Source organism: Babylonia areolata, chromosome 16 (genome assembly GCF_041734735.1).
Source record: "Babylonia areolata isolate BAREFJ2019XMU chromosome 16, ASM4173473v1, whole genome shotgun sequence".
NCBI lineage: Eukaryota > Metazoa > Mollusca > Gastropoda > Neogastropoda > Buccinidae > Babylonia > Babylonia areolata.
Genome location: NC_134891.1, coordinates 19481581 through 19553669, shown reverse-complemented (window position 1 = coordinate 19553669; position 72089 = coordinate 19481581). Strand labels below are relative to the sequence as shown.

Sequence of the window (72089 nt, the reverse complement as noted above, 5' to 3'; positions counted from 1 at the left end):
TGCCGTAGCCTCTGTGCCAGGGGGCAGAGGTTCTTCTTCCAGTCCTGTCAAAACCATGTTTCTTTATGTGTGTGTGTGTGTGTGTGTGTGTGTGTGTGTGTGTGTGTGGCAAACCACTGTGCACCAAGCAAAGAGCTGTGGTGGGGTGTATTACAGTCATTCGTGTCCCACTCTTAACCATGACAACAACAGCAGAGGAGGCAACTGCAGTCCCGACAACCTTGGTTAGAACTGGATTACAGTGCAGGGTATCTTGCCTAAGTTGCATCTCCACCCTCTCAGCCTAGACAAAGGTTTAGCCTAGCTAGTCAGCGTTTTGATGGTCCCCAGAGGACAGCCAGCCCCTGAGGCTGCAGCACTAAGAGCCAGTGCAATCTTGTTGGAGAGTCACAGTCCTTCACAAATGGCTAAGCTGTAAATGAATTCCCACTGTAACGTAGAAACCATTGATCATACAGCTCTCACTCTGCCATTGGATCCAGCTGTAAGCTTACCAGTGGAGGGGAAGAAGATAATGTGTTGTGAACTGTGGGTCTGGTCCTGTGTCACTGCTGTGTTGTGATGTGGTGCACTGTGGTGACATGCACACTGATATAACAGCGTCATGTCCACTGGATCAGGGTAGTTCACAGCAGCAGTGTGACGCAATGAAGGTTTGTGACTCACATGCTCTGCTGCACACTGACCTGCTGCGCTTTCGTCCCATTTCCACTCAACAGCATCCTTCACTGGCAGCTCTGGAAAACTACAGATGTGTCGTTTTACCCCATAGCGAGCTCAAGACAGATTCCTTGTATGTGACCCCTTTGTCAGGCACTGCAGGGAGCTTCCATTGCTGCTTCACACATACATTCACATGCACACATACAACACACACATCCCACCCCCCCCCACACACACCACAAACACAGCCCTATGTGACAGGACAACACATCCAAAAAGGAACAACAGAGGCAAATCCTCACACAGTCCCCCCCGTCACCCCTCCCTCCCCCCACCCCCTGCCCTCAGTTCTCTCCCCTGGGTGGCATGGACCTACCTGGTGGAGCAGGCTCCATGTCGGAGTCAGAGCCGCTCTCAGATTCCGACTCGCTCTCGTAGCTGTACTCCGACTTCTCTCGGTTCGTCTTCTTCCTCTTTCCTCGCCGCTTCTGATGGGACACACACAGACCGCGAGTCAGTGTTGGCAATCCAGTGCTTCATTTTGTATTCTTGTATTCTGTTACAATTTATCACAACAGATTTCTCACTGTGAAATTCCGGCTGCTCTCTCCCCGCCTGGGGCAGCACAACCACAACTATGAGAACACCATCCTTTTTTCCTCTGCCTGCAAAGAGTATTTGTTTTCCTATCAAAATGTTGTTGTTTTTTCTGTGGAATTCTGCCAAAGACAACCTTTCTGTTGTTGTTGCTTCTTTTACGTGTGCTAAGTGCGTGCTATACATATGAGAGAGGGTTAAGGAAGTGATTACATATCACATACGGCATTCATGAGGTTGGCAAGGCGGTGGATGTTTGTTTGCAATCACAATTACGGATGGCTGTTAAACAAAACACACCTGGAGACAGCAGAGACAGAAGTCACACACCCCTCCCCCTCACCTGTTCTTTCTGCTGGCGCTGATACTCCTTCGCCTTCCTCTGCAGCTCCTCCTGTTCTGGGGTGATAGCCATCTCCAGAGGTTTCTGCAGCATGCCATCAGGGCACAATTTCTCAAGGAGGCAACATCATGTTCAGACAAATCCATACATGCCACATGCCAGTGCCTGAACCCCTTTCGTGTGTATACACACAAAGAAGATCAAATATGCATGTTAAAGATCCTGTAATCTATGTCAGCGTTCGGGTGGGTTATGGAAACAAGAACATGCCCAGCATGCACATCCCCAAAAACGGAGTATGGCTGCCCACCGTGGGTAAATAAACAAAATGGTCACAGACATAAAACATCATGTCTGTCTCAATGTGTGTGAGTGCATGCCTGAAATCTGACTGAATGACACAGGAAACAAATGATGAGTGCCCAATGGCAGAAATCAGTCAGCTCTACCCAGGTAGGCAGCCTGTTGTGCAAATGACCAAGTTTGTAACGCGCTCAGAGCTTGGTCTCCAACCTAGGATAGGCACTATATAAGTATCCATATCAAATCAAATCAAAAACATTTTCCTGTGCCAAACCTACACATCAGTCACATCAAGTACAAATTAGAGAACATTTTCCTGTCTCAAACCTACACATCAGTCACATCAAGTACAAATTAGAGAACATTTTCCTGTGTCAAACCTACACATCAGTCACATCAAGAACAAATTAGAGAACATTTTCCTGTGCCAAACCTACACATCAGTCACATCAAGTACAAATGAGAGAACATTTTCCTGTGCCAAACCTACACATCAGTCACATCAAGTACAAATGAGAGAACATTTTCCTGTGCCAAACCTACACATCAGTCACATCAAGTACAAATTAGAGAACATTTTCCTGTCTCAAACCTACACATCAGTCACATCAAGTACAAATTAGAGAACATTTTCCTGTCTCAAACCTACACATCAGTCACATCAAGTACAAATTAGAGAACATTTTCCTGTCTCAAACCTACACATCAGTCACATCAAGAACAAATTAGAGAACATTTTCCTGTCTCAAACCTACACATCAGTCACATCAAGTACAAATTAGAGAACATTTTCCTGTCTCAAACCTACACATCAGTCACATCAAGTACAAATTAGAGAACATTTTCCTGTTTAAAACCTACACATCAGTCACATCAAGAACAAATTAGAGAACATTTTCCTGTCTCAAACCTACACATCAGTCACATCCAGTACAAATTAGAGAACATTTTCCTGTGCCAAACCTACACATCAGTCACATCAAGTACAAATTAGAGAACATTTTCCTGCGCCAAACCTACACATCAGTCATATCAAGAACAAATTAGAGAACATTTTCCTGTCTCAAACCTACACATCAGTCACATCAAGTACAAATTAGAGAACATTTTTCTGTGCCAAACCTACACATCAGTCACATCAAGTACAAATTAGAGAACATTTTCCTGTCTCAAACCTACACATCAGTCACATCAAGTACAAATTAGAGAACATTTTCCTGTGCCAAACCTACGCATCAGTCACATCAAGTACAAATTAGAGAACATTTTCCTGTGCCAAGCCTACACATCAGTCACATCAAGTACAAATAAGAGAACATTATCCTGTGCCAAACCTACACATCAGTGACATCAAGTTCAAATTAGAGAACATTTTCCTGTGTCAAACCTACACATCAGTCACATCAAGTTCAAATTAGAGAACATTTTCCTGTGCCAAACCTACACATCAGTCACATCAAGTTCAAATTAGAGAACATTATCCTGTGCCAAACCTACACATCAGTCACATCAAGTACAAAGTAGAGAACATTTTCCTGTCTCAAACCTACACATCAGTCACATCAAGTACAAATTAGAGAACATTTTCCTGTGCCAAACCTACGCATCAGTCACATCAAGTACAAATTAGAGAACATTTTCCTGTGCCAAACCTACACATCAGTCACATCAAGTACAAATTAGAGAACATTTTCCTGTGCCAAACCTACACATCAGTCACATCAAGTACAAAGTAGAGAACATTTTCCTGTGCCAAACATACACATCACTTACATCAGGAACTTTCTCTGCTGTTGGTTTCTCTTTTGCTTTCTCCTTCTCCTTCTCCTCTCCCTCCTCCTCCTCCTCCCCTTCTTCCATTTCCTTCTCCACCACGGGCTGCGCTGCTTTCTTCCTTCTCTTTTTTCTCCTCTGCCGGCCTGCGACAACATGCACAGGAATTTCTCTTCTTGTAGAAGCAGGACTGATGATAAAAACAAAAGGGGGTAGGTGGCTTCGGTCTTTCTGAGAAGACAAATCCTTTCAGCTTGTGTACACACACACACACATACACAAACACACACATGTGGGAACCCTCTCTCTGGAACAGGTATGCGCAGTTCCATAATACTGGAAACGTTTCCACGACATGCAATGCAAAGCAAAAATGAAAAGTGCAAGAAAATGAATCAAACATCTTTTCCGGTACAGATAAAACAAACCATTCACTGGTGCCAATACTGAAAAGAAATGGCTTACATTGCAATCCAGTGTGGCTGAAATGTGGGTTACACAGTGGACACCATCCACTTCCTGTCCTTCATGAAATTAAGATGTCAAAACAACGTATGTAATGTTGCGTAGCAAACTGACTCAGTAGTAAGTATAACTGAAGGTAAAATTTTACAAGAACTGACTCAGTAGTAAGTTTAAAGAAGCTGAAATATTACAAGATCAAGTGAGAGAATTGCTAGAAACATGGCTGCTAAAGGTGGACACCGTAACCCACTGAATTTTTTGGTTCTTGACATTTCTGTAGAAACAGTGGCCAATGTCTTCACATCTATGACTACTAATTTTTTTTAAATTTTTTTTTTTTAACCTTTAAGAAAACCTGAAAACTGTAAGTTTTTTCACAAAGGATGATATACTTGCAAATACTCAAATAAAATGTAGGTAAGTGGACACCAAATTTCATTCTTCTTCCACTGCACAACAAAAATGCCCTTGCTAGGATGCTGTAACACGCTGAACCGCTTCTGTATTGGTAAACTTTAAACTGAAAAAATCAAACAACATTATGAATAATTTCATATAGCAGTCTCTTTGGTCTCAAGGTTAGGATGGAAAAAAAAAAAAAGTTGGGCGACAAGAGTCACAGAGTGGAACACACATGACTCAGCCCAGTGTTTCCAGTATTGTGGAACTGCACACACAGACACACACACATGCACACTGCACACACACACACTGCACACACACACACTGCACACACACACACTTTTTTTTCCCTTTTGTCCTCCTTCCGGCAATGTAGAGAACATTTTCCTGTGCCAAACCTACACATCACTTACATCAGGAACTTTCTCAGGCGTCTGTTTCTCTTTTGCTTTCTCCTTCTCCTCCACTTCTGTTTCCTTCTCTAGGGAGCTCGTTTCCTCTTACTAGTTCATATTTTAAGGAGTATTTTCATGTTTCAGACAACACCAATCTGCGAAACGTTCTTCCCCCTACCCCCAGGACACCTACATACCCTCTTCTGTACCAACTGATCCTAAGTCTCAGATATCATTTAGTATTTTAGGAGAGAATTACTCTGATAATAGCTGCAAATACATTCTCTGGGCTCAAAAGAAATGACAACTATGTTTCACATATATCATTTAAAGTCAAAGTGCAAGCACAAAGGAAAGTGACAACGACAAACATTAACTGACAACACTAACAGTTTCTCACTTATTGCTGGCTTCTGACCCCAAAACAGTACATAGTCTTACACTGGATGCAACTCTTTCTAATCACTACATTCTTGAGACATATCATTATCTTAGGTTGGATGCAACTGTTTGTTACATTTTTTACCACTACACTCTGTCATGAATATTAAACAGCTACACTCATTTGAACCTCCTAAGCTTATAACAGAACGCTGACCAATATTTGAAGGAGTGTTTTTACGTATAACTATAAAACAACAACAGTCAGCTGAACACCCCCCTCCTCCCCCCACCCCTGCCCCCACCACCCACAACCTTCTGAACACACTTTTGGCAAAGATAGTTTTAAGTGAACAAGAAGGAACAGAGAGACCGCAACTTCAACCCTACAGCTAAAACCTTTAGAAAAACTGTTAAAGCACAAATGATCATGATAAAAATATGATTACGAAAATGTCAATGGCAAAAGTGAAAGATCTGATAGAATTTTATTTGATATTTGGGCATTCCCCTGACTTTGCACCAGCCATATTTTTGTTGTTGTTTTTCAGCTTACTTGGCTTTTTCAATTTGTTTCTTTCTTTTACGTGAGACTAGGAGTTGCAGAGAAAAAAAAAAATCACCAATACAATACACTGGTTTTGATTTCATCTCTATGTATGTCGGGGGGGGGGGGGGGGGAACAAACAAACAAAAAAACATAAATATATATATGGTTCTCACGGCTTCTCCACAGGAATGTTCTCTGACGTGGTTCGGCTCCGAGCACCCTCCTCCTTCTCAGACGACTGGGGTTCATCCAGAATGGTCAGGTCAAGGTCAGTCCCTCCTTCCATCCGGATCACCGCTGAACGTCAGACAGCATGTCATGTGTGTACAGAGACACACAGAGAGAGAAAAGAGAGAGAGAGAGAGAGAGAGAGAGACAAGACAAGACAATGGTTTATTTGTCAGGCCTCCGGCCCATAACAAAGGAGTGGGCCACTAACAAAAATATTACATAATGAATCAAATAGTGTGAATAATATATCAATGCGCATGTGACTTGCAAGCTCTCTCTCTCTCTCTCTCATTATCCCTCTCTCTCCTCTCCCTTCCCTCAAACACATGCACGCACGCATATACACACCCACATGCACGCTCGCGCGCTAAACACACAGATCCAGCGATCTGGGTTAAGTGAAATGCTGACAAGCTAACAAAACTTACAAAAAAATAATTACAAATTGCAAGAATCGGAAAAAAGGGGGCAGGGGGGGTTGATGTATACGCCACAGGGTAACAAAATGCATACCTATATTCATCCACTCGTGTCCAAGTACAAAAGCTCCGCACAGAGAGAGAGAGAGAGAGAGAGAGAGAGAGAGAGAGAGAGAGAGAGAGAGAGACTTTGGCTCTTCTGTAGCCAGTTACTAACTCATGCGCATGTGCACAGTGTTCGAATTAACAACTTTCCAACTCCATCACTGACAGTTCACCCATGAAAAAGGTTTAAGCATTGGGTTTTTTTTGTTGTTGTTGTTTTTTCTCCCCATAACACGTTATCTGCAACTGTAATATCAAGAATGGTCATCAATATTTACATGTTTCTGTTTCTGTAATTACTATGGCTATACCAGAAAGAAAGGCATGTACACAAGCATGCTTGTGTGTGTGTGTGTGTGTGTGTGTGCGCACGCGTGTGTGCGTGCATGCGTGCGTGTACTCAATGCATGCATGCATGCGTAATTTTTGTGTGCTTTATGTCAGACACGTTACTGTGACACCATCTAAGAAGTTTAACACACAATAAGAGCACAAAATAAATGTACTATCATCTATATCATGAATGCAACAACAGCAATAAAAAGCTGCAGCAAATTCCTCATGGCCATACCAGCTCCATGACCACCCTGTGTGTCCATGTTGGATAGTGCTTAATAATGTACCACATGAACGTTATGTACGCAATTCCAACATCAACAAAAAAAACAACCCTGCTGCCTATTCTTTACAGCCAAACCAGCGTCCAGTGCCCTGAGGATGCCATTATCTGATTATGTCTGTATACATGTAACAACAGTTTTAGTTTCTCTAAGTTAAGTCACTGCGTCTGGACAAATCCATATACATAGGACATACCAACATCCATGACCTTGTTGATGTCAAACTGTCCATGCAACAACAACAAAAGATTGCAGGTTATTCTGGAAAGCCATACCATACACACACAAAAGCATGTACACACACACACACACACACACACAAATAGCCTGTTCCTGACAGCCATACCACACACACACAGAAAACACACAAAAACACATACTCACACATACACACACACAGAGCACAAAAACACATACTGACTCGTACGCAAGCACACACGCATGCACACATACACAACCAAACAGCCTATTCTTGACGGCCATACCACATATACACACAGAACACACAAACACAGAGCAAAAATACACACACACAGCACAAACACACAAACGCACACACTCACAAACAGCCTATTCCTGACAGCCATGCCACACACACACACACAGAACACACAAACACACATGTATACGTACACAGAGATCACAAAAACACATACTCACACACACACACACACAGAGCCTATTCCCAATGGTCAGACCACACACACACACACACACACACACACACACACAGCCTATCCCAGACAGACAGACAGACAAGACATACCGGCGTCCATGACCTTGAGGATGTCATCCTGTCGGTCCACATCCAGCACCAGGTTGTCCAGGCGCCCAGTGTCCAGCAGCTCTTTGAAGACCGCCAGGCGACTCTGCAGGGAGCTGCGGATCTCCTCCTGTCGCTTGGCGTACTCCTCCGGGTGGAATTTGGATTTGAACCTTCACCACGGGGGAACACACAGTGCATAACACTCACAAGAGCAGTTTGTCTTCGTTTTGGGGGGTGCTAAAAAAATATATATCATATATATATATATATATATATAGAGAGAGAGAGAGAGAGAGAGAGAGAGAGAGAGACTGAAAAAATATAAAGATTGGAAAATAATAATAATAATAATAAAAATTAAAATAAATTTTTTTTAAAAATATATATATATATGAATTCTCACTGATAATAGTCTATATAGAAAGAAAGATAGACATTTTCTCAATTGTGAACTCACTGGATTAACAACAAAACTGTTGTAATGTTTTTATGTTGTGTTTATATCTATCTGGATGATGTGAGGCACTTTGAACAGCGTTCGTACTGGATACCGCGCCACAAAGTTATGCATTATTATCATTATTATTATACATCAATAGTTTTGCGGATTACTGGGTGTTTTCTTGTCTTTTGGGGGTTTGAAAAGTTCAATAAATCTGAAAATAGGATATTCATTGCATTTATGGTTTTAAAAATTCTAGTTTTGAGATCTGGATACTGTCTTTCTGGGTTTGAAAAAAAAAATCAGTAAATTTGAGGATTATGTGGCGTTGTCATTTTCCTGCTTGGAAAAAAAAATAATTGAGGATAATGTTGCCTTAATGCTTTTCTAGTTTGTTCAGTTGGTCAAACTCTATGAACATTTGAAAAAACATAATATACATCTGGCTAAAGAATTTGGTCAAATGCTATGAATATTTCAAAAAAACAATCTGTTCCTGGCCAAAGAACACAATCAAACACTATTACAGTTTCCAAAAACATAATATGCATCTTGCTAAACAATATGTTAAAATGCTATGAACATTTCCAAAATTGTAATCTGCATCTGGCTAAAGAATTTGGTGAAACACTATGAACATTCCCAAACTGTACTCTGCATCTTGCCAAAGAACATGGTCAAGACACCCTAACCTCTTTGTTTCAAACAGTTCTGACTCAATACAGACCCTCAATGTGTGTAGCGTTTACACCAGCATCACTGCTCAATAACCTCAAAGTCTCTAAAGTCATTTTGAGTAACCTTCCCATTATAAAGCTTCCAGTAACTTGGAAGATTTTACTCAACAACATCAACAAATTCCTGAAAATGTGTTTTCAAAAATAATCACCGCACTATGAACACACACAAAATGTGTGGGAGGCCAGATCATGTTCAGTAATCAACTTTTCACAGCTGATCACACCATCGTAATGGCAAGGCCAGCAACCCTCTGCTGGAAGCCAGACACCTCCATGGAAAACTGGTTTGGAAGCCAGATGTGTACTGTTCAGCTTTAAGTGTGTGCTGACTTCCAGCACCCCTGCTTGCTTCCTGTCAAGTATTACTCAACTGTGACAAAAGTAGGTCACTTTAAACTTGCCTAGAACTCTCCAATTCTCTGTTTCATTTAATTCACTTTGTCTACCCATACGCCTCCATACCAACTTTTCTCAAACCCACTGCAGTTCATCAGATAGCTGAAGCGAATGATAATTCTCTGTGGTATGGGTTTCAGCACACTGAAGTGATAAATCACACTGTCAACCATTTTGTCTCCGGTATATCCCTCCAGTCCAATCTCTCGCAAGCTGAACCGACATTTAAATCACTCATCATGTCTGGTTTGAAAAAGATGCAAAAATCCCTAAGATTACCTTTTTTTTCTTTTTTTTAATTCTTTTTCCTTTTTTTTTTTTTTTTAAATTACAAGAGAATCCCACACACTGGATAACTACTTGTTCAAATTTCTGAAAGTTTTATCTGAATGTGATGTCCAGTACCATTCCTTTACTAGTGGGTAAGCTGATGTGTATCATTTAAACTTCAGTGGCTTGAAACTGTATGCCGCGTCACCTTTCTGTAACTCTTCTGATACAGAAGCCAGTTTCAGTTTCTCAAGGAGACATGACTGTGTTTGGACAAATCCATACATGCTGCACATCTGCTATGCAGATGCTTGACTAGCGGCATAACCCAAGCTGGTCAGGCCTTGAGTGCATGCAATTGTATGTGTGTATCTATCAGAGTGGACTTCTTCTACAGAATTTTGCTAAAGGACAACTCTTCTCTTGTTGGTTCTGTTTCAGTGCGCCAAGTACGTGTTCCACATGGGACCCTGGTTTCTCATCTCTTCTGAATCACTAGACACTCAGTTTATTTTCCAGTCAAACTTGGGAGGAAGGGTGAGACTGGTATTCAAAACCCAACCGCTCACAGTCACTGACTTGGCAGATAAGCATCTCAACCATACTGCCACCTTCCTCCACAGAAACCAGTGGTTTCAAACTGATTCCCACAGAGCTTTTGTTTTGAGTCCCAGACAGCGATTTGTTTTCAAAACGAACCACCAGAAATTCTAAGTGCAAGGCCCCTAAATCTACAAACGTCAGTGCTCCAGACAATGTATTCTGTATATTAGTGTATCTTTTAACCCTGCTCTGATGTCCATAAAGTTGCTGTATCAACTCATTTCCTGAACAACATAGCATATAACTGATTCCATGATATCTATTATTAGTAAAAATGATCAAATTCTCTATCACTGATCACGACCGACAAAAGTGAAAGTCAAGGTCATGTTTGGTATAAGTCATTTATTTGTTTGACGCTTCTGATGCCATAAAATGCAAGAACACACTTCCACACAAAGTGAGTCTTCTCGCATTATTTCACCATGTCAGAGTTGATCAGATTCCTCTTATTACTACTTTCCTTTTCAGCCAAACCCCAAATGGCTGACTACAAACCCTGGGATCCAATCATGCTTTTTTTTTCCCCAAATTATCTTATTTCACAATTCACTGGATCATGAAGAAAAGCTTCTACATGCTTAATACAACAGCCAAAAAGGCTATCAAATTAAAAGTAAAACTGACACCGTTTTTCAATTTTGTCATCATCATTTTATCATTATTATCTTTTTTTATTTTATTTATAAAGCATATTTTTTCTTTCAGTTCACGACGCCATATCAAAATGCAGCAGGTATGTATTTGGTTTGTGCCTCAGAGACGTGTTTTTCTTCCCAATCCAGCAATCAGTCCATCAGAGCAGTCACACTCGTTCATTCACTACTCTATACTTTCATACATTTTTCTGCATCCACAGATTCTTTTTTCCCCACAAAAAAATATCAAGGAATCTTTGTGTCTCACCAAAAGATCACAGTCCATTGATAACATACTGCTTTCACACTTCACAAAGCTTTTGTCACCAATGTCTTTTAGGTGATTGAATTCCCATTTTTCAAGTGGCTCTTTACACTGATGAAGAGTTAGTGATATATCTACTCTGCTTACAAAACAGGAGTTAACATTTTCATTGAAATACTATGCAACTTTTTTAACCTTATTCATGTCTGAACCAAATTCCATAACTGAACTGTGACGATTTATTTCAAACCATCACAATTCAATTCATGAACAACAGTATCCAAACACACTCCAATCACATAATAATAGAATGCATTATTCAACATAAGACACAATCACATCATAGCATTTGTATTATCACTAAATGCAAAGCAGGAACAAGCAGAACCAATAAAATGAAATAAAAGACAAACACAAACACACATGCTGAAGAAATATGTACGCACACAGACAAACAATACCAAAAAAAAAAAAAAAAAAAAAAATCTTTTTTTTTTTTTTTTTTTTTTACAAAAACAAGTGACCTAAAAGTTGACGGGACCTCAGCAAGAATACCCACCACTTTGTGCGAAGACAGGCTGATGCCAATGAGGGCCGTGTCAAAAGCCCTCCACACATACACCCTAGCCTAGACCTAACACTTTTGCCGATCTACCACTGCTTTGTGCGCAGGTCCCTACTTCTACGCTTCTCTCGTCGAGCAGACCTGGGTCAATTAATGGTGAATCTCTCTTGCGTCAACGTCACATTTTTTTTTGCTTTTTCATCCATCGAACAGACAGAGAACACACTCACAACCCATAAAACATAGAGGCATATCGTTGAGTGATATGAGACGAGGTTGCAGGTTGCCGTCGACGCTGTCAGGGAAGAAAGGCAAAGTTAGGAAATCACAACAGCTAGCTACACAATCTGCTTCTGTCATCTTTTTCTCCATTCAATCATTGTTGCAAACTTAGAAAGAAGTTTCATGGTTCTTCTTACATTACCTCAAACTGAATTACCTATCCTCACACGTCATTTTTATGCACTGTTAACATCTTCAACTTTAAAGTAGAATCATCTAAACACAAGGACCAATTTCCAAAACATGACCTAACCTTCTGACAATTAATCAAACATTAAACTAGTGATAGAAATGTTATGAAAGCAAAGCCACTTTATTTTAGATTTTTTTAACACTTTGATTTTGACCTTAAAGTATCTTTGTCCTAAACATGGCTCGCTCCCCTTACCTAAAAAAAAAATGTAAGCTGTTTACAAAATAGGTTTTTCTTAAAGAAACATCATCCTAGACAACCTTGGAACCTTTTTTTTCTCTCTCTGTCTTGTGTCCAGCCTCTCCCAAAAAAACAACACATTTTTCACTCTCTTCATCCTTAATGTGTCCAGCCTCTCCACAAACATCAAGTACACACATTATCCACTCTCTAATTCTGAAATGTGTACCCACACGCTTCCCACAAGCACAAGGATTCTCACCATTCCTCTTCCTTGTGTGCCAGGAAAAACTCTGAGATCTGCTGCCGCTTGAAGTCCTGCTTGTAGTCATTGTACCTTTTGATGGCGTCGTCCTCACCAATGGTGTCGTCCTGCTGGGTCAGGAACTGCTTGAAGGTCAGCATGGGGGGCTGGGTCGGGTAGTCCGGGTCATTCCTGACAGGGGGAGAGACCGATCTGCATACACTACTTTTTACTTGCTGCTCCTTTCCCCTCATCTCCACTACTACTGACACATGACTAATCAAAAACAAAGCTTACTTAAGAAGAAAGAAAAATAATTATTAAAAAAAACCCATCACTCCAGTTCTTGAACCTTCTTTCATGAATACAGCTAGTGAAAACGATGTGAGAAAGGAAATCCACTCTTGAGGACAGCAACTCGCAAGTCAACGTTTTCAAACACGCCAATAAACATGTCTATATTCAACTCATTTCCTCAAGTTTGTCTTCACCATCTTACAGGACTTATGCAACGATCAATGATGGTTGGTGCCTTTTTTTTCTTTTTGCCAGACTTTGGATATGTGACAAAACAGTTCTCTTTCTCCATCTTTTCCACCAGTGTTTCCAATCTACCACAATCACCAGAGATCCAAGAATGCATTTCTCTTACATAATGCTGTGCACAGGACATTATTACAGTGGAAACTTAGGAACTAAATAAAATGCTGTCTGACTCAAATCAAACACAATGCTGTCTGAAACTTTCAAATTCGACACTACTACATCCACAGATGTGAATCATCAATTCAGCATTAATGAAAACTGTTATACTCTCTCTCTCTCTTTTCTATTCTCTTCCCTTCATGTATATGGAATATGATCTGTGTATGTCTTTGTTTGCAAGTATTTTTTCCAATTAGTTTTAATGTTTTTGCGTTTTTTTTCCTTTTTGCCAAGAGGGCTGGATGCAAAACAAAAAACCCCAAAGAAACGATGCTTATTCCACTTCTGTCAAGAAACAAAATTTATTTTGTTTCGTTTTGACTGTTGACTGGAGGAGGAGTCAGTCAGCTCCCTTGCCCCCCTACCTGTTAGGCCCTGAGCTGACGGAGAAGTCTGGGTGGGGCGGGGCGCTGCCCATGTCTGGGGCCGCACCATGACCCCAGGGGTGACGGCCATGACCTCCAACCCCGCCTATGGACATGTGACCAGGACCCCCTCCCCGGCCGCTGTAAGGCATGTCGTAGTGTTGGTATGCATCGTCCCTGCACACAAACAGTGGAGGAGAATGCAAAATCTTTCAGGGTTTTTTTTGTGTTTTTTTGACAGGTGTGGGGGGGTGGGGTTTAGACGGGGCATCTCAAACAATTTCCATGTCATCACTTAACCTCATATCACTTTTTGTTTTGTTTTGCCATCGCTACTTCTATTGACTGACAAAAAGCTTTGGAAACAAAGCCTGAATTGCTAGCACAGAAGCCAACAATTCTATTTGAAAGGTAAACCAGTCAGCTGATGTTTGAGCAAACCCCCATGACCCCCCCCCCCCCCCCCCTTCACACATACACACACACAGAGGGAATTATTATACAGAATGGTGTACGGTCTGCCTCTGTTGGATTGAAGGCTAAATGTTCCACAGCTGATCTACGGTCAACTCATCATCAATCTGTTCTAAAAACTGAACTATTCAGAGCAATATTTCAAGCAAGCTGCCCCCAACACCCACTTCTACTTTTCCACCACTTTCCATTTCATTTCTTGCATGTAATCAAAGATTGTCCAAGGCACATAAATTCAGTAGATGGGGAATGCCATTTATTTCACTGGCGATTGCACATACATTTTTTTCGTTAACTATTTCACCTATAAAATCCTAACTCACAAGTCTGAAACTCTTAACACTCAAACTTTGCAAAGCAGAAACCAGGATAAAAAATTCAGACCTAAGCTCACCGTAATTCATACATCAAGGTAACTGGCTCTTCGAATACCAATCCAGGCCTCAACACCAACTTTTTTTTTTTCACTTGCCGGTTGCCCAGTCAAGTAAATACAGAAAGGGCTTAGCTTGCCGACACAAAGATCTATCTACGTCAGGCAGTTGGCCAACCGTTTATGTTGAGCCATACAGTGTGCTTCCACCCTCAGATCTCTGGACTTACCCGTGTCATACTGACCCCCCATACCTTCCACTCCCCACTCACCTGACCTTGTTTACTCACCAGTCCCTCCTCATTCTTTTAACCTGGTGGCCCATCTCGTGCGGAGGACTAAACCGCTGCCGCCGCCGATTGTCATATGGCTCTCTGCCCCCATACATCTCCCGCCGATCGCGGTTGTTGCGACTGTTGTACAAGATCTCTCTGGAGCGAACGCTCTGTCGGCTACTAAATGAGGAGCAGAAAACAAGCGATGAAAAGCCTTAACAAGTGCCACACCAAAGCAGTGGAAAGAGGAAGAGGTCAGCAAAAGGAGAGGCTTGGCCACACACTGTTCCTTTAGCCTATCACAAAACACACCATGAATTGTGTGTGTGTGTGTGTGTGTGTGTGTGTGTGTGTGTGTGTGTGTGTGTTCCCTGAGTGCAGTATCAGATTCCCTACCCTCACCCCCCACCCCCGAGTTCTATAAACAATTTTTAAAAAGAGAAAATCTTAGGCCACCAGTACTCTTTCTCAGAACTCTGAGACTGCAAGTGGCAATGGTATACACTAAAACTCTGTTTTTCTTTTCTTTTTTTCTTTTTCATATTGGGTCATAGCGGTATAAAACTGACTTTGGTAATGTGCCTGAACATTACAATGATTTTTTTTTTTTTTTTTAATGAAACTGGAAAGAAAAACCAATATGCATAGTGGCAATCATTGCAAACTGGGGATGGTGACATCAGAGTTGATGTAACTCTTGGATCTTCTTAAAAATCCTATATGCATCCCTGAAATTCTACTAGTTACATCAATCCGTCTGGTACACTTCAATACCCTACAATCAGTACAAACATTTCTTCCTGAAAACTTTTAATGGGATTACTGGATAGGTCTGATTAAAAAAAACATGTATACATATATATATACATATATATCACCCTGTCCCGTTTAGTTTCTCAAACAATTATACAACTGCTGATAATGGAAGTGTTATGAAAAACATAATTATATACACATACACCCAGACACAAGTGACAGAGTCACCTCATTGACCGACTTACAATATAAACACAAGCAGGTCAACAACAAAAAAACTGAAAAGAGGAACATACATGGAAAGACAGGGGGACAGGATTCAAACATGGAAAGAACCATGGGAATTCATTTTGTGGAGAGGTAAGTGGAAGGAAAAAATGAGGTTACACCTGTGTCACTCATCCCAAATCCTCTGTACACAGCCACACCCAGCTTCAACCTCTTGCAGTCTAGTTGCAAGAACTGAACAACTTGACAGTAAGCTATAAACTAAATGTGAACTAAGAAGTCTTAGCAGCAGCGTAACCCAACGCGCTTAGTCAGGCCTTGAGGGAAAAAAACAACAACAAAAAAACATTCAGCTATCAATAAATCAATCTAATGTCCTCTTCGTTATTCCTGGGCTGCAACTTCCACATTCACTTGTATAGTGCACAGGTGGGTTTTTACGTGTTTGATCGCTTTTAACCCTGCCATGTAGGCAGTCATACTCCGTTTTCAGGAGGATTCACTGTCTTCAATCCATGAAACCACTGCACAAGAAGGCCAAAAACAGCTGCTGTGTAACTGGTAGTGGTACCTTAGTACTGGTAGTGCCTGTTCTGATTAAAGTCATTTTGGATGCCACTGAAGGAGCTGGGGTCCCATCTCAGTCGTTGAACCAAATAGGTGCTCATCTGACTTTCCTCTGCATGTCTTTGACAGTTACATCTTTCCAAAGGCAGCCCCCTATAGCCCTCCCACATGAACTATTTTGACACAACTCACCCAAGGCACACACAGGAGTGGAATCAAAACTGAGGTCACAAGGACAGCAAGGCATAAAACTGACTAAAGGTCATATCATTTACCACTTCTTTTACTTTTTATCAACAATGATGAATGATGATGAAGTCAATACTACCAGTGTCTTTTTCTCGTACTGTCATAGTTAACTGCAATTAGTACAAAACAAGGCTGTGCTCTGAGTATGTTTCCTTCAGTTACATATGTTTTTTGTGGTATCAAACAGATATGAAAAACAGATGTGTAAATGGTCAAGACGTAAAGTGTTCCAGAGTACAGCCCTGTCATGCAGATTCTTTCACTTCAAACTGAACTTGTAAAACACTGACATTCCATTCCTACCTTGCACAAAATCCCACCCACCTGCCTCACCTCTACTAAGTTCTAATCTGTATCAACTGCAGTGAGAAGGAAATGTGTGTGTGACTGTAACTGTAAGTGTAGGTGTTGAATGGACATTTGTTAAATGGGCATGCTCTGTCAGTCTAAGTATGCGACTGTGAGCATGCGACTCTATGTTTCTACTTGTAGCTGATAACATTTTTTTAACAACTTCCTGTATCCGTTTTTATGAACACGAAAGACGGACGACAGGCAGAGAGATACTCACTAGTTGCCTCTCATACCCCTTCTGAAACCCATAAACAACATGATTAAAGTTCTAAGCATTACTACAAGTACATTTTATTTTTTGGATACCCTGATCTGTGATCATTGTAATTATTATATTTACAACCAAAAAATGTTTTCAATCTTGGAAATGGATCTGTCACATAATGACTGCAGACCCAAAGGTAGTTCCTGTTGTTTGAACTCTCACAACAGAGACAACCATTCCAGTTTCACAAAAAGGTCAATACTGGACAGGATCCAAGAGTCATCAAATGATGATCAACGGAAAATAATTATATTTTGTTCTTGTTATCAAAATTTTAATCTGGAAATGAAAGCCTCAACAATAGAAATTAACATTTCAATCCATTCATACATTACATTGCCCCCAACCCACCCTCTTTTCCTTCCGTCATAGTTGTGTAAATATACTTCAAAATCATTTTGTCTGCCAGCACACATAGTGACAAACCAAAAAAAAAACAACAAAAAAACTTACCGGTCCTCCCATGTATCTCTGCGACGCTCATCTCTTCTGTCATAGTCGTTGCGCTCTCTTCTGAATTTATCACGACCTTTCCTTCGGTCGTAATCATCATCACTGTCTCCCATATTTAATGAACTGTTTATGCTCTACCTGTAAACATTAATCTTGAGTTTTAAATGATGTTTGAAAAGAAAGTAAAATGAGAACAACTGAATATGCAGAGACTAAACGTAACGATGGATGATAGTATTTCTTGTGCAACTTGCAATTCATTTTGAAGTCACTGATATAGGTAACAACTAAAGACAGAAATTTGAAGAATGTACAGCTATTTTATGAGTAAATACGAAACACACTGCATTTGCAGTATCACTCAGAATTTGTTACCCTTACAGCCTTAGTTTATTTCATGATATAAATTATCATTATAAGCACACTCATGTGCCACATGATGTATACTTATACTCAAAAGAAACAAAATTTGAAATGTGTATAACATGCAAGTGTAACTGTAAGCAAAAATGCAAACAATGAAACATGAAGCAGCTGTTCCCACACACAAGAGATCTATCTAGGTCGGCACAAAGTGTACACTAGTGTAGGCCTAAAAACTGTTATCATGTGTATGCATGTGTCTAGGTGTGTGGGCTCGTGCAGGACAGTTGGACTTAAGACTACGCCCATTGTATATATATGATGCCTTCTCATATTCATAATCAAAATTGCTCATTCAGAGTCCCAGAAGGGGAAACTGTGAATGACAGGATACTGTCTATAATAATGTCACAATGAATGAATGAGTTTGATCCATTCTTTCACATCGTTTTTCAAGTCCTAACACTGTAATACAAAGGTTGTCTTAAGTTAAAATGTGGTACGGGAAGAAAGGACGGGGGAGTGTCACATCATTTTATTTAGTCAGTACTGTCTACCAGTCTGAATAACTGGATAAAATCATATATTTTTTTCTCTCTTTCTCTTTGGCGTTCCTTTCAAGTTTCAGGCTTCCGAAACTCAGCAAATCCTGGTCAGAAAAAACATTCAATCAGATCTCCTCATTTGTTCAAATTTGATCTACATTTTCCTGATCAGGCCGGTAAAACCGCCCTTACATCTTCGACACATATTCGCATAATTGCTAAGAGATGATTGGAAAACCACGAAGAAATCAGAAAACTCTGCTAACCTGGTAGCGGTTAATCTCGACAAAATGGCGAACTCGCTTCCGTTGAAATGGTCGTTTTACCGAAACGAACCGTAACTCGTGCAGAGTAGATATATATATATATATATAGAGAGAGAGAGAGAGAGAGAGAGAGAGATTATATATATATATAAATGCTGCTCTCTCTCTCTCTCTCTCTCTCTCTCTCTCTCTGTCTCGGCTGCAAATGTATACATACATCTGTATTTGACTGTTTTTGGATCTTTGTGAGAGGGAGTATCGACACGGGGGAGTATCGACACGGGGGAGTATCGGGCTGACCCCGTCTCGGCTATTGTCTGTTTCTGTCTCTTTCTCTCTCTGGCCTCTCTCTCGGCTCTCTCACAGCACACACACACACACACACACACACACACACACACACACACTCACGACGCCGACGCACACACGGCAGGCTCACACTGATACGACACTGACGCACGTCGCGCGCAATGCATGCACTCTGGCACTCAGTTACGAATCGTTCAGCAAGTCAGTGTTTCAAAGGTCCATTGCATCTCTTTGTCAGTCTCATTTACTGATCCAAACGTTATCATAATGGACTTTATAGTTGACAGCTTTGGCCGGTTGTTTGTTTGATATCAAGTTGGCGGCGGTAAGACAACTAGTATACATGATAGGCCTATATGTATAACATTATACAGTATTCAATGTGACGCTACTGTAAAATCTCTGTCTTGGAATATTGAAGATCGGTCCGGTAAAAAAAAATCAACCCACCCAGGCATCTACTCTCTCTCTCTGTCTGTCTGTCTGTCTGTCTCTCTGTCTCTGTCTCCCTCTCGCTGTCTCCGAGGCTGTATCTATCAGACAGTCTCTGACTCCGGCAGGCTGCTCCGCGGGCACTGACCGAGTGTCTCTGTCTGTCTAAAGACCAAAGACGCACGTTAAAGATCATGTAATCCATAGTGTCAGCGTTCTGTGAGTAAGTCAGTTACAGAAACAAGAACATCAGTACCTACTGTAGCAACCCCCTGCCCACTCCCCCCCCCCTAACCTCCCCCGCCGCCCCCCACCCCATTCCTACGCCCACCCGCCGCCGCCCCTCCCCCCGCCGCACCCCCGAAAACGGAGTATGGCTACCTACATGGCGGGGTAAATAAACAAAACGGTCATACACGTATAATGTTAACTGTCTGTAACCTGATTGCAGTGAATGACACCAGTGACAGGAAACTGACGAATGATGAGCGCCCAGTGCAGTGGTAGCCGTCAGTCGGCTATACTGACGGTAGCGGCTATACTGACGGCTACCCAGGCAGGCAGCATAGTAGTAGCATGTCAGTTGTGCAAATGACTGTGTTTGTAAAGCGCTTAGAACTTGGGTCTTGTCGACAGAGCGGATAGGCGCTATATAAGTATCCATATCAATCATTCATTCATTCATTCATCAGTTCTCTCGGCGAGTCTCTCTCACTCACTCTCTCTCTCAGGACTCTCTGTCTGTCTGTCTTATCTTATCTGAGGGGGGAGGGGGGGGGAGGGGGGTACGGCCATCACCTTACGACGGTGGTCCATGTAATGGGTCGTTTGGCCGTCTGTTCCACACAGGGCAGAAACTGCTTTTATCAGCCAGCGGCACAGCTGTCGTCTTTTCTCAGTGTGTGTGTGTGTGTGTGTGTGTCTGTCTGTGAGTCTGTCTTGTCTGTCTGTCCCGTCTGTGTATCTGTCTGTGTCTTTTGGGGACTTTTCTCTCTCTCTCTGTCTGTCTCTGTTTCAAAGAAAATATCTCTCGCTCTCAAGTCCTCCGTCCCTTGCCCCCACGACCCCCCCCCCTCTCTCTCTCCCTCCCTCTCTCTTCACACACACACACACACACACACCTCTTCCCCTCCCTCTCATTTATTCTTATCATGTGAGATACTGGTTTGCTTTACAATGGTGTTTTCACGAATGTGTGCATACACATGTATTTCAGTGTGTACATAAATTTCACTATATCAACATGCGTTATTAATCGTATAATTATAATGTCATCTCTTTGTCTTTCAATCTCTGTCTCTGTCTCTCTCCGGGTCTCTCCGGCTCCCTCCAACACTTTATTGCTCCTAGAACTCAGTGTTTAAATGACGTTATTTTTATATGAATACTGTTTTTGTCAGTAACATGTGCATGCTGATTTCAGTTCAAATTTTTATTACTTGATCATTATCTTGACATATTGTGACGGGCGCAATAGCCGAATGGTTAAAACGTTGGACTTCTTCTGCGTTCGTGGACTGCAACTCCCACGTTCACTCGAATGTACACGAGTGGGCATTTACGTGTATGACCGTTTTTACCCCGCCATGTAGGCAGCCATACTCCGTTTTCGGGGGTGTGCATGCTGGTTATGTTCTTGTTTCCATAACCCACCGAACGCTGACATGGATAACAGGATCTTTTACGTGCGTATTTGATCTTCTGCTTGCGTATACACACGAAGGAGGTTCAGGCACTAGCAGGTCTGCACATATGGTGACCTGGGAGATGGGAAAAATCTCCACCCTTTACCCACCAGGCGCCGTCACCGAGCTTCGATCCCGGGATCCTCAGATTGAAAGTCCAACGCTTTAACCACTCGGCTATTGCGCCCGTCCGTTGGACTTTCAATCTGAGGGCCCCGGGTTCAAATCTAGCTAGTGCATGAACCCCCTTCATGTGTATACACACGCAGAAGATCAATTAATACGCACGTTAAAGATCCTGTAATCCATGTAAGCGTTTGGTGGGTTATGGAAACACTGAAGAACATACCCAGCATGCACATCCCCGAAAACGACGTATGGCTGCATACATGGCGGGGTAAATAAACAAAACGGTCATACGCGTAAAATGTTACATGTTTGTTTGAGTGTTTACTTGTGTGCCTGAAATCTGATTGATTGACACAGGAAACGAATGATGAGCGCCCAGTGGCAGCTGACAGTCGGCTCTACCCAGGTAGGCAGCCTGTTGTGTAAATGACCCCGTGTGTATAAAGCGCTTAGAGCTTGGTCTCCGACCGAGGATAGGCGCTGTATAAGTATCCGTCCACATCAATCAATATTATTTTTCATGTCTTGTAGTCTGTCTCTATCTCCCACCCTCTCTCTCTCTCTCTCTCTCCCCGGCTCTCCCTCGCATTATCTGCCCCTTAATTCCTCTTTCTTCCCATTCTCCTCTAGACATGCATGGTGTTGTAAATGTCAGATTACCGTTCATGTAACCATGGTTATGATGTGCATGTTGTATTGGTATCATTGGCAATTTCTCCCCTTTGTTTTAGTTTACCGTTTCTTCTCCGAGGGCTGGATGAAAAAGAAGAAAAAACAACAACAACCCATTCTCTTGCTTTCTCTATTACCAGGCCCTCAGAAAAGAAAATTTATTCCCGGGCCCATCTCTCTCTCTCTCTCTCTCTCTCTCTCTCTCTCTCTCTCATGCACCATATCATATCATAATAAATTTATCAATATGAAGGCCTTTTGCCCGCTTGAAATGGGGGAAAAGGGGGGCGGGGGAGTGAGAGCCCCCATAAACGTATTGAGAGGTTTTAAATTAAAAAAAAAAAATCTAATAGCGTGCAATGTTTATTAAAGAATACTTAAATGAGTTTTGTGTTTTAATTTTTGAAAATAAGTGTCAACACGATTTTTAAAAGTATTCACTGTTTCTGCGGAGACAACATCTTGTGGCAAATTATTTCAAACACTGGTTAGTCTGTTAGAAAAAAAGAAGAAAAAAAAAGAAGTCCAAATCTGGAAGTTTTAACAGAAACTTTTAGCAGTTTGTAGGAATGTCCTCTTGTAACATTGTAACCGTTTAAGGTGAACAAAGAATATACTGATAGTTTTACTGTCATAAAAAACCATGAGTCTTTTTTATATATCTCCATTAAATCACCGTGGCCGCGGCGCAGTCTTCTATATTCTAAACAAGGTAATTGAAGCAAGTGCAGTCTTTCTTCATAATCCATATCAGTAAAGCCAATAATCGTTGTCTTTTTCTCCTTTTTTCTTTTCTTTTTGTATTTCCGATACGTACATTTTAAATCAGGTGTACCACATGCGCGTTATACCTGCCCCGTTTCCCCTAGTCCAACCACTGATCTGAAATACAGATCCTAAAAAATAGACTGACATAAATAGATATTTTTTTTTAGATAAGTGGTTCCAACGACCCAACAACGTTATGCTCAGTTCAAAATCTAATGTAAGTGTGCTTCAGCTCTGTGTGTGTGTGTGTGTGTGTGTGTGTGTGTGTGTGTGTGTGTGTGTGTGCCGGCGCGCGCGCCGGCGCGTCAGTATGCGTGTGTTATTTGCTTATAATCATCTTAGTATTATCATTCCCGCGATCATCAGTGCTTATGACTTTATCCAGTATTATATAGTGTAGAACCTCAGTGTTCAGGGCGGCCGGGGACTGGATGAAAGAACTGAAAAACAACAATAACCAAAAAAACACTTGAACAACAATAACAACAACAAAAGTTGAACCGCGGCCTTGAAGCACATAAGTGTTTAACTAATCCTGGGAAATAAAGAAACAATTTAAGATTTTTATCTTGTTCTGTATTGTCTCTTTGCCCTGTGGGTTGGGCACTGATAGAATAGACCCACTGCCCTGCCATGCATGTCGTAAGAGGCGACTAAGGCAGGACCAGCTCGCCCGGAGGATAAAGGGGTTTGCGTAGGGTTAACTACCCTGTCTGTAAAAAAGACCAGTTACAGAAGCATCGACGACAAAGAACCAAAACATTCACCTGGGCAAGGAAGGGTCTCCATCCCGGAGACTTATGACGCGGTGCAGTGAGGCAGAGCTGACGCAGCAAGGGACCAACTGGACTGGAATGGCCAGAACAGCCCAGAACAGAGTGCAAGGGTGAGGGGTCGTTGATAGCCAATGCTCCACCAGGACCGATGGGGAAAATGAATGAATGAATGATGTATTGTCTCTGGCAGTATCTCGAATCAGTTACCTCTGTTTCTGTATCTCTTTGCTACCACTACTCTCTCTCTCTCTCTCTCTAAGAGTGATGAGACAAAGAGGGTGGGGATACAGAGAGCCACGCCGGGAATTTTCAAGGTGGCACAATTGACTGTATTGGTGCAAACATAATAAATTATATATATATATATATATATATATATATATATATATATATTTAATGTCATATAGATCTGAGTGGGGGCCGGTGTGACACGCTGGTGTGACACGAGCGGTTCCCAGTCATACAGCGTCTTTGATTCTTTGAAGCACTCCTGAACTAGTAAAAGAACATGAACAACTCAGAAGACAGAAGCAACGCATGATAAGACGCTCCTACTGGGAATGTGTCCATAGGTCAGTCGCAGGTGACCCTGAGTCGGCAGAAGGTTCACCCCCAAACAAGCGATTCTACACCTTCGTCAAGCACCAACGCAGCTCCAACTCTGGCGTCACACCTCTGAAAGTGGATGGTAAGCTTGTGACGGATCCCACCGCCAAGGCTGAGGCTCTCAACAAGCAGTTCCAGTCAGTGTTCAGCGAGGGGCGTGAGTACACAGACGTGGAGTTTCGCGCTAAATGCAAGATGTCTGACATCTCCCCCAGCTCAACCCTCTCTGACATCTTAATTACTGAAGAAGGCATTCGCAAACTCCTCTCCAAACTTAACCCCCATAAAGCCTGCGGCCCTGACAAGATCAGTCCTCTCATCCTGAAAAACCTTGCCCCTGAAATATCTCCAGTCCTTACAATGATCTATCAGTCCTCTCTTGACACTGGTTATGTCCCTTCTGACTGGAGATATGCAAACGTTGCACCAATATACAAGAAAGGAGAACACTACAACCCAGCTAATTACCGCCCAGTCTCTCTGACCTCTATCCCCTGCAAAATTCTGGAACATGTCATCGTCAGTGCTCTCATGTCTCACCTAGAAACCAACGAAACCTTATGTCAAGAACATGGCTTTCGCAAGTTTCGGTCCTGCGAGACACAACTACTCAATTTTACAGAAGAACTGTTTGGTACTGTAGAGAAAGGAAATCAGGCGGACGTCATCATTATGGACTTTGCGAAGGCCTTCGATAAAGTCAACCACAGCCTCCTCATCCACAAACTGAAACATTACGGCGTCCAAGGAAAGATCAACAAATGGATAGGAGCTCTCTTGAAAGACCGGCAACAATCGGTGGTAGTGGAGGGCGCAGCTTCCAGCCGGGTCAGTGTGAAGTCTGGGGTCCCACAAGGCTCTGTTTTAGGGCCGGCGCTATTTTTGGCGTACATCAATGACTTGCCAGAAGAACTCTCCTCACTGATACGTATGTTTGCTGATGACACCGCTGTCTACCGTTTAAAGGCCTCCAAAACTGATCAAAACTTACTTCAGGAAGACCTCAAGAAGCTAGAAGCATGGGAGCACAGATGGGACATGGCTTTCCATCCTGGAAAATGTACTACTCTCCCAGTCACAAAATCATCCTGCCCTGCAAAATCCAATTATACCCTCCACAACCATATCCTAGAAACTGTTTCTACCTCAAAATACCTAGGCGTTACCATCACAAGTGATCTCAGCTGGGACCTGCACATCAACACCATTTGTGCAAAAGCCAATAAGACCCTCGGCCTCCTCAGAAGAAACCTGAAGATCCCAGCAGTGCGCCTCAAAGAAACAGCGTATAAGACTTTCGTCAGACCAATCTTGGAGTACGCGTGCACCGTATGGGACCCGCATACCCAAGACAACATCAAGAAGATTGAAGCTGTCCAGAGACGAGCAGCACGGTTTGTGGTCAACCGGTACCACAACACATCTAGTGTCACCGCAATGATCGACAGACTGCAATGGCCGACTCTGCAGTACAGACGGAAGGTAGCTAGGCTTGCCATGCTACGGAAAATAATGGACTAAGAGGCGATCGTCGACAAAAGCTGCATCGTGCCAACCCCACTCAGACAAAGAAGGAAACATTCTCGCCAGCTCAACCAGATCCGGTGTAAAACACAATACAGACAATACTCCTTCTTCCCCAGAACGATACGTGACTGGAACAACCTGCCTGAAACAGCTATAGCAGCAGACACTTTGGACACCTTTAAGTCTAGGGTGCCCCCCAATCAGTAGTTAATTAGATAATACGTCCCCTACCCCCCCCTCCTCTTCCCCACCCTTTTAATTTATTTTTGGGGCCCTGCTGTCTTAGATCAGCAAGGGACCGGCTAGCTCGGAAGGGCGAAAAGTGAAGTGATAGTAGCCTGCCGGAGAACCCACTTAGAGTAGGACTAAGTTTTCATCCTCACTAATAGGTCTGTCACTTTCTGTAGCTTGTTTTTCTTTCATCGGAACCCAACAACAATAACGGCGTAAAAATCAAATTGATGATTGTGGCCGTCAACGCAGTGAAAGTGAAAGATTCGACCAACACAGACTGAACCGCGGCCATGTTTGTCTCACTCAGTCGCTGTCCCTTTTCCGCGACTTTTAGGCTAGCCGGAACCTGACAGAACTACGCTTCGACACACTTACGCAGCTACCATTCCAATGACGGTTCAATGGGAATCTCCTGGTTTAACTTCCGTTTGTGGAGAAACAACTTCCTCAACATCAAATTGCCGGAACTGCGTCACCAAATACGCGACACACACGAATGCACGCACGTACTCACGGCACTCAGGCTTAGTACTGAGTACACGCACGCGCGCACGCGCGCAAGCGGCACTGACTGACGCACGAGCGGCTCTTCTGCCTGCTGGCAAAGCGCGCACACATACGCATGCAAAGACACACGCGCGCGCGTGTACACACACACACACACAAACATCACAAGCGCGCGGCACGCACACGCACATCACATCACAATCGCGAGAGCACGCGCGCGCGCGCGCACGCATACACCCATTTGTATTCGTTCAGACGAGAGACTTGTGAACAGCCACAGTCTGAAACTGGCCGTTGAGAAACTGACAAACGTGTGGTGTTTGCGCGTGCGTGTGCGCGCCGGCCTATTGTGTGTGTGTGTGTGTGTGTGTGTGTGTGTGTGTGTGTGTGTGGTGTGTGTGTGTGTGTGTGCATGTGTGTGTGACTGTGTGTGTGTGTGTGTGTGCGCGCGCGTGCACGTGTATGTGTGTGGTGTGTGTGTGTGTGTGTGTGTGTGTGTGTGTGTGTGTGACTCTGTGTATGTGTGTGTGTGTGTGGACGTGCATCCTTGAAAGTAGGAGAAAACTACGGAAACAGAACAATTACGCCGCACTTCCTGGTTATCAGTTTCAGCCTCCCTCACGTCAGTCACCCAGTGACACTTACTGACAGACACTCAGTGACAATGGTCCATCGCTTGACTGAAGCCTTCCTTGTCACTGCATGGGACAATGCGGGTCAGCAGACGGCATCATAATAATAACTGATCGTCAGGCTTCCCTCAGTGTCCAAAGGGAGCATCCCTTTGTTGGCTCAGTCAAGTTGCACTTGTCGTACCATCCTGTCTTGCGCCAAACTTTGTGGAGAGATTAACTTTTAACAGACTGGACTGTGGTGTGTGTTTTGTTTTGTCTGCAGTAGTGATCTTGCAGTGCCGGCGAAAATTAATAGTCTGATCATCTACTGATACTACACGGACATACTTCAGCAGCCTATAGTTGTGAGGTAGGTCTATCTATTTTCATGTGACTGTATACCACGGTGTGTGTGTGTGTGTGTGTGTGTGTGTGTGTGTGGAGGGGGGGTGGGGGGGGGGGGGGGGGAGGTAACTAAACGTAATAATTATCAGGATTGTGTTTGTATGTGATATGGTTTTCAACAGTACTGTACTGTGCTCTGGTACTGTGCTGTACTCAGCTTTACTGTACTCAACTGAACTGTATTTTTATTTAATTTATTTATTTATTAATTTATCTATTCATTAATTATTTATTTATTTGTTTGTTTGTATATTTATCTACTCATTCATCTATTATATTTGTTTATGCTTTATATATTTATGTTTATTTGAATGCAGAACAACTTGAGTAACATGTAATATATATATATATATATATATATATATATATATATATATATATATATATATATACATATATATATATATATATATATATATATATATATATTTTTTTTTTTTTTTTAAAGGGCGAGAAAAAAAGAAAAAGAAAAGAAAAAAGAAACGATTAAAGAGCACAAATGGTGAAGAACATACCATTGTTACGAATATCAATATTCAGAATGCTATTTCATGAGTTTCAACCGTTGACTGAAGTTGAACATGTATCGCTTTTCCTGTGATTTTAAACATGCAATGCAAAGGCAAGTACACAATTCACTCCGAGAGAAGGGAAAGATAGTCAGCTGTACTTTGTTGTTTGTATATAGTTACTGTGCTGCTTCCCAACGTATCAGAAAAGATTTACTTCTGTGCTGTGTTGTGCTGTGCTATGCTGTGCTGTGCTGTGTTGTGTTGTGCTGTGCTGTGCTGTGCTGTGCTGTTCTGTGCTGTGCTGTGCTGTGCTGTGCTGTGTTGTGTTGTGTTGTGTTGTGTTGTGCTGTGCTGTGCTGTGCTGTGCTGTGCTGTGCTGTGCTGTGTTGCTGTGCTGTGCTGTGTTGCTGTGCTGTGTTGTGTTGTGCTGTACTGTGCTGTGCTGTGCTATGTTGTGTTGTGCTGTGCTGTGCTGTGCTGTGCTGTGCTGTTCTGTGCTGTGCTGTGCTGTGCTGTGCTGTGTTGTGTTGTGCTGTGCTGTGCTGTGCTGTGCTGTTCTGTGCTATGTTGTGTTGTGCTGTGCTGTGCTGTGTTGCTGTGCTGTGCTGTGTTGCTGTGCTGTGTTGTGTTGTGCTGTACTGTGCTGTGCTGTGCTGTGCTGTGTTGTGTTGTGTTGTGCTGTGCTGTACTGTGCTGTGCTATGCTATGCTGTGTTGTGTTGTGTTGTGCTGTGCTGTGCTGTGTTGTGCTGTGCTGTGCTGTGTTGTGTTGTACTGTGCTGTGCTGTGTTGTGCTGTGCTGTGCTGTGCTGTGTTACTCTACAATCAAAACAGAACCCCCCCTTTTTTTTCTTTTCTCTTTATTTAGCGAACTGTTGGCTTTCAGGAGATAGAGCGTCGCCACACTCTGACGCCACGCACTTTCGTCCATAGGGCATTATTCTCACTCCAGCCTGGGCTATTCTGCAAAATTTTGCCACAAAAACAACAACAACAAAAAAAAACACATATATTAACCAGAGAGGCAAGACCTTTAAGACTCACTTGTGATACACTTAAAAAAAAATCCAAGCTTTTTATGTATTGCGTATAATTTCAAAATGTAATGTTTAAGATAAGAAAGATCAGTTTAAAGCAAATTAAGTCCCCTAGCATTAATTACAGAGTAATTTCCCCTTTTTTTTGCTATCTGCACCAAAACGTTTGCAAAAATAAATAAAACTTCCATGCTTAGCAAAAGAAGTTCTGTTTGAACAAAAAATGATAATAATGACTGCTCTTGTTGTTGGGTCAGAATATCAGATCAATGTGCCAAGTTTAGAGAATACAAAAAATATAAATATAACAGTAAATGCAGTTTGCATATAATTAGGCTTCATTTTTTTTTGTGTGTGTGCCCATCCCAGAGGTGCAATATTGTTTTAAACAAGATGACTGGAAAGAACTGAATTTTTCCTATTTTTATGCCTAATTTGGTGTCAACTGACAAAGTATTTGCAGAGAAAATGTTAAAGTTTACCACGGACACACACACACACACACAGACAACCGAACACGGGGTTAAAACATAGACTCACTTTGTTTAGACAAGTGAGTCAAAAACAACAACCTTGTGTTGTCATGAGTTCATTTGAAGTGTATTTCTGGACATGGGAAATTCGGTTTATTGTCACGAGTCACATCCGAAAAAACTAACAATCAGAGAACATTTTTCGTTTGTTTTTGTTTGTTTTTTGTTGTTGTTGTTGGTGGTGGTGGTGTTTTTTTTGTTTGTGGTGAAAGAGGGACAAGCGAGAGAGAGAGAGAGAGAGAGAGAGAGTGTGTGTGTGTGTGTGTGTGTGGTGGGGGAGAGTTGCGAGGGTCGGAGGTGGGGGTGTGTGGGGTGTGGGGGTGTGGGGGTGATTTTGTAGAAATCAAACCAGGAAATAGTATCCTCCCTCCCTGCACCAAATCAGGAAGAGAAGACGAGTTTCTGTTTCTGTTGCGTGGGTGTTCGGCTGCTGAGACCGTGGGAACATCTGTTGTTTGTTGTCTTTGTTCTTGTTGTTTACTGACTGCTTTGATAATTAATTTGCGATACAGTACAAGCTAGTAATGATGATGGTGATGATGATGATGAAAACGAAGTGGAGGAAGATGGTGGTGGTAGTGGTGGTCATCGTTGTCATGATGGTGGTGGTGGTGGTGGTCGTCGTCGTCATTGTCGTGAAGGTGTTGTTGGTGTTGGTGGTGGTAGTAGTGGAGGTGGTGATGGTGGTAATGGTGGCGGTGTTAGTGGTGGTGGTGGTGGTGGTGGTGGTGGTCGTCGTCATTGTCGTGAAGGTGTTGTTGGTGTTGGTGGTGGTAGTAGTGGTGGTGGTGGTGGTGATGGTGTTGGCGTTGTTGCTGTTGAAGATGGTGATGGTTTTGATGCGGTGGTGGTGATGGTGATGGTAATGCTGGTGATGGCGGTGGTGTTAGTGGTGGTGTTGGCGTAGTTGTTGTTGGTGGTGTTGTTGTTGATGGTGGTGGTGGCGATGATGATAATTGCGATGATGGTGTGCATGATACCTGCCTTGATTAAATGGTGACTTCTATTATTTATGTATGTATGCATATAAGTGTGTGCGCATGTGTGTGTGTGTGTGTGTGTGTGTGTGTGTGTGTGTGTGTGTGTGTGTGCGCGCGCGCGCGCGCGCGTGTGTGTGTGTGTTTTAAACTGTTAAAGTCTTTTTTTTCTAAAGAGCAAAGTTCACGATTGCACTGCGAGCGCGCGCGCGCGCGCACACACACACACACACACACACATACACACACACGCGTACGCGCACGCACACACGTACACACACACTCCCACTTTATTAATTTATTATTTTATTTCTTTTACAAAATCAGTGATGCTTAATAAACAAAAACACAACACACGTTCACGTTTGGTACACATAATATACAGTGACGTCATCTGGCCACACCGACCATCATGACGTTTGATGACGTCAACGTGCCGGCCTTCAGCTTCGTCATCGTCACTTTTATCGTGGCTCTCATCGGCAACACTCTCGTCCTCATCGTCTTCGGCTGGCGATGGCGAACAACGAATGACACAAAAGTTGGTTGTTGTTGTTGTTGTTGTTGTTGATGTGTTGCTGGGTGATGTCCAATTTTAGCCGTCAAAATTCCTGGAGCTGTATGCACGGTATATTTCTTGAACTTGACTTTTTATGTATTGAGTATAATTTCAAAATGTAATGTTTAAGATGAGAAAGATCAGTATAAAGCAAATGAAGTCCCCTAGCATTAATTACAGAGTAATTTCCCTTTTTTACTATCTGCACCAAAACGTTTGCAAAATAAATAAAACTTCCATGCTTAGCAAAAGAAGTTCCTGTTTGAACAAAAAATGTTAATAATGACTGCTCTTGTTGTTGTGTCAGAATATCAGATCAAAGTGCTAAGTTTAGAGAATACAAAAAATATAAATATAACAGTAAATGCAGTTTGCATATTATTAGGCTTCATTTTTGTTGTTGTTGTGCCCATCCCAGAGGCGCAATATTGTTTTAAACAAGATGACTGGAAAGAACTGAATTTTTCCTATTTTTATGACTAATTTGGTGTCAACTGACAAAGTATTTGCAGAGAAAATGTCAATGTTAAAGTTTACCACGGACACACAGACACACACAACCGAACACCCGGTTAAAACATAGATTCACTTTGTTTACACAAGTGAGTCAATAAACTGAATAAATAACATGTTTATGACCATCAAAGCCAGACTGCTGGTATTGATGCTTTTCACAAAAGGCAGTCTGTGGTAAGCCAATAAAGTTTATCCCGTAAGTACACAAATGTACAGATACGCATTAGGCAATTGTATTACACATGTGTGTGGGTGCGTGTGTGTGTGTTTGTACGTGTGTGTGAGTGTGCGTGCGTGCGTGCTTGTGTATGCGTATATGTGTGTGTATGTGTGTGTGTGTGTGTGCGTGTGCTTGTGTGTATGTGAGTGTTTGCCTGCGTGTGTGTGTGTATGTGTGTGTATGTGAGTGTTTGCCTGCGTGTGTGTGTGTGTGTATGTGTGTGTGCTTGTGTGTGTTTGTGCGTGCGTCCGTGCGTGTGTGTGTGTGTGTGTGTGTGTCCGTGTTCAGATCTACATCATGGCCCTGGCTGTCCTGGACCTCGCCTGCACCCTGGTGTCCTCCCCGCGTGACGTCATCTCCCTCTTCCCGGCGGGGCGCCCGTGCCCGATGACGAGGCCCGCCATGCTGGGTTACTGCCGGGCGTCCGTCTTCCTGACCAACCACCTCAACCTGGCCTCCGCCCTCATCCTCCTCGCCATCGCCACCAGCCGCTACGTCAAGGTCACCAAGGGAGACCACGGCGGCACGGAAGGCACGGACCCGGGGCGCGCGTGCCACGCCCTGAGGAGCTGTGTGAAGAGGCTGGCCCGGGCCGTCAGCACGGTTCGCGGCGCCAAGGTGGCTAGCGTCGTGGCCTTCTGTGTGTCCTTCGTCAAGTGCAGCCCCAGCCTCGTCATTTATGGGTCTGGGTCGGAGAGCTATGCTCCGTTGTTGTCCCTTAACTCTTCAGACGCGTCCACCTTGCACCCTTCTAACGTCTCAGAAACGTCTCCCTTGGTGTCTTCTAACGCCCTAGAAATGTCTACTCTGATGTCTTTTAACGTCTCAGAGACGTCCACCTTAGTGTTTCCTGGCCTGTTGGAAACTGATCCAAACGGCACTACCGAGGAAGGTCAGTTTGCATGTCCCCGGTTATGCAGCCATCTTGTCCACAGCCGTTACAGGAAGTTCAGCAGGCTCTTTCAGACGTCTCAGTTCGTCTTGTTTGTCATCCTCGCCCTCCTCCTGATCGGCATCTACGGAGCCATCCTTCAGAAGCTTTGCCAGTGCAGGCAGAACAGCGGATCGGACCCCGCAAGGCGAAACAGCGCGGCGCTCTGTCCCGCGGGTCAGCACTGGGATGTGCTGGAGCTCTCACAACAACAGGAGACCGATGGGGGAAAACCTGGAAACCGGACAGTGATCACTACTGACACTGTCACTGCTGATGGTGAGAGCTTGGAACCCGCAAGTCCCAGTTCTACCAAGTGTCTTGTGCTGAACGACAGCAGGCCTGCTGACGAGACCCCCGTGACGCAGCTCTCGGCCCAAACTGACCACGTCCAGTACAGAAAGAACGACTCCCAGCCCCTGACTTTCGTCCCACCACTGTCCAGTCGCTCTGACCACGGCTCGGCGCTCAGCCTCAGCAGGCAGACGAGCCAGACTCGTTCGGTCACCAAGTCCAACGAACGCCTGTCCACGGCTTCCTTCCAGCTGACCAAGACCGGAAACAGGGCAAGGCTGACAACTCTGGTCTTCTTCATGGTCACGTTCATCTACATTTTGAGTTACTGCCCTTTCTTCGTCATGATCATGTACCAGCACGTGGTCGGGAGAAGAGAACCGTGGCGGGAGTGGGAAACCTCCAGTCAGGCCTTTGCTCTGATCTGTTTAAGGTCCTACCTGATCGCCAATGCCGCCAACCCTTTGGTGTACGGTCTGGGCAACCCTTACTTCAGAACGCAGCTGGGGAAACTGCTGATCTGCCGTAGAGACGTGATTTGACGATCGGAGAGAAAGAAGGTGGGGGGTCGGAGGGGGAGGAGGGGTGCGGGGTGGGGGGGTAGGGGGGCGCGGGGGGGGGGGGGAGGAGTGAGAAGGGGGAGATGAAGGGAGGGTTGGTAAGCGGGGGTAAGGGGAAGGTGCGCGAGGAAGAGGTGTTTTTAACAGTGTTTGAGCCACGAAGTGCCGGCCATTGTTGTTGCAGGACTAGAAACCTAAACGAACTGGCAGCTGTAGTAGACTGCTAGCAAACAGGCACAGGCACCATCACCACTGCTAGACAATGGCCAGCATCAGAGGATCAAGTATGGAGAGGCGGTTTTTTTTTTTTTTTTTTTTTTTTTTCTTTCCCTTTCTTCTTTATTTTAATTAATGCATCTGTTTTCTTCGACATGTTTGAGCTGGACCCACATTCCGTCAGACCCAGACTGAGTCATTGCAGTGATAGAAACTGTGTGTGTGATCTGTCAACACCATGGTGACTGATGACGAATATCACTGCTCTTGCTCATTTCCGTACCACGACCTCAGCGAAACAAAGAGGGAAACAGCCCGAGGGAAACAAACCCTATCAGGTTCTCTGACCGGAAGTTAACCACACGAGTGCATTATGGGACAGGAAGACATGGATCACTTCCGTGAATGGCATTGTGCTCAGGTCACCGGATGGGCCATTTCTTTTTCCTTCTTTTTTTCCCACTTAAATATATATATATATATATATTTTTTTTTTCAACATCTGTGAATGTTGCGGAGGGGGTGGGGGTGGGAGTTCACCCCATGGTTGCTTCTGACGAGTATGTTTTTTTTAAGTGAAGGGCTGTCACCTCACTGAGATAAGGCACAGCTTACAGGTCAGGATGTCAGTGAAGGGCTGTCACCTCACTGAGATAAGGCACAGCTTACAGGTCAGGATGTCAGTGAAGGGCTGTCACCTCACTGAGATAAGGCACAGCTTACAGGTCAGGATGTCAGTGAAGGGCTTTCACCACGCTGAGATAAGACAGCTTACAGGTCAGGATGTCAGTGAAGGGCTGTCACCTGAGTGAAGGGCTGTCACCTCACTGAGATTAGACACAGCTTACAGGTCAGGATGTCAGTGTAGGGCTGTCACCTCACTGAGATCAGACACAGCTTACAGGTCAGGATGTCAGTGTAGGGCTGTCACCTTACTGAGATCAGACAGCTTACAGGTCAGGATGTCAGTGAAGGGCTGTCACCACGCTGAGATCAGACAGAGCTAACAGGTCAGGATGTCAGTGAAGGGCTTTCACCTCACAGAGATAAGACAGCTTACAGGTCAGGATGTCAGTGAAGGGCTGTCACCTCACTGAGACAAGACAGAGCTTACAGGTCGGGATGTCAGTGATATCAATGATAAAGAATGTCAAAAAGCAAAGAAAAAAACGAAAAAGGAGAAGAGGAAGAAGAACATCAAAAACACACGGACAATAAACATCCATACAGTTAATGGGAGTTTGCTGTTATTGTTGTTGTAGTCTTTTATGACGGGCGCAACAGCCGAATGGTTAAAGCGTTGGACTTTCAATCTGAGGGTCCCGGGTTCGAATCTCGGTGACGGCGCCTGGTGGGTAAAGGGTGGAGATTTTTCCGATCTTCCAGGTCAACATGTGTGCAGACCTGCTAGTGCCTGAACCCCCTTCGTGTGTACACGCAAGCAAAAGATCAAATACGCACATTAAAGATCCTGTAATCCATGTCAGCGTTCGGTGGGTTATGGAAACAAGTAAATACCCAGCATACACCCCCCGAAAGCGGAGTACGGCTGCCTACATGGCGGGGTAAAAACGGTCATACACGTAAAAGCCCACTCGTGTACATACGAGTGAACGTGGGAGTTGCAGCCCACGAACGCAGAAGAAGAAGAAGAAGTAGTCTTTTATTTGGGGGAGGGGGAGGGGAGCACTGAGTGACAATGGAGACAATAGTGATGCTGAAAGGAAACCACCAGAGAGAAGCCGTGGACGCAAAAACAATACTTTGTGTGTCCAAGGTATCACGAAAAGTCGGGCAGTTATCTGCGTGACAATTGTCTGTGGACGTTAACTCTCTCCATACGAACGGCGAAAGAGACGACGTTAACAGCGTTTCACCCCAATTACCATCATCAAAATATTGCAAGCGGAAGGCTCTTATACTGAAGAGGTGAATGTTGACAAAGAATACCACAATTCTGACGACGGAAGCGAAAGGTTGGGTCATTCAGACACCCACCGGACATCCGAGGGGTCTGTGCAGAGGAGAAGAGAGGACTGGCCGTACTGAGTGAGTTAAAAAGGAAAGAAAAAGAAAACAACAGCAACAAACAAAACAAAACAAAAAATGATACCCAGTATGGGTTAAAATCCCACAAATACTATCACATACGAAGACCGTGCTTCATCCGAAGGCAGTATATCAGTCTGTGTGGTTTTGCAGAGGAACACCAGCTTTGTACACTTGACTGGATGCTGGGTACCAAAACGAACGTCCTCACTGACACGTGAACAAGATACAATTATTCATTCTAAAGCCCCCGAGAAGACATTTTCAAAGCACTATCTCATCTGGAAAAAAGAAAAGAATTACTTTGTATCCTGCCCTGCTCTCGTGGTGACCTCAGTTTCGATACCCCACCCCTCCACTTCCGCGCTTTGGGTGAGTCCTGTCAATGTCGTCAGTGTCGGCAGATTCATGGGGGGCTGTTGTTTGAGGGGCGTGGTGGCGGTCTCCACTCTGGGAGGGACGCTCACTCAGTCTGGCTCCGCGACTAAGCCATTATTGTCGTTATTAGGGGGCTTAGTAGGTGGTTTCCTAAGTACGTTAAAACAGAACAGGCACCACTGAACACCACCGATGTGACTCAGCAGCAGTGCAGGGTCACCTCTGGTGTGTGGCCTCCTGGCGGCCTAACATCGATGGCTCCCTGTGGACTGCCGACGCTGGAACTGTGACAGACGAACCCGGGTGTGGCCGTGTATTGGGGAATCTAAATGAGCGGCGTGGGAGTAATGCCACTGAAACGGTGCAGATGATGGGGCAGCAAAAAAACAACAACAAAAAACCAACACTTTGTATCCAGTATGTTTTATGTTTTCTCTTCTCTTTCCTTTCGTTTTGATACTAAGGATTTGCAGATGGAGTTCATACAGTTACATCATCCAAGACATAACGTTTGAAACAGATTTTTATTGCAGTCTCTTCTTTATATTTTATTAAAAATTTTTTTTTTCTCAGTAGTTCAATTCCGATGGAAGATGTCCTGTCAAGACATTATATTGTCTTGTAACTGCGTATATGATTGTTTCACTTTGGGTTCAGGAGTATCATGCAAGTGTGTGTGTGTGTTGTGTGTGTGTGTGTGTGTGTGTGTGTGCGTGCTAGTGTGTGTGTGACGGTGTGTGTGTGTGTGTCTGTGTGTGTCTCTGTTTGCGCACGTACATGTATGTACATGTGTGTGTGTGTGTGTGTGTGTGTGTGTGCGTGCTAGTGTGTGTGTGACGGTGTGTGTGTGTGTCTCTGTTTGCGCACGTACATGTATGTACATGTGTGTGTGTGTGTGTGTGTGTGTGTGTGTGTGTGTGTGTGTGTGTGTGCGCGCGCGCGTGCTAGTGTGTGTGTCGTCACTAATGTTTCATGGTTGGACAATCATATCAACGTCCATTTTTTTTATTTTTACGTGATAAGGCAATACGATGTTTCGTTGATTAGACTGTCTGTGAAAGCAGGACACTGATTAATTAATATAGTTATGTGTAATGGTTTTCATTCAGTCTATCTACATCGTGCAGTATATATATATATATATATATATATATATATATATATATATATATATATATATATTTTTTTTTTTTTTTTTTTTCCCCCCAGTTCGTCAAATTTTAATCTGCCATGGTGTGTAAATTCTCCCGTTAAGTCAGTTTGTTTTTGTCAAATCGCTATAGCCAAATTGATAAAGCCGTATCAATCATGTATCTTACTGCAACAAGACATTATACGTTTTGCATACTGTTATTACAGCTTCTGTTGATGTGACAATAAATACGACTTAACTCAGCTACCTGTTTGCCTGTGTGCCTGTTTGAGCGTTTCCCTCAGATGCAGCAGCTTTTCTGTGTTTCGTTGTCAACTTTCACAGACAGACAGACACACAAACACACACAAACACACACACACACACACACACACACACACACACACACACACACACATATATATATATAAGATAAATAAAAGAAAGTTGAAAAACAACACCTATTTTGTAAACACACACACACACACACACACTTGCATGATACTTCTGAACCCAAAGTTAAAAAATCATATATATATAGAGAGAGAGAGGGAGAGAGATACACAAATAAACACATATACACACACGCAAAGAAATGCACACACACGCACACACACACACACACACACACACACACACACACACAAGCACCGCGCTCGAGAGCGAGAGAGACAACTCGAAAGGAATTCATACCATCATGAACTATAATCAGTACACATGCACTGAAACTTTAACTACAAGTAACAACGCAGAAGATGGGGGAATCAACATGCATGTGCTCAGATCTATGACATCCGGTCCTCAGGACAAAGAGAAAACAAGAGAGGCAAGGCCTTCAAGACTCACTTGTGATACACTTAAAAAAAAATCAAGCTTTTTATGTATTGAGTATAATTTCAAAATGTAATGTTTAAGATGAGAAAGATCAGTTTAAAGCAAATTAAGTCCCCCTAGCATTAATTACAGAGTAATTTCCCTTTTTTACTATCTGCACCAAAACGTTTGCAAAATAAATAAAACTTCCATGCTTAGCAAAAGAAGTTCCTGTTTGAACAAAAAATGATAATAATGACTGCTCTTGTTGTTGGGTCAGAATATTAGATCAAAGTGCCAAGTTTAGAGAATACAAAAAATATAAATATAACAGTAAATGCAGTTTGCATAAAATTAGGCTTCATTTTTTATTTTTTTGTGCCCATCCCAAAGGTGCAATATTGTTTTAAACAAGATGACTGGAAAGAAATGATTTTTTCCTATTTTTATGTCTAATTTGGTGTCAACTGACAAAGTATTTGCAGAGAAAATGTCAATGTTAAAGTTTACAGACACACACACACACACACAGACAGAGACAACCGAACACCGGGTTAAAACATAGAAATGAAAATATTCACACACGAAAACAAAGGCTTGCAGAAGTACAGACATGACAATCGAACACAATCCAACACATAATACGAGGGTCATTCAATAAATAAGGTGAATTTTTCGGTATAAGGACTTCTAATACAGATAGAAGCTTACTTTTTTTTTTTCAACGTAGTCTCCCAGCACTGTCACACACTTTTCCCATCTGTGCACAAGCTTCCGTATTCCCTCAGCGTAAAAATCTTTGGACTGATGTCTCAGCCAGTCGCTCACAACACTTTTGACTTCATCATCCTCAACACTGCTCCGTCCTTCTTTAAACAATTTAGCCCACTTGTAGACATTTTTTCGGCTGAAACATGTGGTACCATACACAGTTGACATTCTCCTGTTCAATCCTGGAGCATGCTTCTTGGTCGGCCATCTTTGTTAATCGCCAAAACTCTCAAATTTTTTTTTAATCTGCAAAACAAATTAAATCCATGTGAAAAAGAAGTAAAAAGAATTAAAAAAAAGAAAAAAAGAAGAAGTAAGCTTCTATCTGTATTAGAAGTCCTTATACCGAAAAATTCACCTTATTTATTGAATGACCCTCGTATATTTAAACATACACGTGTCGGTAGGCGTACATAATCATAATACTTTCATTCATGATGAAAAAGCATACACACATCGTCAAACAAATGAAAACGTTCAGTGGCTGCTTTTCATAAGAAATGAATTAACTAGCACTGGATTAGATCATGTTTGGAAAAAATCAGTTCACCTTTAGTGTTAAAAGATTAAAGTATACTATATATCCAAGAAGCTTGAAAAATGAATATGTAAAATTTTGGAAACAGAAACATGACAGTTCATCTAAATTAGAATTTTACAAGAACGCCGTGACAAATTGTAAAACTGAACCGTATTTAAAGAATACAGCAAATACACAACACTGGAAAGCACTGACCATGTTACGAATCAGCGCCCATGAGGGAAGATATAAAAATACACCGAAAGAACAAAGACTGTGTGATACTTGTAACAGTTTAAAAGATGAGATTCACCTTTTAGACAATTGTGTAAAGTACAATACTTACAGACACAGATTCCTAATCGATATATGTCGTCCAAATGCAGAGCCTAGTGAACTGATCCTTCAAACAGAAATACAGCCAAGGCTGGCGAAATTTGTTCATGAATGTTTCTCTTCTTAATATGCTCATGTTTACGTTTCATTGTGTCTTATAAACTTTAAGGTTTTATGACAATAAAAAAAGTATTCTATTCTATTCTGCAGAAATGTGCATACACATCATAAAGATACCGTTATATATATATAAAATATATATATAAAGAGAGAGAGAGGGAGAGAGAGAGAGAGAGAGAGGACAAATCCATACATGCTTCACCACATCTGCATGACCAGCAGCATAACCCAACGCGTTTAGTCAGGCCTTGAGTGCATGTATGTAATCATATTCGTGTACCTTTCAAATTGGATTTCTTTCTATAGAATTTTGCCAGAGGACAGCACTCTCGTTGCCATGGGTTCTTTTTCAGTGCGCCAAGCTCGTGCTGCACACGGGAACTCGGTTTATCCTCTCATCCGAATGACTAGACACTCAGTAAGAGGTAGACTAAAAGAATCTTGGTAAAAGTCGACGTACGTGGGATAAAAGAGGCGACGTATCGAGCCACAGGCTTTCTTCTCAGTTCGAACTTGGGAGAAAGGGCGAGAGCGGGATTCGAACCCAGACCCTCACGGACTATGTATCAGCAGATTAGTGTCTTAACCATTCTCACCTGAAGAAGAAGAAAAAGAAAAAAAAAGAAATCAGAGAGAGAGAGAGAGAGAGAGAGAGAGAGAGAGAGAGATGGCAAGAGGTCATGGTGATTTGTAGAAAAAATAGCCCCCCCCCCCCTCAATTTTTTTAATATAAGGGAACAAACCCACATTTTAGGCAAAAGTAGTTTTGTTACGATAGCCTCCCCTAGATTGGACTGGCTGGACCTCCCGTTCTCTGATTACCACCTCTCTCTCTCTCTCTCTCTCTCTCTCTCTCTCTCTCTCTCCACCCCTTTCTTCTCACTTCTCGTTTAGACAATACCGAAAAAGCGCATTTGCCTGCAAAAGATACCCGGCTGTACCTCTTCAATCACCCAACAAACTTATTCATTCAGAGTTAAGACGATATCCCCTTTACATTAATTCATACTGTAAGATATTCGTTTCGGTTGTAAGAAATGAAAATGAATGAAACAGATTACCAAAGCACGCATATCTTATGTTTTTAAACCTGGACGCGAAGGGTAAAAAATGCTGAGTTACATGGCTCAGAGAAATTCTAGCTAAAACAGGATTTTATCAAATGTGGCTAAACCAAGGAACTGACAATATCAAGGTATCTCTGCCCCAGTTGAAGCAACGTCTGACTTGACATGTAATTACAAGAATGGACAGCGTCTGTTAGGGAAAAGGAAAGATATGCTTGGTACAGATCCGTACAAGATGGTTTCAAACATGGGAATTATTTCAAACATGTAAACATTCATTGTCTCGGAGTAGCTCTGACACCGACAAGACTTGGCGTGTTGCCACCGAAAAAAACAATACTGACAGGTTTTGTGAAAACCCTGCGCGAGGCAAGATTTTGACTATCTTGTAAAATGTTTAATGAGGATGAATACCATCTTTATCTATGTTTGCCCATTGTATGCTGACTTAAGAAGAAAATTCTTAGGCTTATTTATTAATGTTCGTATGGACACACTTTTGAATGGTATGTACAGATGTCTCGATCAGTAGCGAAACATATCTTCCATTCCGAGTAAGAGTCCAGCAAAAAAAAAAAAAAAAAAAAGAAAAAAATTGATTAGTGCATTAGCTTTGATTACTAGTACCAGTGAATGTGATGTTATAAATTATAAACTGCTCTGAAGACTATTGGTTTTGTAGCATGTATCTAGATGCTATGAGAAGACATTGTTATGTATACTGGAGTGTACAATGAAGACATAGTTACCACTACTTCGTCCCCATCCTCAACCAAACCCCAATGTAACTGCAGTGATGCCTGTGGCCTATATACAATTAAAAAGTTCGCATTCGCAAAAAGTTCGCATTCCTTCTCTCTTCCATTCTCTCCCCTCCTCACCCCCCTTCCCCCGGATATATAAAATGTTATATATACACCCATGGTATCCGGGAAACAGTACTGTTAATACGACGCATCCAATTATATACATAACGTATAGCGATATACCTTACATGATACATACATACACGGGATATAAAACTGAAATCAGCCACACGAAGGTCTCGACTAAAATCTTACATCAACAGAACGCCGCGAGCTGTGAAGCACGTGACTGACCACCTGACAAGTTAGACACGTGCTGATTGGTCCAGACAGCTACGGGAACGACGCGAGCTGTGAAGCACGTGACTGACCACCTGACATGTTAGACACACGCTGAATGGTCCAGACAGCTGGCTGGCACACTAATACCGTGATTCTTTGGGTCTTTGAATGCCGTTTATGAAGGATAATAGCCAGTTGTATGCCTGATACATCTGTAATATCTACCTCAATGGACTCCTGATATGTCTCGGCATGCATTGGCAGTGAACCGTCATCCCCTAAGGGAAGTAACCCAGAAACACTGACCAACGTTTAGTTGTGTTGTCAGTCAGTCCTAGTGGTGGAAAGTCACAGATTCACTGATTTAATAATAATGGTACTTATATAGCGCTGAATCTTGTGCATAGACAAATCTAAGCGCTTTCGCACCAGTCATTCTCACGCACGCATAACTCTAAAACTGGAGAAACTAAAGACAAGGACGAGGCAGGGAAGGGAGGCTATTTTGGGAAGAGGTGGGTTTTAAGGCCAGGCTTGAAAGAGCTGAGTGTGGAGACTTGACGAAGCGAAAGAGGAAGTTCATTCCAATTGCAAGGTCCACAGACAGAGAAAGAACGGCGGCCAACAGTCGAGAGTTTGAATCTGGGTATGCGTAAATGGAGTGGATCCGAAGCGGATCGTAGTGAGCGAGATGGAGTGTAGAGGTGAAGGCAGCCACAGAGATAGGAAGGGGCTGATTTGTGAATACATTTGTAGCATAGAGTGCTGATCTTGTACTTTATTCGGTGTGAGACAGGGAGCCAGTGGAGATGTTGCAAAAGAGGAGTGATGTTCTCAGATCTTTTCTTTCTGAGGACGAGTCGGGCAGTAGAGTTTTGTATGCGCTGAAGGGACTGAATGGATGAAACAGGCAAACCAGACAATAGAGCGTTACAGTAGTCAAGGCGAGAGAGAATGAGAGAAACGACAAGTCTAGATTTCAGTTCCAAAGCTGTCCATGAGGGATGAAGAAAACGAATAGGAGAAAAGCAAAACACGGAATGAGTCAGTGGCGCTGCACTGCTGCAACGCGCTCTCCCTGGGGAGAGCAGCCCCGTTTGCAGGCAAGAAAATTTGATGTGACAAGAGAGTACCACAATACAATACAATACAATACAATACAATACATATCAACCTCAGTCTACTCCAGGTACGAGTTAACTCGTACCATCATTATTTCCCCTGTAGACCAGGTACGAGTAATCTCGTACCAACACACTATTCTAATTTCGTTCATTCTTGCTTGGTAAAGTTCGCATTCTAAACTAAACCGTTTTTGTATTCCGGAAGCATGGAAACGAAGCTTTGTTTGACTGATTAAATCAACAAAAATAAATCTCCATTCGCCGTTTCAGTGAACCACACTGTTTTTGGGGTTTTTTTTTCTGCGGTGATCTCATTGTAGTGCTGGTCTATGGGAATTGTAGCAGGCATGTAGCTGCGGTGGGATAGAATGAGTCACACACACACACACACACACACACACACACACACACACACACACACACACACACACACACACATATATCTTTGATGGAGGCAGGGGCTATGGCAGCAGCTTCACGCTGAAGACCTCGACTCCAGAGAAACGCAGTGAGCCTCAGTTCCAGCGACCTGTTGAAACAAACGGGGGGAAAAGACAAGTTGAAACACACACACACACACACACACACACACACACACACACACGCACACACACACACACACACACACACACACACACACACACACACACACACACACACACACACACACACACACACACACAAAACCACGAGCTTTAAGATCACATGGACTTTTATTCTAAAAGAATCACCATTGCATGCTATGGTTTAGTCTGGATGTTTCTTCGTCTGTATGTCAGTAAAAAAAAAAACGAGGTTTGAAATCAACACCATGCAGTTTGATTCAGTTTTAGAAGCTTTACCATTGCATGTTATGGCTTAGTCTGGTTGGTTGTTTGTCTGTCTGTCTGTCTGTTTGTCTGTTCTTCACCGACTCTGACGTGTGGGCTTTATATTTAGGTCAGGCATTTGCCCCTGTCACTCTATCCGCACGCGCGCATGCGCACACAAACACATACACACAAACACACGCACGGACGCACACGCACGCGCGCGTACACACACACACGCATTCATTTATTTATTCATTCATTCACAATTTTCTCTTTGAGTGATTTCATAATGATGGACAAATTCTGTATTCTTTAATGTTCAACGAGAACTTAAACATGTCTGGGTAATAATATATTTTGCAACAACAATAACAACGATGATAAAAAACAACAACAACAACAACAAAGGTAATAATGATAATAATAACGACAACAACAACAACAACATTTACAGCCTATAGCTCGCACTTCCAACTTTGAAACTGGAGCTTGATAAAGCACTGTACGTCTGAAATTTATTTCTCAAATAGGGGGCGAAGAGTAAAAGAGTTCTCTCCTTCTTTCTTTTCTTTTCTTTCTTTCTTTCTTTCTTTCTTTGTGAAATAAAAAGTGCAGGCTTACACAGTGCGGAAGCGGACTTACAAGACAAGTGCAGTTCCAAGCCTGACTGCTGTCACTGACCAACTTCACCACCCGTGACGTAGACTCGCCGATAGGTGACGCGTCGGTGATGACGTCACCCTCCGGGACACTTAAGGAGGGCAGTGTGCAATTGCGACCTGTGGGAGTGATGAGAATCTCAGGTGACATTCATGAATTTGTTGCTGATAGCCTGTGGTTCAGGGTGGGTGAAATAACATCACCATTGGTGGTTAGGATCAATCAGTAAAATAACGTCATCTTTGCTGGTGAGCTAGAAAACACGTCACCATTTGTGGGTGTGGGGAGGGCGGGGGGGGGGAGGGTCTGTATTGCAACTTGATGTCATCATTGCTGTCGAGGATTGGTGAGAATAGCGTCACCACTGCTGGCGTGGATTGGAAAAATATTGTCACCACTGCTGGTGAGGATGGGTGGATATAACATGAGCAGTGCCGGTGGTGGGAAGTCTGTGAAATAACGTCAACACTGCTGGTAAAATACACACTGGATGAAGGAAATACTTTTTTTTTTCAGTCAAAGAAAAATAAGAGCCATTCAGGGGCAAAACCATGAAAATCATTGAATATGCTCTTTCTTCGACACAAGAAAACAAATACTTTAACGGGTTTCGTTCACATTTCGTTCAAATTTCTCGATTGTCATTAAAAAGTGGGTTGGAAGGCGTGTTAATGGGGCTTACCTCGTGAATGCTTATCATCCCCCCTTCCCCCCACCCCTCACTAACCCTCCCCACTCCCCTCCCACCTCACCCCCACCCTGCCCTCACTACCCAGCGTGTCATTCAACTTCCATTTTGCAAAATGTGGCATTGAAACTGAGATCAACGTTCTTTTGATTTTCCCCAGATATGAATGCCCTTACAGATGAACTAACTCCTGATAAATCCTATCGTCAATCATCATTGTTCAGATTTACTCTTCTAATATCAAACACGAATGAATATTTGACGAAAAGACTAATACAGAAACAGTATTTGTGGATAAAGTTGACGGGCGCAATAGCCGAGTGGTTAAAGCGTTGGACTTTCAATCTGAGGGTCCCGGGTTCGAATCACGGTGACGGCGCCTGGTGGGTAAAGGGTGGAAATTTTTCCGATTTCCCAGGTCAACATATGTGCAGACCTGCTAGTGCCTGAACCCCCTTCGTGTGTAAACGCATGCAGAAGATCAAATACGCACGTTAAAGATCCTGTAATCCATGTCAGCATTCGGTGGGTTATGGAAACAAGAACATACCCAGCATGCACACCCCCGAAAGCGGAGTATGGCTGCCTACATGGCGGGGTAAAAAAACGGTCATACAGGTAAAACCCCACTCGTGTACATGCGAGTGAACGTGGGAGTTGCAGCCCACGAACGCAGAAGAAGAAGAAGAAGAAGAAGTGTATAAAGTATTTAGACTTACAAGAAAGCTGTACTGACAATATGAAACGAATCAAAAAGTATAATAGGCTAACATGTTTGGCTCTTGTGCATGTTCTCACTCCCACTGTAACGGGCCAGAGGGTTTTGTAATTACACCATAGGGTTTTGTAATTACACCATAGGGTTTTGTAATTACACCATAGGGTTTTGTAATCACACCATTCTGAGTCTCATTCAACGTCGTGTTTGAAGGCGGGTCGGGGATATGGGGGTTGGTTGTGAGGGTAGGGGCTTGGCGGAGGGGGGTGGGGGTGGGGGTGGAGGGGTTAGGGGGCGTATATACAAAGCACCTAACGACAGTATCAGTATCAGTGGCTCAAGGAGGCGTCACTGCGTTCGGTCAAATCCATATACGCTACACTACATCTGCCAAGCAGATGCCTGACCAGCAGCATCACCCAACGCGCTGAGAACCCCCCCCCCCCAAAAAACAAAAAAAAAACCAAACAAAGAACAACAACAGAAAACCCCAAACAAATATAAATAAAATAAAATAAAATAAACAAATAAATAAATTAAAAAAACAAAAAAATAATAGATAAATACATAAAAAAATACTACTACTACTAATGATAATATTTATAAGGCGCAAAATCTTGATGAAGTCAACTCTAAGCGCGCGCGCGCGCACACACACACACGCACACCTAACGACAGTAACAAATTAATGACCTCACCTCCCATACACAAGGGACAGCACTCTCCAGGCGTCCTCGTAGGGTTGACACACTCAGTCTCTGGACACGTCATCTCAAAACACTGCGGTAATCCGTCCGAGGGGTCACATTTACATACGGTGCAAGGGTCGGACGAGGTCAATAGGAACCAATCATCGGCGGCGTAGCGCACGCCCTCGTGCAGGCAAGAGGTGCGCAAGCAACAACAGTTGTCTGAGGACCACTGCAATACAACAACATTGTCTTAGGACCATTGCAAAACAACATTTGTCTGAGGACCATTGCAAAACAACAACATTGTCTTAAGACCATTGCAAAAGAACATTTGTCTGAGGACCAGTGCAAAACAACAACAGTTGTCTGAGGACCAGTGCAAAACAACAACATTGTCTGAGGACCTCTGTAAAAAACAACAACATTTGTCTGAGGACCATTGCAAAACAACAACATTGTCTGAGGACCTCTGTCAAAACAACAACATTGTCTGAGGACCACTGTAAAACAACATTGTCTGGGGACCATTGCAAAACAACATTGTCTAAGGACAACAGCAAAACAACAACATTGTCTTAGGACCATTGCAAAACAACAACATTGTCTTAGGACCACTACAAAAGAACAACATTGTCTGAGGACCATTGCAAAACAACAATATTGTCTTAAGACCATTGCAAAAGAACATTTGTCTGAGGACCATTGCAAAACAACAACATTGTCTTAAGACCATTGCAAAAGAACATTTGTCTGAGGACCAGTGCAAAACAACAACAGTTGTCTGAGGACCAGTGCAAAACAACAACATTGTCTGAGGACCTCTGTAAAAACAACAACATTGTCTTAGGACCATTGCAAAACAACAACATTGTCTGAGGACCACTGTAAAACAACACTGTCTGGGGACCATTGCAAAACAACAACATTGTCTAAGGACCACTGCAAAACAACAACATTGTCTTAGGACCATTGCAAAACAACAACATTGTCTTAGGACCACTACAAAAGAACAACATTGTCTGAGGACCATTGCAAAACAACAATATTGTCTTAAGACCATTGCAAAAGAACATTTGTCTGAGGACCAGTGCAAAACAACAACATTGTCTTAAGACCATTGCAAAAGAACATTTGTCTGAGGACCAGTGCAAAACAACATTGTCTTAGGACCAGTGCAAAACAACAACATTGTCTGAGGACCTCTGTAAAAACAACAACATTGTCTTAGGACCATTGCAAAACAACAACATTGTCTGAGGACCACTGTAAAACAACATTGTCTGGGGACCATTGCAAAACAACATTGTCTAAGGACCACTGCAAAACAACAACATTGTCTTAGGACCATTGCAAAACAACAACATTGTCTTAGGACCACTACAAAAGAACAACATTGTCTGAGGACCATTGCAAAACAACAATATTGTCTTAAGACCATTGCAAAAGAACATTTGTCTGAGGACCAGTGCAAAACAACAACATTGTCTGAGGACCTCTGTAAAAACAACAACATTGTCTTAGGACCATTGCAAAACAACATTGTCTGAGGACCACTGCAAAACAACAACATTGTCTGGGGACCATTGCAAAACAACAACATTGTCTTAAGACCACTGAAAAAACAACAATTGTCTGAGGACCACTGCAAAACAACAACAGTTGTCTAAGGACCTCTGTAAAACAACAACATTGAGGACCACTGCAAAACAACAACATTGTCTAAAAACCTCTGTAAAACAACAACATTGAGGACCACTGCAAAAACAACAACATTGTCTGAGGACCTTTGTAAAACAACAACATTGTCTGGGGACCACTGCAAAACAACAACATTGTCTGAGGACCATTGCAAAACAACAACATTGTGTGGGGACCACTGTAAAACAATAACATTGTTTGGGGACCATTGCAAAACAACAACATTGTTTGGGGACCACTGCAAAACAACAACATTGTCTAAGGACCATTGCAAAACAACAACATTGTCTGGGGACCACTGCAAAACAACAACATTGTCTGAGGACCATTGCAAAACAACAACATTGTCTGAGGACCACTGCAAAACAACATTGTCTTAGGACCACTGCAAAACAACAACATTGTCTGAAGACCATTACAAAACAACAACATTGTCTGAGGACCATTGCAAAACAACAACATTGTCTGAGGACCACTGTAAAACAACAACATTGTCTGAGGACCACTACAAAACAACAACATTGTCTTAGGACCATTGCAAAACAACAACATTGTCTTAGGACCACTGCAAAACAACAACATTGTCTGAGGACCATTGCAAAACAACAACATTGTCTGAGGACCACTGTAAAACAACAACATTGTCTGAGGACCACTACAAAACAACAACATTGTCTTAGGACCATTGCAAAACAACAACATTGTCTTAGGACCACTGCAAAACAACAACATTGTCTGAGGACCATTGCAAAACAACAACATTGTCTGAGGACCACTGCAAAACAACAACATTGTCTGGGGACCACTGCAAAACAACAACAGTTTTTTGAGGACCACTGCAAAATAACAACAGTTTTTTGAGGACCACTGCAAAATGACAACAGTTGTCTGAAAACCATTGCTTACTCTGGCATTAGCATTTTACATTTGGCATTGTGCTTACAATTAATTACTATAGTGTGTGTGTGTGTGTGTGTGTGTGTGTGTGTGTGTGTGTGTGTGTGTGTGTGTGTGTGTGTGTGTGTGTGTGTGTGTGTGTGTGTGTGTGTGTGTGTGTGTGTGTGTGTGTGTGCAGGTGAAGACAGAAATGGCAGATTAAAAACGAACACTTATAAAACAGTATCAAATCAATAAATCACAAAAAAAGCAACTTCGGAATCGAAGGGTTGCACGTGCCCCCCCCCCCCCCCCCCTGCCCCCCCCCCAAAAAAGGAAAGATGCGTTGGCTCAAGTGCAGGGCACCTTTTCTGACTGCCTATAAGCGGTGCAGCACCGGCTGGGAGCGCGCGCAGACTGACCGTTGCAGTTGTGTAATACTTGGCGGACCCACCACGAGAGAAGTGTGTGTGGGCAGTATTTGAAATTGTGTATAGGGCCGAAACGGCGGTCAAGTGTTAAAACCACTGTGGCCAGTATGTATGTATGTGAAAGACAGCCTACAAGCGTCAAAGCAAAGATAAGTGATTTTTTCTGTGAAGTTGATTAATAATTTGTTATCGCGTTATTGTTTAATGCTTGAATTATTAGTAAATTAGTGAGAGGGATCAAAACTCCCCGAGCGAGCGGAGCGAGCTCGGGGAATATTAGAAGAGGATCTTGCAAAATAAAATCTGCTACTCAAAAACACCCAGATGCACCCTTCCACTGGCTAAGAGGAGACAACCTGACAAAATCCCCAATCCCACGGCTTTCATACAGTACCAATGGGATGAATGGCTGTTGGGTTAAACAGTCACTAACTGTATGCAGTCTGGCCTTAGGGCGACACCAGGCTGACGGACTCCACACAGATGGACATCCATTGCCCTTCCCTGATAAGAGGCTCTGTCAGGGTGACCGAATATTTTCCCTCACCACATAGAACACCCTTCTATGGATACAAACAAAACCCTGTCTCGCGTGCACCTCGGGGATCAGCTGCATAGCACGAGACATAAATTCAGATCCCCAAAACCCCAAAACAGGCGTGGCAAAAGAGGTGGGAAAAGATCGTGCTTAGGTAGCAGAATGACAAAAGCAGAGCGGCTGTCAAAGAAATTCTTTAGAATCGGCAGTTGGAATTGTTCCAGCGCAAGAATGAGAATCTCAACAATTGAGAAATTGGCATATGATTTTGACATTCTATGTCTCCAAGAGACCAGGACAAGTGCAGACAGACCAATACATTTTGAGAATTTCACAGTCTTTCAAAGGAATGAAGGAAGAGGGGTAGCAATCATACTGAACAAAAACCTAAAAAACAAAGTTTCCACCATAAATCTAGAGAAATGGTGTAGCAACTCATGTGAATTATTGGGGGTGCGTCTTGACAAACCTGACGGAGTTCACAAAAGCATCGTGCTCATCAATGCCTACGTTCACCCAGGAACCTGCACAACAAAAGAGGATTGGGCCCTTTTAGAGGAAATAGAGAACGAACTTGGAGACTCGGTCATTATCTGTGGAGACCTCAATGCAAGATCGAAGTTATGGGACCAGCGGAACACCAACCCACAAGGACTCGCACTTGAAGGAATGATAGGGGAAATTCTTCTTAGCCCTTTAACAACCACATCCCCAACTCGCCTTGGAACAAGACAAGGGGACAGTGACAGTGTGATCGACATCGCTCTAACATCTCCAAAATTCAGAGCAGAAATGAATGCAGAGACGCTTCCATACCAAGGCAGCGACCACCTCCCGGTAGCTTTCAGTCTACAGAAACTGTCCGATAAACCCTGTATGAAACTGCGTGATCCATTTCAGTATGAAACCAAAGAGACAACCGTCATCGAAAAATTAAGACGCAGAAGAAACAAAAGAACGGCACTGAACAGGATGCAAACTATTCAGCCCCCATGGTGGAATACCGACACAGAGAGAGCCTGGATAGAAAAACATGCGGCTGTCAAACTTTGGCAAAAAGAAAGAACAAAACCATCTCCGGACAAAGATATTGAAACAAAAATGAAAGAAAAAACTAAACAGTTTGAAGTCACTGCTCAAGAGGCCAAAAATGACAAGTGGAAACAGTTTTGCGAGGCACTCAGTTATGACACAACATTGACAGAGTTCTGGCAATTTTATCGTCGCATGGAAGGGAAAACGTGCACAACAACAACCCCAGACATGTTAGACACTGACGGAACCAAGCTTAAGACAAATGAAGAAAAAGGATCTGCCTTGCTCAAACGTTTCATACAACAGAGTGATCAAAGAAACTTAGATGAGAAAAAGAAATATGTTGAGGAGTTAAACCAAACCCTTATGCAGACTGGACCTGATGATGACTTGACAATGGATGATCTAAACGAGGCAATAGCTAAATGCAAGAAAGAATCGGCTCCTGGCCCAGACAAAGTTCGTTACTCAGACATCAAGGAGCTATCGGAAGAAGACAGAAGCAAACTTTTCAATCTATATCAAAACAGTTTCCACAATGGACAGGTGCCGGAGGACTGGACACACAGCTTCTTAAAACCCATACCAAAACCAGGAAAGGACCATCGTCAGGTAAGCGGCTACCGGATCCTAACCATGCAAAACATTGTTGGAAAGCTCATGGAACCCATGATAGCCAGGAAACTTGCAAGGGATCTTGAACACAGGCACATTCTCCCTTCAAATCAAGGTGGTTACAGAACAGGCAAGTCCACATGGGAAAATGCAGCTGCCTTTGCATATGAGGTGTATGAAGGATTTCAAAGAAAAGAAGAAACACTAGCAGTAGCAATTGACCTTGAAGATGCCTACAATAAAGTCCAGTTTGCGCACCTCATGGAGCTGCTACTAAGGTATGGAGTAAGTTTGACACTGACAAGATGGATAGCAGCAGCGCTTCAGGAAAGAACCGTCGTCCTACGCCTCGGAGATTGGATGTCTGCACCTTCTAAACTATCCATGGGACTGCCACAAGGGTCTCCACTCTCTCCTGTCCTCTACAATGTCTACACGAAGGGCCTTGCAGACTTAAACAACAATGGAATTGCTCGGGTGCTTACCCTTGCGGATGACGGCCTGGTCTTCAAAACTTCGAAAAATGCTCAGGAAAGAACTGAAGCCGTCCAGAAACAACTAAACAATATTGCTCAATGGTGCAAAGACACAGGATCTTCCATCAATCCAGCGAAAGCCCAAACGTTGCTGTGCACCCTCAACAACAAAACCGCGAGCAAATCACCACCTTCTGTGTCATTCGATGGGATTCAAATTGAGAAAACTGAATGCCTACGCTACCTAGGAATACACTTCGACAGGATGCTGACCTTCAGAAAACATACGGAAAACACTGTTCTCAAATGCAAAAAGGGCCTTTCAGTCTTAAAAGCAATGGCAACCAAAGGAATTGAACAACGCCACCTCTTCCTGCTATACCAATCACTCGTCCTCAGTGTGATCGACTACGGACTTGGGCTAACAACACCGTCTCAAAGCAACCTCCTAAAATTAGAAAGAGTCCAAAATGAAGCTATGAGGCTGATCCTTGGAACAACAAAAGACACGCCCACAGAAACCATGCGATACCTGCTTGACCTTCCTTCAGTGCAGGCCAGAAACAAGTTAGAACAGGTCAAGACCTACTTCAAAGCATTAGAAAACCCTCAAAACCCACTGCATGACGCAGTCAAAGAACCAAAAGGCAGCCGTCTAGGACGAGGAAGATCATGGATGGGGCAAGCAGAAGACACAATCCAGCTAGTATGCCGACTTCAAGACCTGAAAGAAACAAAAGAATGGGAGAAAAACCCCGAAAACCTCAACCATCTATTCAACACAGTCATTTCACCCACTCTAGGAAGACATTGTCGGGAATGGCCAGAGGGCAAAACTGATGCGGAAGTGAAGCTGCTTATAGAAGAAAACAGTAAAGAAGAGGACATCATCATATACACAGATGGCTCAGTCACCAAAGACCAGTCTGGCTGGGGATTCACTGCGAAACAAAATGGAAAAACAATTTGGGAAGAGAATGCTGCCTACAAAGTCACAACCTCCAGCCTAACGATGGAAGTTGAAGCTGTGACACATGCCCTCCAGTGGCTATCGTCCTTCCATACGCCCGGAAACCAACATGCCATGATTCTAACCGACTCAATGAACCTCATACAGAAAATTGAAAACGGAATGGGAAGCCCAGAGTGGCATAACGCAATGCGCAACTTTCAGATTAAAAAACTCACATGGTCATACTGCCCGGGACATGCAGGTGTTAAGGGAAATGAGCGAGCTGACAGACTTGCTGGTAACGCAACACCAACGAGCGGCCTACATCTAGGAAAATCGGAAATCCTCAGAAAAGTCAAAGAATACCAAAAAGAACAGGTACAAGGCCATCACACCATCGATCGCCTCAAAGAAATAGAAGCAGAGAGAGGGAGCGGCCGCAAATCTAACATGAAAGGTAGAGCACGATGCTTTGCAAATCAAACAAATATCGGCATCATTTCCAAACCAACATTGCGCAAATTTCTTCAAAACGGAACAGAGTCTCTGTGGGCCTTTCCAAACACAATAGACCGAGCAACACACTAGACGCCACGTTCTTGGCATCAGAGATCTTTTCCCATCCCTCTTGCGGCCAGTCAGTGGCGGCTGTGTGTGTTTGTGTGTATGTGTGCTTTTGAGTGCGTTTGTGAATGCGCGAGAGTGAAACTGTACACAAGTGTCAGGAGAGATATGTGTACGTGTGTGTGTGTGTGTGTGTGTGTGTGTGTGTGTGTGTGTGTGTGTGAGGGGAGGTGGGAGTGCGGGGGGAGGTGGGGTAGAGGATGAGGTATGTGAGTGTATGCATGCCTACACTGTGGGAGCAACAGGATATTGGAACGTGTATATATATATATATATATATATATATATATATATATATATATATATATATCTTTGTATGTACGTGTGTGGAGTTGGGGGTGGGAGATATGGGCGTATGTGTGTGTGCTTGTACAAGTAAGTGTTCATCTCTGTGAGTGTGTGTTTGTGTGTGTGTGTGTGTGCCGTGGAAGCTGCGATACGTAGACTAGAAATGAGTGTGTGGAGGAGGGGGTAGAGGAGGTGCAAGGTAATGTGTGTGTGTGTGTGTGTGTGTTGGAGCTCATGTACGTTTATATGTATTTGACTGTGCTTTCATATGTGCTTGTACAAGTAAGTGTTCATCTCTGTGAGTGTGTGTTTGTGTTTGTGTGTGTGTGTGTGCCGTGGAAGCTGCGATACTTAGACTAGAAATGAGTGTGTGGAGGAGGGGGGTAGAGGAGGTGCACGGTAATGCGTGTGTGTGTGTGTGTGTTGGAGCTCATGTACGTTTATATGTATTTGACTGTGCTTTCATATATGTGAAACTGCATGTCTGGTGCATTTCTGTTATGCATGTGTGGGTGTATGTGTGAATGTGTGTCTTCATTTTTTACATTTATTTGCTTATTTATCACCATTGTTGTCTTATTTATTTATTTATTTATGTTTTATTATTATCATTTTATTAGTATTACTAATATTATTACTACTACCTTTTTCTATATTATAATTATTATTTATTTATTTATTTATTTATTTATTTATGCAAGCTTATCTATTATTTATTCCCCCGTTTTTTTTTTTTTTTTTTTGTTTTTTTTTTTGTTTTTTTTGTTGTTGTTTTTTTGTGTGTGTGGTTGTGTGTGTGTGTGTGTTTTTTGTTTGTTTTTTTTGTTTGTTTGTTTTTTTTTTTCCCCAAGGCCTGACTAAGCGCGTTGGGTTACGCTGCTGGTCAGGCATCTGCTTGGCAGATGTGGTGTAGCGTATATGGTTTTGTCCGAACGCAGTGACGCCTCCTTGAGCTACTGAAACTGAAACTGAAACTTCTGACTGCGTTTCCTTTCATGAATGTGTTGATGAATGTTTGTTGCTCTGCGTGAGTCAGTCATTCTGATGTCGAATGATGACTGTTCTGAACATCGTTCTGTTTTAATTAATTCCCAAATTATATTTGCATCTGTGAAACCTTTGCTTGAATTTAAAATTAATGCTGTAGACACACACACACACGCGCGCGCGCAAACACACACACACACACGCACGCACGCACACACACACACACACACACACACACACACACACACACACACACACACACACAGGCTTGTCAGCTGATGAGTCACAACTCTACGCATGCCCAAGATAAAAACGGAAAGCAGAGCAACATCAAATCAGACTTCACAGTTCGGTCACACCTCTGTCATCACGTCCCTCCACCCCCTACTCAGTCTCCTACCTCTCTCCCTCCACCCTCTCCCCCTCCCCCCACGCCCCCCACCCTTTCGGCGGTGAAGTACAACTTGAAAATTGTTGCGTTATGCACATGTGTGTGTATGTGTGAATGTGTGTCTGCATGTTTTACATTTATTTGCTTATTTATCATCACTGTTGTCTTATTTATTTATCTATTAGTAGTTCTTTTTTTATGTATTTATCTATTATTTATCTACTTTTTTTCCTCAAGGCCTGACTAAGCGCGTTGGGTTACGCTGCTGGTCAGGCATCTGCTTGGCAGATGTGGTGTAGCGTATATGGATTTGTCCGAACGCAGTGACGCCTCCTTGAGCTACTGAAACTGAAACTGTGTTTTGTATCACATTTTGTCAAAAGCCTTCCAGAATGGGACCAAGGCCAAGACAAAAACAAAACAAAAAAAAACAAAAACAAAAACAACACAACAACAACAAAAAACAAACTCGTACTTGTATTCGTATTCTTTCTCTCTCTGTCTCTGTCTCTCCCTCTCTCTCTCTGTCATGCCGCCATATCTCGATTCTCTCACAGTGACATTCGTTATTTTATTAGTGGCCTACTAATTCAGTTTTTTGCCACCATCATAATTACACACAGTGACAGTTCGGGGAAAACGCCCAGTTTGTATTCTGCTGAGGTAAGCTGGTTGGCCAAAAAGAAAGAAAAATCCTTCTCCCATTCATTCTTTGTTTTGTTTCGTTCTTTCTGTCTGTCTGTCTGTCTCCTTTTTTTCTTTTCTTTTTTTTTGCGTCTTTCTTTTTTCTTCTCCTCCTCTCCCTCTATTTCTTCTTGATCTTGTTCTCCTCCTCCTTCATCCTCTTCTTTTTCTTCTTCACCATCATTATCTTCTTCTATTACTACTACTACTTCATCATCATCATCATCATCTTCTTCTTCTTCTCCTCACTCTTCTTCTATTTCATCATCATCATCTTCTTCTTCTGCTTCCTTTTCTTATTCTTCTTCCATGCCCTTTCCAACTGTCCACACAACGCCTTCATGGTGTGACGATATTCCCATCATACCAAACAATAACCGGACCCCCCCCCCTCACACCCCCCACCCCCACCTCGCCCCCCTCCCCCGACCCCCAACCACACTCACCCTATCAAACAAACTACCACAAGCATCCACAAGGTTGTTGTTTTAAATGTGTGAATAGTATGAACAGAACAGACTAGATTTTATTGTCATGAAACCTTAAGGTTTATAAGACACAAGTGCAATGGTAAATGAATGAATGAAAAATACACAATGAATTAATCAATCAATTAATGCAATAATTTGCAACAGTATTCATAAACAATTTTTCCTAATCTTATTTGTATATATTCATCACCTGACTGGGAATATTTCCTGTGTCTTTTTAAAATTGTTGCCTTAAGGTTTCATATTTTTGATACAATGACCACGAAGATGGATTTCGTCTTCCAGTATGTTGCACTTGCTGCACAATCTGTCTTCTTGTGGAATATTTAAATGTGTGTGTGTGTGTGTGTGTGTGTGTGTGTGTGTGTGTGTGTGTGTGTGTGTGTGTGTGCGTTCTCATGATGTCTTATCAACTAAAATTCTAGGTTTTATTGTATTATAGTTACAGTTTGCTATGTGACCAAAGACAGATTTTCTGGCTGTAAACTGGGTAATATAAAGACATATCTTTTTTTCTTTAAAAAAAAAAAAAATTGTTATTGCGCTTAGAATTTTGGTCTCTGTCCAAAGACAGGCGCTATATCAGTATCAATAATGATATGAAGAAGAAGAAGAATGATGATGATGATAGTAACAAAACACCCTCACCACCACCACCATCATCATCACCACCACCACCAACAATAATAATAATAATAGTAATCATCATCATCGTCATCATCATCATCAACAACATCATCATTATATTAATAATCATCATCATCATCATAATTGTTTTTGTCGGTGCTGGTGTTGAACCATTGCATGGTGGTGGGAGGTGTTTTGTTATGATCATGTGGAGTGATGGCCTAGAGGTAACGCGTCCGCCTAGGAAGCGAGAGAATCTGAGCCCGCTGGTTCGAATCACGGCTCAGCCGCCGATATTTTCTCACCCTCCACTAGACCTTGAGTGGTGGTCTGGGCGCTAGTCTTTCGGATGAGACGTTAAACCGAGGTCCTGTGTGCAGCATGCACTTAGCGCACGTAAAAGAACCCACGGCAACAGAAGGGTTGTTCCTGGCAAAATTCTGAAGAAAAATCCACTTCGATAGGAAAAACAAATAAAACTGCACGCAGGAAAAAAACAACAACAAAAAAATTGATGTAGTATAGCGACGCGCTCTCCCTGGGGAGAGCAGCCCGAATTTCACATCAGCAGAGAAATCCGTGTTGTGATAAAAAGAAATACAAATACAAATACAAAATACAATGACGACTCACCTCTTCGCAGTTGGAGTCGAGGTAGGGTAGAAAGCCCTTGTCACACGTGGGGTAGCTACACACAGTGCCAAGCACAGGGTGACACTCACACTGTCGACAATGGTCCTCCTCCCATCGGCTCTTTTCGCTCACCACGGTTCCGATCCACGTTTTGCACAACCTGTCAGGCTCACGATCATCCGCAGCGAAGCTGTGCAAAATCGGGAAGTTGGCCATTCGCAGATCGTTCAGCCGCTGGGTGAGTGTGGAGGCAATTCCGGTGTCGTCATCGTGGCATTGGAAAACGCACAGGCGAGAGACGAGGATAAGGAAGAATTTGAAGAGACGGTAATCGCTACGATGTGGTCGTTCCATTGTGATTCCGTCAGTTGTCTGTCTCTTGCATCTGACTGAATTTTTATAATATAGTTCATTGCCTGCAATGCTGTTTCCTGTCTTGAAATCACCGAGTGGTTACATGATACTGGAATGGCATTTGTATCTAGATCTATTTCAGATCTGTTGGTCTTTGTAAAATCGGTTTGGGAAGAAAGAATAAAAATGAAAGTAAAAATAAATATTAATTGAACAATTCCTGGAAATGACAGACGCGTGTTTACATTTTAAGACAAACTGTTATGTCTTGGCTTTAAAGGTTTCACATTTTCTCTTTGTAGTTCATTCTCGTGAGAGAGAGAGAGAGAGAGAGAGAGGGGGGGGGGGGGAGAAGAAACAAAGGCTCTCTATAATGACAGCTTTTCTGGTTTTACTGATGACAATGCATGCGAGCACGTGTGTGTATGATTGTGAGTGTACGAGTATTATTGTGTGTGTGTGTGTGTGTGTGTGTGTGTGTGTGATTCTTGATTCTTGTGTGTGTGTGTACTCGTGCAATTGTTCACTCTTCTCACAGACATCTGGTTTTCACATCAGCTTGTATCTTGATGTTAGATTCTCAATTCACATTGTAAAATGCCTCGTCGGGTGATTCATTGGTGCTGCCGTCTGAGAACACGATTGACAATACTGCAAACCACGGTCAACGTTTCAAAGTGTTTTTACGTTGTTGGTTTCTTTCTTTCTTTCTTTCTTTTTCATTGTTTTCTTCCAGTTATTAAGCTACTGTTGAATCAACTCTGGAACGGGATCATCAAAACCAGCCGATTCACACCAAACTTTTCAACAACAACAACAACAACCCAAAACTCTTGAAGAACGCGCACACAGACGTTGTCTTGCCACAAACATTCCCGTTCTAGAAAGGCAGCAGTAACTTCCTCCCCCACCCCTACCCCCCGACACACACACACACACACACACACACACACACAAAACAAACAACGAGAACACAATCTGGACACAGACACTGTAAATCCTCCCCTTGCCAGCGGGTGTGGGGAACTGAGGTGGACTGAATTAAGTGTGAGGCGTTACCTCCCCTATATATTATACTTGCGTCTGCTGCTGCAAGGTCACCTTTTTGACGGTGCGTGAAAAAGACAGGACCATTTGACAGGTGGGAGAGTGGGTGGGTGGGTGGGTGGTGCTGGGGAGGGTAGGGGTGGTTGTGAGGATGGGGTTGGTGGAGGGGGAAGGAAGAGGTAGTGGTGTGCAGGGGGAGGGAGAACTGTTCTGTGAAATCGTGACTTCAGTGATATGATGGAGCCTCGATCGTTGGGCTCGCGCCTGGAGACAGACAGCACCTGAGTTGTGTACACACACACACACACACACACACCGTGGCACACACACACACACCATGACACACACACACACACACACACCGTGGTATACACATACACACCGTGACACACACACACACACACACACACCATCTAATATCACTTCAAGTGGAAAGACATTAAACTGAAGACGAACGCACACCCCGTGGTATACACATACACACCGTGGCACACACACACACACACCCATCTAATATCACTTCAAGTGGAAAGACGTTAAACTGAAGACTAACACACACCCCGTGGTATACACATACACACCGTGGCACACACACACACACACACCCCGTGGTATACACATACACACCGTGGCACACACACACACACACACACACACACACACACACACACCTATTAACTCTTGAGTGGTAGTCCTGTTGCCAGTTTTTTCGAAAGAAGAGAACAAACAGAGATCCCGCGTGAAGTGTTGGTATAAAATTAAAAAAACGCTCTTGAAAGTACCTATGGCAATAAAAACAAAAAATAAGGCAGCTGTCCCTAGCAACATTTTGTTCGGGTGGGGGGGGGGGGGGGGGGGGGAGGGCTACATTTTCACATGTAAAGAACCTGTACTAAAAAAAAAAAGAAAAAAAAAGAAGAAGAAAGAAAACGTTTTTTTTTGTTTTTTTTTGTTTTGTTTTGAATGAGTGGCGCTATGCTATGGCGACATGCCTTCCGTGTATAGATACAGGCAGAGCTTCAGACTCTGAAATTTTCTAAGTGTTTTTGTTTATGGAATGAAACTGCATCACCTTCTAGAAGTTGATCTTGTTACAGAGAACAGTGTGTAATTACTTTTTTTCTCTCTTTTTTTTTCTTCTCTCTCTCATCTCTCCTTTCTTCCTGGTTTTTTCTTTGTTTCATTTCTTTTCTTCTGCCAACGGCCATACCACGTTGAAAACACCAGTTCTCGTCCGATCATTGAAGTTAAGCAACGTCGGGCCCGGTTAGTACTTGGATGGGTGACCGCCTGGGAATCACCGGGTGCTGTTGGCAACCTTTTTCTCAAGGCCTGACAAAGCGCGTTGGGTTACGCTGCTGGTCGGGCATCTGCTTGGCAGATGTGGTGTAGCGTATATGGATTTGTCCTGATGCAGTGACGCCTCCTTGAACTACTGAAACTGAAACTTCTTTTTCTTCCATTCTTTCTTTTTCTGTTTTTCTCTTCCCTTTCTTCTTTCGTTCTTTTTTTTTTCTTTTCTTTTAGAAAAAGATGGTTCTTTCTTTTTTTTTTTCTTCTTTCTTTGATTCCTTTTTTTCTGTCTTTCGTTTTTGGGGTATTCTCACTTTCTTTTCTTTCATTCTTTTTCAGTCTTATCTTTTTCTTTTCTTTTAAAGAATATCTTTTTTTTTCTTCTCCTCTTTCTTTACTTTATTTCTTAATTTTCGTGTGTAGTCTTCCCCCCCCCCTTTTTTTTTTTACTTTCTTCTTTTTCTGTTTTTTTTTTCTTTAGTTTCCTCTTATTTTAATCTTCTTTTTTCCCCAACCGTTCTTTCTCTCCTTCTCTCTTCAGTTTCCTTGTCGTGTCTCTTATTTTCCTTTCATTCTTTCTTTTCGTGTTCGTTCGCACGCTGCATAATTGTACAATCCGACACGTTGAGCAATATACCTTAACCCCTTGACTGATTCTGACAAGGATGCTCTTCTCTGAAGGGCTGTCACCTCACTGAGATCAGACAGAGCTTACAGGTCAGGATGTCAGTGAAGGGCTGTCACCTGACTGAGATCAGACAGAGCTTACAGGTCAGGATGTCAGTGAAGGGCTGTCACCTGACTGAAGTAAGACAGAACGTGCAGGTCAGGATGTCAGTGAAGGGCTATCACCTGACTGAGGTAAGACAGAACGTGCAGGTCAGGATGTCAGTGAAGGGCTGTCACCTGACTGAGGTAAGACAGAGCTTACAGGTCAGGATGTCAGTGAAGGGCTGTCACCTGACTGAGATCAGACAGAGCTTACAGGTCAGGATGTCAGTGAAGGGCTGTCACCTGACTGAGGTAAGACAGAACGTGCAGGTCAGGATGTCAGTGAAGGGCTGTCACCTCACTGAGGTAAGACAGAACGTGCAGGTCAGGATGTCAGTGAAGGGCTGTCACCTCACTGAGATCAGACAGAGCTTACAGGTCAGGATGTCAGTGAAGGGCTGTCACCTCAGTGAAATATGACAGAGCTTACAGGTCAGGATGTCAGTGAAGGGCTGTAACCTGACTGAGGTAAGACAGAGCTTACAGGTCAGGATGTCAGTGAAGGGCTGTCACCTGACTGAGGTAAGACAGAACGTGCAGGTCAGGATGTCAGTGAAGGGCTGTCACATCACTGAGATAAGACAGAGCTTACAGGTCAGGACGTCAGTGAAGGGCTGTCACTTCACTGAGCTAAGACAGAGCTTACACTTACAGGTCAGGATGTCAGTGAAGGGCTGTCACTTCACTGAGCTAAGACAGAGCTTACACTTACAGGTCAGGATGTCAGTGAAGAGCTGTCACTTCACTGAGCTAAGACAGAGCTTACACTTACAGGTCAGGACGTCAGTGAAGGGCTGTCACTTCACTGAGCTAAGACAGAGCTTACACTTACCAGTCAGGATGTCAGTGAAGGGCTGTCACTTCACTGAGCTAAGACAGAGCTTACACTTACAGGTCAGGATGTCAGTGAAGGGCTGTCGCTTCACTGAGCCAAGACAGAGCTTACACTTACCGGTCAGGATGCCAGTGAAGGGCTGTCACTTCACTGAGGTAAGACAGAGATTACAGGTCAGGATGTCAGTGAAGGGCTGTCACCTCACTGAGGTAAGACAGAGATTACAGGTCAGGATGTCAGTGAAGGGCTGTCACTTCACTGAGCTAAGACAGAGCTTACACTTACAGGTCAGGATGTCAGTGAAGGGCTGTCACTTCACTGAGCTAAGACAGAGCTTACACTTACAGGTCAGGATGTCAGTGAAGGGCTGTCACTTCACTGAGCTAAGACAACTTAAAGGTAAGAGCTTACTGGATGTCAGTTACCATTCTTTCTTTGGACGTTTTCATCTTGATATTACACTACCATTTGTTCAGCAAAACCAGTTCACGTCATTGAAAAGTGCACACACAGAGTACGGTGTACAACGAAAACTGCTATCACACTGATATCATTTCACCAGAGTTCAGCAGAGAAGGGGTCAAGGTGCGCAGTTCTCTGTGCATGATACAACTGTTGTCAGGACGAAACGTTCCCAACCAGCTCTGTTGACAGGTCACTGCAACCATCTTTTTTTTTTTTTTTTTTTTTTTTTTTTGAGGGGTGTGTGGGGTGTAAGGTGAGGGAGGACGGGGGTAGGGTAAGGTTGGGGTGGGGGTAAGGGTGGGGTGGGGGTAAGGTTGGGGAGTGGGGGTGGGGTGTCAGTGTGGTGGGTGGGGACAGGAAGAGAGGTGATAGCAGTGCTGTCACGAAACACTGAATAAAGTCTGTCACGCGTTGTGTGTGTGTGTGTGTGTGTGTGTGTGTGTGTGTGTGTGTGTGTGTTGTGTACATTTTACATGTGTGTGTGTGTGTGTGTGTTGTGTACATTGTTTGTTTGTTTGTTTGTGTGTGTGTGTGTGTGTGTGTGTGTGTGTTTTGTGTACATTTTACATGTGTGTGTGTGTGTGTTGTGTACATTGTTTGTTTGTTTGTGTGTGTGTGTGTGTGTGTGTTTGTTGTGTTGTGTACATTGTGTATGTATGTGTGTGTGTTATGTACATTGTGTGTGTGTGTGTGTGTGTGTGTGTGTTGTGTACATTGTGTGTGTATGTGTGTGTGTTATGTACATTGTGTGTGTGTGTGTGTGTGTGTTATGTACATTGTGTGTGTGTGTGTGTGTGTGTGTGTGTGTGTTGTGTACATTTTACATGTGTGTGTGTGTGTGTTATGTACATTGTGTGTGTGTGTGTGTGTGTGTGTGTGTGTGTGTTGTGTACATTTTACATGTGTGTGTGTGTGTGTGTGTGTGTGTTGTGTACATTGTGTGTGTATGTGTGTGTGTTATGTATATTCTTTGTTTGTGTGTGTGTGTGTGTTTGTGTGTGTGTTGTGTACATTTTACATATGTGTGTGTGTGTTGTGTACATTGTGTGTGTATGTATGTGTGTTATGTATATTCTTTGTTTGTTTGTTTGTGTGTGTGTGTGTGTGTGTGTGTGTGTGTGTGTGTTTCACTGAATGACACGGGAAAGGAATAATACCAAGCACCTAAACACCGCTCTCAATCGGCTCTTTCCAGAAAGGAAGCATGTTCTGCAAATGACTCCGGGTTTATAAATAGCTTCGAGCTTGGTCTATGAACGATGACAGGCGCTATATAAGTATTCATTTCAATCAATCAATCTATCAAGACAGCGTGTACAGTGAACGTCAAATTGTTCAGTGCTTTGGTTTTGCTTATGTAAAGGTTGCGTTGCTCGGTGCGGGGGTTTGGGGGTGGTGAGCATCTATACAATTTATTTTAGGGCTCGACTGTCCCTTTTGCTTTATACAGGTGTGACCCGAGAGGCATCAAAAAATGCTTCAGGCCACACACCGCTTTAGTAACAGACACCGACCGATCTGCTTCACAGTTGAGAAAATAAATTCACTGATCCAAAGAGCGCTCGTGCACACACACGCACGCACGCACACACACACACACAACGTGATCAGTCACACACACATACGCCAAGCGCGCAGACGCCGCGCACGCACACACACACACACACACACAACGTGATCTGTCACACGCACACACGCCAAGCGCGCGAGTGCGCATGTACATGCAAGCGCGCACACACACATACCGTGTAAAACACACTGTCACACACATACACACACACGCGCGCGCACACACACACACACACACAAAACCACACAAACACACACACACGCACGCGCGCGAACATACACACACACACACAAACACACACAACCACACACACACACAACCACACACACACACACGCGCGCGCGAGGGAGAGAGAGAGAGATGTGTGTATGAAAGGAGACAGACAGACAGTCAAGAGACAAGCACACAAAGGGACATAACAGCTATGTTTCAAGACTTTGAGTCATGCAAATGTAATGATCCTATAAATCACATTTGTGATATACATATATATATATATATATATATATACAAACATTCCTGTACTTGTTTTCCAGCACCTAGTGTGTATCTTGCCGTATATTTCCTTTTCTAATGGGATGCCCATTTCTGGACACCACAGAATATCTTGAACGCAGAACGTGACTCAGCTTTTCCCTTTTTTTGTTGTTGTTTGTTTGTTTGTTGTGTTTTTTTTAAATTTAGATATTTATTAGGACATACCCAACTGCAAGGACTAAAGGGTGTGTGTGGCCATCAAGAGACATTACTCGAGTCGATGACAGCTGCTTTGTTTCTAGCAAAAGGTTGCGGCCCCTGATGGCATCGGCAATTTGTCAGCTCGTGCAGACGTCGCGTCATGACAGGCGTGGTGTGTGCAGGTGGACTGGCTCGTACAGGTTGACAGGGGTATGACTGGGCGTTATAAACTGGAGGCACACTGTTCTCTCTGTCTGTCTGTCTGTTTCTGTCTGTAACTGTCTGTCTGTGTCTGTTTGTCTGTCTCTCGTAAACTATCCTTCTGTGGTGACTATGAATTTGTAACCACCCTCAATGACATGGGCCTGAGGTCTATTCATTAAAACATCGAGAGTTCAGAGCTCTCTCTCTCTCTCACCTCCTGCAACAAGCACATACATGCATGCACGCAGACAGATAGACAAAAACACACATACACGCACTCATTCAATAACACTCTCGACCGGCACTCACACACGTGCAGACACGCACGCATACACACACACACACACACACACATACATATAGTGTGACACACACGCACGCAAGCGCGCGCGCACGCACACACACACAGGCACGCACGCACGCACGCACACACACACACACAATCAACTCATAATGGAAACAAAATTAATTTTCTTTATAACATAATAATGATTCGTTAATGATAAAACTCTGTCTCGCGTGCACCTCGGGGATCAGCTGCATTGCGTGAGACATAAATTCAGATCCCCCAGAACCCCAAAATAGGCGCGGCAAAAGAGGTGGGAAAAGATCATGCTTATGTGGCACACTGACAAATGCAGAGCGGCTGTCAAAGAAATTCTTTAGAATCGGCAGTTGGAATTGCTCCAGCGCGAGAATGAGAATCTCAACAATTGAGAAATTAGCGTATGATTTTGACATCTTATGTCTCCAAGAGACCAGGACAAGTGCAGACAGACCAATAGATTTTAAGAATTTCAGTCTTCCAAAGGCATGAAGGAAGAGGAGTAGCAATCATGCTAAGCAAAAATATACTTTTAAAAAAAAGAAGAAAAAAAAAGGAAAAGTTTCCACCATAAATCTAGAGAAATGGTGTCGCAACTCATGTGAACATAGTGGGTGTGCGTCTTGAAAAACCTGACGGAATTCACAAAAGCATCGTGCTCATCAATGCTAATGTTCACCCAGGAACCTGCACAACAAAAGTGGACTGGGCCTTTTAAGAGGAAATAGAGAACGAATTTGGAGACTCTGTCATTATCTGTGGAGACCTTAATGCAAGATCGAAGTTATGGGACCAGCGGAACACCAGCCCACAAGGACTCGCACTTGAAGGAATGATAGGGGAAATTCTTCTTAGCGCATTGACAACCACATCCCCAACTCGCCTTGGAACAAGACAAGGGGACAGTGACAGTGTGGTCGACATCGCTCAAACATCTCCAAAATTCAGAGCAGGAATGAATGCAGAGACGCTTCCACACCAAGGCAGTGATCACCTCCCGGTAGTTTTCAGTCTACAGAAACTATCAGATAAATCCTGTGTGAAACCGCGTAATCCATTTCAGTATGAAACCAAAGCGACAACCATCATCGAAAAATTAAGACGCAGAAGAAACAGTAGTAGTAGTTGTTGTTGTGGTAGTGTTAGTGATGATGTTCGTGGTCAGCAGCAACTGCATAGCAACAGCAACAGCAGCGTCTCCAACTCTAAAAAACGTGGAGTGAAACAAAGATACACAACTATGGAAATAAAATGCGATGTGAAAGCCTCCAGTTCTATTAAAAAAAAAAAAAATATAAGAAACTACTGACTGATATTTTAAAAGAAAACTGAGAGCAAGATGTGGTGTGAAGGTGATGACAGAGATTTGGTGTGAAGGTGATGACAGAGATGTGATGTTAAGGTGATGACAGAGATGTGATGTGGTGTGAAGGTGATGAGAGATGTGGTGTGAAAGTGATGACAGAGATGTGGTGTGAAGGTGATGACAGAGATGTGATGTGAAAGTGATGACAGAGATGTGGTGTGAAGTTGATAACAGAGATGTGGTGTGAAGATAATGACAGAGATGTGGTGTGAAGGTGATGACAGAGAGAGCGAGATGTGGTGTGAAAGTGATGACAGAGATGTGGTGTGAAAATGATGACAGAGATGTGGTATGAAGGTGATGACAGAGATGTGGTGTGAAGGTGATGAGAGATGTGGTGTGAAAGTGATGACAGAGATGTGGTGTGAAGGTGATAACAGAGATGTGGTGTGAAGGTGATGACAGAGATGTGGTGTGAAGGTGATAACAGAGATGTGGTGTGAAGGTGATGACAGAGATGTGATGTGAAAGTGATGACAGAGATGTGGTGTGAAGGTGATGACAGAGATGTGATGTGAAAGTGATGACAGAGATGTGGTGTGAAGGTGATGACAGAGATGTGGTGTGAAGGTGATGACAGAGATGTGGTGTGAAAGTGATGACAGAGATGTGGTGTGAAGGTGATGACAGAGATGTGGTGTGAAGGTGATGACAGAGAGAGCGAGATGTGGTGTGAAAGTGATGACAGAGATGTGGTGTGAAGGTGATGACAGAGATGTGGTATGAAGGTGATGTCAGAGAGCGAGATGTGGTGTGAAGGTGATGACAGAGACGTGGTGTGAATGTGATGACAGAGAGAGAGAGAGAGATGTGGTGTGAAGGTTACAGCAGTTGGGGAGAGCGATGCCGGAGGAGTGTTGTTGGGAGGGTGAAGCATTCTGTAGTTGTGAGTGACGTGATGTTTCAGGACCATGGGGGTGGTGATTGTCGTGGTGGCTGTCTACATCCTGACCGTGCTCAACACTGCCCTGGGCATCAAGTACCAGACAGTGCGCGTCACCGACCCCCTCACCAACACCTCAACCTTCATCTCCCGCCTCTCCCTCACCTACCTCCGCCACAGAACCCTCATCGACATTGTTTATAACTCCATGCTGCTCGTCATCCTCCCCTTTCTCTGCCTCCTCACTGTCACCGTCTGCACCACCGCCATCACCGTTCAGCTCAAAGTCTCTGCTGCATGGCGGCGGGAGACTGCGTCAAACGTGACGTCAGCGGAGAGACAGGACGTGTCAGTGACGCGGATGCTGGTGACGGTGTGCTGTGTTTACGTCACGTGTATGACGCCAACTGTGACGCGGCAGCTAGCAATCTTCGGTCGGGTGCCAGGCTTTTTATACAGTGGCCACCTGTGTAATTTGTTCAAAGTTTCCTCTGCGATAACTCACCTGCTGGAACTCATAAACACTTCCTGCAATTTCCTCATCTACATCAAGCAGAGTTCTCGCTATCGGTCGGCTCTCAAGATGATGTGTCCCTGTCTTACCAAGAACCCCAGGAAAAAGACAGGCTGCAGCGGCTAGTGTCTCTCACTCCATTCAATGTTTTGACAGAGCTCACTTCTAAACACAATGTCAAACTATACCAGACATGCCACGCGCTTAACAGAAATAATGTATTGTGCCATATTTGTCATGGTCACAATAAAGCACGCTCATATTTAAAAAAAAAAGAAGTCAATTATTACACTGTAAATTACATCACTTCGTCTTTGATTCTTTTCATAAGCAAGCACTGGGACAGTTGCACGTTACCTTCTTCCTTTTTAAAACATGCCACAGATTGTCTTTTAACAAGTGAAGCAATCATATATATATATATATATATATATATATATATATATATATATATATATATATATATATACCTATCTATAAATACAGATATATGTATAATTTTACACACACACACACACACACACACACACACACACACACACACACACACACACACACACATATATATATATGTATATATATATATATATATATATATATATGCCAGATCTATGCTCATTTCTCTTTTTTTCATTTACTTCAACACTTACATGGTAATATAGCGTTTTGCTCACTATGTTTTATTCATGTTGAAAACACAATGAGACCTTATAGACTTTGTCAGCGTTTTCTGATGAGATGTACAAGGGATACATGCAATGGAATGTGTGTTTTTTGATTCAGCAAGAACACAGTATAGTCATAAGTTCTTCTGTTTGGAGGTTTCCCCTTCTTCTTCCCGGAAATGAAGAACATTACTATGCTGCCTGACTGTTTCTGTTCTTGATGAATGAACTGTCAGAGAGTAGGGAATTTGGAGAAGGAAGGGCAGGGAGAAGAGGGGGGAGTTCAGGGATGGTGGCGTTGAGGAAGGTGTGTGTGTGTTCGGGGGTGGGGGTGGGTGGGGTGGGGGTGAGGGGGTGGGGGGGTTGGGGGTGGGGGTGGAGGGGGGAGCAATGGAACGTTAGGGGAACTGTGAAATAAATCAAAACAAAACGAAATTAAACCAAAAAGCAGTACCCCCCCCCTTTTTTTATTTTTATATAAACACATTCTGATTATTTATTTATTTATTATTATTATTATTTTATTATTATTATTATTACCTCTACCTTTTTATATTATAATTATTATTTATTTATTTATTTATTTATGTAAGCTTATCTATTATTTATTCACTTTTTTTTTCTCAAGGCCTGACTAAGCGCGTTGGGTTACGCTGCTGGTCAGGCATCTGCTTGGCAGATGTGGTGTAGCGTATATGGATTTGTCCGAACGCAGTGACGCCTCCTTGAGCTACTGAAACTGAAACTGATCAAGACAAAAAAGATGTTGGGAAATCAAACCACAATGTTCAATACGAAAACATGGAAGGCGATAACCCGAGCTGAAGAAACGGCAATAGAGCAATCATACCTTATCCATGACAACACGAGACTCTACATGTTCTCTGGAAAATGCCCCGAAATAAGACAATACTGGATTCACAACGATTTTAAACAATCCACACACTCCCAACCTTACCCTACTCCTTCGACCAACTACCATTAATCCTACCAAAAGCACAACTCACGTCACAAAACTGACACCAGACACACTGCACTACACTTTCCTCACCTGTTACCATGGAAACAGAGACAAACTAATGTGCCCAGGGTGAAGAAAACGAACCACACAGAAACCAACACAGAGAACTGGGTGACACAGGTATGTTGCTTGTAGATAAACCCACATCAAAGGGGGCATTAGGGATGAACAGCCGTCAGTAAGAAACAGGGTAATTGAAACTATATTCTTCTTCCTCTGTCTCGTTAATTGAAACTATATTCTTCTTCTTCTATCTCGTTAATTGAAACTATGTTCTTCTTCTATCTCGTTAATTGAAACTATGTCCTTCTTCCTATATCTCGTTAATTGAAACTATATTCTTATTCCTCTGTCTCGTTAATTGAAACTATATTCTTCTTCCTCTATCTCGTTAATTGAAACTATATTCTTATTCTTCATCTATATCGTTAATTGAAACTATGTTCTTCTTCTGTCTCGTTAAATGAAACTATGTTCTTCTTCTATCTCGTTAATTGAAACTATATTCTTCTTCCTCTATCTCGTTAATTGAAACTATATTCTTATTCTATCTCGTTAATTGAAACTATAATTCTTCTTTTTTTTCTATCTCGTTAATGGAAACTATAATTTTTCTTCTCCTTCTTTATCTCGTTAATTGAAACTATCTTCTTCTTTTTCTTCTTCTTCTATCTCGTTAATTGAAACTATCTTCTTCTTCTTCTGTCTCGTTGTGTCAGACTGTACGGACACCGCTGATGACCTGGCCACCAGTTCTCTCCTTGTTATCACTGTTGGTCGTTTCGATCAGTCCCAGGCCTGTTCTTTCTGGGATCTTGTTCTCCCAGCTCTTTCTTCTGTCTTCTTCTCCTTCTTCCTTGCACTGTACCTTGCAGGGTTGTCTTGGCCTGTCTTACTGGTTGTGAGACGTGTCTGTACCACTTGAACGTTACACAGGCCAATCCATCCTTGTCTCATCCAGACTGCGTAAAACTTATATCAAGTTAAAACTCTTGAAACCTACGTAGAAAGAACAATTCACCCATGGTAAAAGAAATACTTCAGGTGAAAGTGAGGCGGTGACGAGGGAAACGAACCCCACAACCCCTTGCCTCTCTGAGGGCAGCCACAGCTCGCTCACTGTCCGCTGACCCGTCTGTTTTGCACCAAGCCTCTGACAGTGTTCTTTCCCTGCAACACGTGTCTTGAACCCATCTTGGACGTGGGAGCAGTCCAGCAGTGCAATGAGACACACGTCGTGAGAGTTGTATCGATGAGAGTTGTGACACTGAATGACTTGTGATATGGTGAGTGAGACAGAGGAATGTAAGTTGTGAAACTGAATGACTTGTGATATGGTGAGTGAGACAGAGGAAGGAGAGTTGTGACACTGAATGACTTGTGATATGGTGAGTGAGACAGAGGAAGGAAGGAGAGTTGTGACACTGAATGACTTGTGATATGGTGAGTGAGACAGAGGAAGGAAGGAGAGTTGTGACACTGAATGACTTGTGATATGGTGAGTGAGACAGAGGAAGGAGAGTTGTGACACTGAATGACTTGTGATATGGTGAGTGAGACAGAGGAAGGAGAGTTGTGACACTGAATGACTTGTGATATGGTGAGTGAGACAGAGGAAGGAGAGTTGTGACACTGAATGACTTGTGATATGGTGAGTGAGACAGAGGAAGGAGAGTTGTGACACTGAATGACTTGTG

General features: G+C 43.0%; 3 protein-coding genes, 1 long non-coding RNA gene and 1 other non-coding gene across 5 annotated transcripts in view; 3 read left to right on the top strand and 2 right to left on the bottom strand.

Annotated features, from left to right (window-relative positions):
* Nucleotides 1–19139, bottom strand: part of LOC143291219 (serrate RNA effector molecule homolog) — a 43405-nt gene extending 24266 nt beyond the window's left edge. The window contains exons 1-12 of the mRNA XM_076600984.1: nt 19070–19139; nt 17896–18033; nt 15039–15203; nt 13902–14078; nt 12850–13023; nt 8014–8183; nt 6046–6169; nt 4951–4954; nt 3680–3727; nt 1604–1687; nt 1040–1151; nt 1–44 (exon numbers count right to left, since the gene is read on the bottom strand). The exon at nt 1–44 is cut by the window's left edge and continues 61 nt beyond it. Of these exons, the coding sequence (XP_076457099.1) occupies nt 1–44; nt 1040–1151; nt 1604–1687; nt 3680–3727; nt 4951–4954; nt 6046–6169; nt 8014–8183; nt 12850–13023; nt 13902–14078; nt 15039–15203; nt 17896–18008 (1215 nt within the window). The 5' untranslated portion in view covers nt 18009–18033; nt 19070–19139. The remainder of the gene's footprint in view (nt 45–1039; nt 1152–1603; nt 1688–3679; nt 3728–4950; nt 4955–6045; nt 6170–8013; nt 8184–12849; nt 13024–13901; nt 14079–15038; nt 15204–17895; nt 18034–19069) is intronic.
* Nucleotides 19140–27344: 8205 nt separating this feature from the next.
* On the top strand, nt 27345–33885 carry LOC143290907 (uncharacterized). Its single transcript, XM_076600465.1, has 3 exons — nt 27345–27698; nt 31177–31332; nt 32375–33885. The coding sequence occupies exons 2-3, from the start codon at nt 31204–31206 to the stop codon at nt 33851–33853; spliced, it is 1608 nt and encodes a 535-aa protein (XP_076456580.1). The 5' UTR covers nt 27345–27698; nt 31177–31203; the 3' UTR covers nt 33854–33885.
* A 100-nt stretch (nt 33886–33985) lies between these two features.
* LOC143290906 (uncharacterized) lies at nt 33986–36932 on the top strand. Its single transcript, XR_013056451.1, has 2 exons — nt 33986–34758; nt 34813–36932. It is a non-coding gene; the product is annotated as an uncharacterized LOC143290906 (long non-coding RNA).
* A 7022-nt stretch (nt 36933–43954) lies between these two features.
* LOC143290904 (kielin/chordin-like protein) lies at nt 43955–59625 on the bottom strand. Its single transcript, XM_076600464.1, has 5 exons — nt 59296–59625; nt 58402–58832; nt 47062–47284; nt 44940–45076; nt 43955–44014 (listed from the first exon to the last, which is right to left on the bottom strand). Exons 2-5 carry the CDS (start codon nt 58753–58755, stop codon nt 43961–43963), a joined length of 768 nt encoding a protein of 255 aa, XP_076456579.1. The 5' UTR covers nt 58756–58832; nt 59296–59625; the 3' UTR covers nt 43955–43960.
* A 1373-nt stretch (nt 59626–60998) lies between these two features.
* Nucleotides 60999–61118, top strand: LOC143291349 (5S ribosomal RNA). The gene has a single exon (XR_013056521.1). It is a non-coding gene; the product is annotated as a 5S ribosomal RNA (ribosomal RNA).
* Nucleotides 61119–72089: the final 10971 nt, after the last annotated feature.

Bases quoted from the DNA above. Each gene is read 5' to 3' on its own strand.
- LOC143290907 (XM_076600465.1), top strand. From the start codon at position 31,204: ATGACGTTTGATGACGTCAACGTGCCGGCCTTCAGCTTCGTCATCGTC. The intron at 31,333-32,374 runs GTTGGTTGTTGT...GTCCGTGTTCAG, and splicing joins GAACAACGAATGACACAAAA to ATCTACATCATGGCCCTGGC.
- LOC143290904 (XM_076600464.1), bottom strand. From the start codon at position 58,755: ATGGAACGACCACATCGTAGCGATTACCGTCTCTTCAAATTCTTCCTT. The intron at 47,285-58,401 runs GTGAGTCGTCAT...GTTGTATTGCAG, and splicing joins TCGACTCCAACTGCGAAGAG to TGGTCCTCAGACAACTGTTG. The intron at 44,015-44,939 runs GTAAGTCCGCTT...TTGTTTCAACAG, and splicing joins CTTGGAACTGCACTTGTCTT to GTCGCTGGAACTGAGGCTCA.